Source organism: Nicotiana tabacum, chromosome 7 (assembly GCF_000715075.1).
Source record: "Nicotiana tabacum cultivar K326 chromosome 7, ASM71507v2, whole genome shotgun sequence".
NCBI lineage: Eukaryota > Viridiplantae > Streptophyta > Magnoliopsida > Solanales > Solanaceae > Nicotiana > Nicotiana tabacum.
The window spans coordinates 80,527,925-80,600,013 of record NC_134086.1 but is presented as its reverse complement, the minus strand read 5'-3'; the positions used below and the strand labels follow the sequence as shown (position 1 = coordinate 80,600,013).

The 72,089-nt window shown below is 41.5% G+C and overlaps 1 long non-coding RNA gene across 1 annotated transcript; it reads left to right on the top strand.

Moving 5' to 3' along the window:
* Positions 1 to 30,259: 30,259 nt before the first annotated feature.
* Positions 30,260 to 35,737, top strand: LOC142182718 (uncharacterized). The gene is made up of 2 exons (XR_012711706.1): positions 30,260 to 30,889; positions 35,488 to 35,737. It is a non-coding gene; the product is annotated as an uncharacterized LOC142182718 (long non-coding RNA).
* The last annotated feature ends 36,352 nt before the right edge of the window (positions 35,738 to 72,089 follow it).

The following is a 72,089-nucleotide window of genomic DNA, read 5'->3' as shown; positions in this document are numbered from 1 at the left end:
ATTGTTAAAGGATTAAAATATATGAAAAAGGTTAAGTAATTGGAACAATTGGCTTGTCTAGCTTTCCCTAGTAGCCATCACGACTCCCGAGGTGGGAAATTCGGGTCGTGACAAGTTGGTATCAGAGCTCTAAGTTGCTTAGGTCTCATAATTCACAGACAAGCTTAGTAGAGTCTGAGGGATCGGTACAGAGACGTCTGTATTTATCTCCCAGAGGCTACTGAGTTAGAAAAAACTTCTCATCTATTCTTTCCTGTCGTGCGACTTGATTTATCAATGCTATTTGAACTTCCACTCTGTTCTTTCGCAAATGGTGAGAACACGTACCGCTTCATCAGCTGACCAACAGCTCGAGCCCCCAGTCGCAACTCCTGCGAGAGGCAGAGGTTGAGGCCATGCTATGGCCCGAGGCAGAGGCAGGGCTCAGCCTAGAGCTCGAGCAGTAGCACTAGCGACAGAGCCTCAGGTTGAGTTTAATGATGAGGTTCCAGCCCAGGAAGTTCCAGTAGGACCAGCTCAGGTCCTAGGGGGTTCATCGCCACCCCGGTACTTTAGGATGCTCTGGTCCGTCTAGTGGGCCTTATGGAGAGTGTTTCCCAGGCAGGCTTGCTTCTTGTAGCACCAGCCGTCTCTCAGGCTGGGGGAGGAGCCCAGACTCCTACTACTTGCACTCCGGAGCAGATGGCTCCCCAGTTTCAGACTCCAGCAGCTCAGCCGGTTGGGGTAGTTCAGCCTGGTGTTGTGGCACAGACCGGAGAGGGGCCAACTATGTCTGCTGATTCCTTATGGAGATTGGACAGGTTTACCAAGCTCTTCACTACTACTTTTGGTGGTACATCTTCTGAGTATCCCCAGGATTATTTGGACAGCTGTCATAAGGTTCTTCGGAACATGGGAATAGCGGACACCAATGGGGTCGACTTTGCTGCTTTTCATTTGTCTGGATCCGCCAAGACTTGGTGGAGAGATTATTGTTTGGCTAGACCAGCTGGGTCATCAGCTTTGACTTAGCATCAGTTCTCTCAGCTATTTCTGGAGAAGTTTCTTCTTATCACTCAGAGGGAGAACTATCGAAGGCAGTTTGAGCATCTCCAGCAGGGTTCTATGACTGTCACTTAGTACGAGACCAGATTCCTTGACTTGGCCCGTCATGATCTTCTTATACTTCCCACTGAGAGAGAGAGAGAGAGAGAGAGAGAGAGAGAGAGAGAGAGAGAGAGAGAGTGATGGCCTCATTCAGCCGATTCGATTGCAGATGGCTAAGGAGACGGGCAACGAGATTTCTTTTCAAGAGGTGGCCAATGTGGCTAGGGGAGTTGAGATGGTTCTATCGTAGGGGAGTGGGCAGGGGTCTCACAAGAGGCCTCGTCATTCGGGCAGGTTCAGTGGTGCCTCATCTGGAGGCAAAGATTCTTTTGGTAGGGGCCATCCTCCCAGGCCATTTCATTCAACACTTCAAGCCTCGACGAACAGTGGGTGCAATGGAAAGAGGAGAGTGAGGGGGATCTGTGGTGTTAACCTCGGAGTGAACGGCGTAGTTTGTGTTCACCGCCGGCGAGGGGTTTGATGGCGGCGCGGGCTAGGGTTTGTTAAGGGGAAGGGTGGGGTAAGGAAGACGATGCAAATGGGGGTAAGGGTGAAGGTTCGGACCCTTTTATATTAAGAACCTCGTTAGTTCCGGACCGTTGGATTGATGAGATCCAAAGGTCCTGATCCAGGGACCCCGAAACGACGCCGTTTCGTCTGAAAGGGGGGGGCAGACCGGGTAGGGACTTGGGCTGGACTGAATTGAAATGTTTTTGAGGCGTTTGGGCCTGAGATGTTTCAATGCATTTGGCCCAAATTTTGGGTCTTAAATAAGACCACTTTGTATACTCTTATTCTCTTTTTATTTTCTTTTCTTACTTTTACAATTTTTATAATAATTTTTTATAATTTTTATAAAGATGTAAAACTAACATGAAATCCCGATTGTTTTAAAACAAAGACTAATTAATTCCTAAAATTGTTCAAAAACTATTTCGTGACAAATTCACAATAAAAATTATTAAAAACGCAAATGTGAACTATTTTTTGTGATTTTCATGCTTTGTTCTAAACAAATTATCCCTTAATTGATACTAAATATAAAAATTAAGACCTAAATGCAAATGCATACTCTTTGTGTTTTATATGAATTAACATGCACAAATAAGATGCCAATAATTAACACAAAACGCCACCAAAATTCACAAGAATTGTAAAAATAAAGAAAAAATTATTTTATTGGAATTTTGGGAATTATTCATATATAGGGCAAAAATCACGTGCTCACAGCTGCCCCTCTTTGCTCGGAAACGCGAAAGGTTTTCGGGCAAAGACAAGTGAGCAAATACGAGCGATTTTTGCCCGTTTGAAAATTCCGTGCGAAGCATTTTTTTGAAAAATTTGACCGCATCCTGCTTCGGAGGTTGCCTACATATCCTGGGCTAAACAGGAATCAGGTCAGTGTAGTTCGGGAGTGTCTGGTAGCTGGGACTACCAGGAACTGTGATTACACTACGCTTGCTGCTGTTACTGCTTGCTGACCTCCCTTATTACATCATGTCAAAGATAAAAGAAGCTAAACTAACTATGCTCTATGAATTATAAAAAATCCTATCTAAATTCTTCAAACTTGCTCTTGTACTTCCTTGTTGCCTTGTTGTCTTGTGTTTTCTCGATAAAAATCCATATTGCCATTCCCTTAGGCGGACTCCCAACTTCCGAAACTTGAACTGTATGCATTCCTCTGTTATAAAGGCAGGCTTCTGACTTCTGAAACTTGAACTGTTTTTATTCCTCTGTTATACAGGCGGGCTTCTAACTTCCGAAACTTGAACTATATGTATTCCTCCGTTATACAGGCGGGATCCTGACTTCTGAAACTTGAATCGCATGCCTCTATTCTTCAGGCGGGCTCCTGTCTTCAAAATAAATAAAGAGATTGATTGAAAACTAAAATTGAATTATATCACCTCTGTTCTCCAGGCGGGCTCCTGACTTTTGAACCTAAAATTAAAACTACTCCTCCATTATCCAGGCGGGCTCCTGATTGTTAAACTTAATTTGTATGTCTCTATTCTTCAGGCGGACTCCTGATTACTAAAATTAAATTGTATGTCTCTATTCTCCAGGCGGACTCCTGATTGCTAAAATTAAATTGTATGTCTCTATTCTCCAGGCGGACTCCTGATTTTCGGGTATATGAACTACATCCTATTATCCAGGAAGGTCCTGACAACTTACACTTATTCTAATCATGCCAACTTTGCAATCGAATTCGATTCCCCTTATGCATTTCAAGATTATCTTGTATTTAATCAAACCGCACTTTGCAATTAAACCTGGTTACTGCTTATTTTCCTTCTTAGAGAATTCCTTTTCAACGACTAACTTTCTGCCCCTGTTACAATCAAAGAAAACTTCGTCAGTTTAAAATGGTGGTTAGTTGATGGCATTCTTGCTAAAAAATCCTTCCCCTGCATTGCTTTGTGTTGACTGATTTCCACATACTGACCCTGAACCGCTTGACTTCCTGACCAACTTTTAAATTTCCCAACATCTGGCGACCTAAATGTTTTACACCCCTGCTGTTATTTTACTTTTCTGACCTTTTTGTTTGAGCTTTTGCCTTTCCCACGACATTCCCCAATCATTTCCCCGATGAAACTTCCGTTAATTCCCTATATTCCACTTTACATCACGCTCTGACCACGTTGTGCTTTACAATTCCGGAAGCTGGTAGTGAGCTTTGAAGTCCCTTCTGCTTGCTTTGACCAAAACTAGCACTGGAATATCTCAGCTAGATAAAACCTTTAACAGAAAATGAAATGCGACGATTTTTGAGTTAAGTATAAGAAGAATCCAAAACCAGATGACTGTTTTAAGAAGAGAAGGAAAAGAAACTTATCTGAGCGAGACAGTTGGTACCCATGGTCATGACATGCATTTTGGATTAATCGGCCCAATCTGTCCAAATAACCAGCTTTCAATTGCCATACTTTATTGCCTAGAACTTCCGTCAATTGTTTGAATTACCCAGACCTTACCCTTGTTTTTCTGCGGTACCTCGAAACATTTTTCCACCCACAAACCTTTTGCCATTTAACCATCTTTCAACTCACTTTCGCCTCAAGGTGCCCGCGAGGGTTTTCACCAATAAGACTCTCTCATTTATTTTTCTCTCAGCTCCCGTCACCTTACGGTGCCCGTGAGGGTTTTCACCCATAAGACTCTCTCATTTTTATCTTTTGTTCTTCTTGCTTGAACCAAAGTGTTGCTACTGCCACGAATTACCGTCACCTGATCGACTTGGCGTTTCCTAAAAATTGATCAGAAGGTCTTTCTTTGGACCATAATGTGGGCTTTTAAATTGGGTTAGAAAGAAAGGTATAAAAAGACTCAAAACAATTCAAATGGGTTCAAATTACAACTTTCGGAATCCAACTTTCATAATAATCACAACTTCTGCCCCAGTTTCTTGCTTGGGAATTTTTGGATTTCTATTTTGGTATGACTGAACCTCAGAGTAAGGTTGCCTACGTACCCTTTCAGGATCAAGTCAAACGTAGTTCACTCTATTTAACTTTTGTTGTTGTGTTTTTCTTTCTTTCCTTTTCTTTCTCTTTCTTTTTTCTTTTCCTTTTCTTTTCTTTCTTTTCCCTTTCCTTTGTTTCTCTTTCCCTCCCTTTTTTTGTTTTTGTTTTTGTTTTTTTTTCTTCTTTCTTTTCCTTTTTGTTTTTCTCTTCTTTCTTTTATGTTCGGCACCTGTGTTCCCTGATAGTGTTGTTGATTCCGAAAGAGGGGTATGAAAAATAAGTAAAGCTCAAAGGGGATAACAAGGGATAATAGTGTTTGGATAGCAGGACAAAATGCCTTCATCATTTCAATCTTTAAGATATGCCAAATACAAATAGATACATTAAGAAAATAAAGAAATCATACATAATATCTCTTGACCGCATCGGAATTAATGGCCATTTCTATACATTTTCCTTCCACATCTATCAAATACAATGCTCCGTTAGACAACACTCTGGTTATTACGAATGGTCCCTGCCAGTTTGGGGCAAACTTTCCTTTTGCTTCCGCCCAATGAGGCAAAATCCGCCTCAGTACTAATTGCCCGACTTCGAACTTCCTTGGGCGTACTTTCTTGTTGTACACTCTTGCCATTCTTCGTTGGTACAGTTGTCCATGACACACTGATGACAATCTCTTCTCGTCAATCAAACTCAACTGCTTAAGACGGCTTTTCACCCATTCATCATCATCGACCTCAGCCTCTGCAATGATTCGCAGGGATGGGATTTCCACTTCTGCAGGTATTACTGCCTCGGTACCATATACCAGTGAGTAAGGAGTCGCCCCCACCGAGGTACGAACAGTGGTGCGATATCCTAACAATGCAAAAGACAATTTCTCGTGCCACTGTCTAAAGCCCTCAACCATCTTTCGGAGTATTTTCTTTATATTCTTATTGGCTGCTTCAACCGCACCATTTGCCTTGGGACGGTACGGAGTAGAATGCCTATGAGTAATCTTAAACTGCTCGCATGTCTCCTTCATCAAATGACTATTAAGATTAGCCCCATTATCTGTGATGATTACCTTTGGAATCCCAAACCGACAGATGATATTTGAATGCACGAAGTCGACTACAGCTTTCTTAGTCACAGACTTGAACGTCTTAGCTTCCACCCACTTGGTAAAATAATCTATAGCTACCAAAATAAACCTGTGCCCATTTGATGTTGCTGGATCAATTGGCCCAATAACATCCATGCCCCATGCAACAAAAGGCCATGGTGCGGACATCGTATGTAATTCTGATGGTGGAGAATGAATCAAATCTCCATGTACTTGGCATTGATGACACTTACGCACAAAACTGATACAATCCCGCTCCATCGTGAGCCAATAATAACCCGCTCGGAGAATCTTTTTTGCTAGAACATACCCACTCATATGCGGTCCACAAACTCCGGAATGTACCTCAGTCATGATAGTTGTGGCCTGCCTTGCATCTATACATCTCAACAACCCGAGATCTGGGGTTCTTTTATACAGCACTCCTCCACTAAGGAAAAACCCGCTTGCCAATCGCCGAATCGTTCTTTTCTGATCACCGGTGGACTGCGTTGGATATACTCCATCTCTAATGTACTCTTTGATATCATGGAACCACGTCTCTCCATCGATTTCCTCTTCTATCACATTATAGTAAGCATGCTGATCACGGACCTGAATCTGCAATGGATCAACATAAGCCTTATCTGGATGGTGCAACATTGACGCCAAAGTCGCCAAAGCGTCAGCAACCTCATTATGAATCCTTGGAATGTGCCTGAATCCTATGGCCTGAAAATGCTGACAAAGCTCATGCAGACACTGCCGATACGGTATAAGCTTCAAGTCCCGTGTTTCCCATTCCCCTCGAATCTGGTGTACCAGTAGGTCCGAGTCACCCATGACCAAGACTTCCCATACACCCATATCTACAGCTAATTTCAATCCCAATATACACGCCTCATATTCTGCCATGTTGTTTGTACAGTAGAAATGAAGCCGAGCTGTAACAGGGTAATGCTGACCTGTTTCCGAAATGAGTACTGCTCCTATTCCCATGCCTTTCATATTTGCATCCCCATCAAAGAAGAGTTTACATCCCGACTTCTCAATTTGTTCCAATTCATCAATGTGCATCACCTCTTCATCAGGGAAATAGGTTTTCAAAGGCTCATAATCTTCATCGACGGGGTTCTCAGCCAAATGATCGGCTAATGCCTGTGCTTTCATGGCAGTCCGTGTTACATATATAATGTCGAATTCTGTAAGCAAGATCTGCCACTTTGCAAGCCTTCCTGTGGGCATGGGTTTTTGAAAAATATACTTCAACGGGTCCAAGAGATATATAAGGTAAGTAGTGTAAGATGACAAATAATGTTTCAACTTCTGTGCCACCCAAGTTAGGGCGTAACATGTCCTTTCCAGATGAGTATACTTAACCTCGTAAGATGTGAACTTCTTGCTGAGATAGTAGATAGCCTGCTCCTTTCTGCCCGTAACATCGTGCTGCCCCAGTACACAGCCGAATGAACTATCCAAAACTGTTAGATATAAAATCAAAGGCCTCCCTGGTTCTGGCGGAACCAACACGGGTGGGTTTGACAAGTACCCCTTTATTTTATCAAAAGCCTCTTGACATTCATCACTCCAATTGACCGCAACATCTTTCTTCAACAACTTGAAAATCGGTTCACATGTCGCCGTGAGCTGAGCAATGAACCTGCTGATATAGTTCAATCTTCCCAACAAACTCATCACCTCGGTTTTGCTTCTTGGAGGTGGCAACTCCTGAATAGCTTTGATCTTTGACGGGTCTAATTCAATACCCCGCCGGCTGACTATAAACCCCAACAACTTCCCGGATGGCACCCCGAAAGGACACTTTGCAGGATTGAGCTTAAGATTGTACCTGCGAAGCCTTTGAAAGAACTTTCTCAAATCCCTGACATGGTCGGATTGCTGTCTAGACTTCACGATCACATCATCCACGTATACCTCAATTTCCTTATGTATCATATCATGGAAGATGGTTGTCATGGCCCTCATATAAGTTGCCCCAGCATTTTTCAAACCAAACGGCATGACCCGATAATAATATGTTCCCCACGGTGTGATGAATGCCGTCTTTTCCGCATCCTCCTTGTCCATTAGAATCTGATGATAACCCGCATAACAATCCACAAAAGAGCCAATATCATGTTTGGCACAATTGTCGATCAGTATATGGATGTTGGGCAACGGGAAATTATCTTTTGGACTTGCCTTGTTAAGGTCTCGATAATCGACGCACACCCTGGTCTTGCCATCTTTCTTTGGCACAAGCACGACATTAGCTAACCAAGTGGGGTACCGTGTAACCTGAATGAATTTTGCCTCAAACTGCTTGGTAATCTCTTCTTTGATCTTCACACTTATGTCCGTTTTGAACTTTCTCAACTTTTGCTTGATAGGAAGGAGTGCCGGATCAGTGGGTAATTTATGAACCACCAAATCGGTGCTTAGACCTGGAATATCATCATATGACCATGCGAAAACATCTTTGTACTCATGCAATACTTTAATTATCTCCTCCTTGAGTTGTGGCTCCAGATGAACACTTACTTTAGTTTCCCGCACATTGTCTTGATCCCCTAGATTAACCGTTTCTGTGTCATTTAGGTTAGGTTTGGGTTTTTCTTCAAAATGACTTAATTCTTTCCTAATTTCCTCATAAGCTTCATCATTGTCACAATCCACCCCATCATTACACTCGATCTCTTGTATTACTACTTCTGAGCTAGATTGGCTTTTAAAACTGGGCCGAAGATTCCTCATGCATGTCATATCATTGATATCAACATAAAAAGAACTGTACAAAAAAAGAAAAGAAAATGGAAAGAGAATTAGGGACGAAGAAAATTGCATTTCATTAAATGTAAAGACAAAAAGGTTTTAACTCGTCCAAACGGACGGAACATAACATCTGGATTACAAACCCTGGAATAATCCAAGTGAAAAAAAGGAAAACAAAACCCACTACCACGACTCCCTACGAACTGGAAGAGGAGTAGCTTCCCAATTGTTGATGTTAGCATGTGGTCCGATGTACTGTATGTCTGCTCCGCTTGACCCTTCCCCAGCCTCAACCATGTTTACTTCAGCAAATACTTTCCCAAACACCTTATCCAAATTCCCCTCTGCCCCAATTAATGAACCTGGCACCTTTGCCATTGACTGTTTCTTGATACCCTGCCTGACGAAGGACCTGGACAATCGAGGAATTGGTTTAGGAAGCACCCAAGCTTTCTTCTTCAATTTACAGGCTCTTCTAACATCCGCCGCTGTTGGTTTGAACCCTAACCCGAAGGTTTCCAGATTTTTAGGCAAAGACACAGGTTGAGTAATGCCCTGAAGTTCAACCCCCAAACCTTTCCCGGGCACGAACCCGTTATTCAGCATTTCCGACACTACCATGACGGTCGCAGCCGGCACCCTGGGACATGGCATGCTTTTACCCTCGGGCACCCTGCTCACCGGAACCGTGTCAAAGACCTGATAAACCCATGGTCCCCTATCATCTTCAGTCTCTATAAAGGGTACAATGGCATCATTCATGGCGCATGTGGGATCTTCCCCATGTACACAATTTCTTGTCTGTCCCACTCGAATTTGACCATTTGGTGCAGCGTGGAGGGCACGACTTTGGCCACATGAATACATGGTTGACCCAACAAAAGATTATAGGATACTGCGGCATCCAACACCTGAAATTCCATAGTGAATTCAACCGGGCCAATAGTCAATTCGAGTACAATATCCCCTACTGTGTTTGTTCCCCCTCCATCAAATCCTCGAACACAAATGCTATTCTTTCGGACTCTATCCTCATCTATCATTAACTTGTTCAATGTGGACAACGTGCAAATATTAGCGCTCGACCCGTTATCGATTAGTGCCTGAGTAACCATTGAACCTTCACATTTGACCGTCAAATAGAGAGCCTTGTTGTGTTCTGTGCCTTCCATAGGCAATTCATCATCAGAAAATGCTACCCTGTTCACTTCAAAGATCTTGTTGGCAATTGTCTCTAGATGGTTCACTGAAATTTTGTCGGGCACATGAGCCTCATTCAATATCTTCATCAAAGCTCGGCAATGCTCATCAAAGTGAATCAGTAATGACAACAACGAGATTTGAGCCGGTGTTTTTCTCAGTTGTTCAACAATGGAATAATCTTGTACTTTCATCTTTTTCAGAAACTCTTCTGCCTCTTCTTCCGTCACAGCTTTTTTGATTGGCACTGGATTGTCTTTAGCGCCCCTAGCCTTTCTCAACTCTTCGGGAGCGAAACAGCGTCCCGACCGGGTTAGTCCTTGTGCTTCACAACTCTATTCCTCAATTTACTTTCCTTTGTATGTCACCACTACCTTGTCATATCTCCACGGTACGACTTTGATGTCAACCATGGGTAACTGGACTACCGGTTTTATGACAACCGGTTCTACATAAGCTCTCTTCACAATCACCACAGGCGCAGATACTGACCCTGGTACCACTATCTTGACTGGCTCCTGTTTTTTTGCAGCCACAAACGGTCCCTTTCCCATTACCAACACTGGCTTGTCTTTTATTGCTTTTAACTGAACCACTGGCCTTGCACTCACTGTCTTTTCTTTGGCTTCCGTAGAACGAATCACCATAACCACATGCGAAGGTTTCTTAGGCTCTGTCCCCTTATGTATCAGTTCGATCATGTTGGCCTCAAAATGCGCTGGTAACGGATTTTGATTGATGTTCGGGGCCTCTGGAGCATGTACTTCAATACGGCGATTATCAATGAGTTCTTGTATCGCGTTTTTCAACTTCCAACATTTTTCAGTATCGTGCCCCGACATCCCTGAACAGTACTCATAGCTAACAGAATGGTCCAGGTTTCTGGGAAGGGGGTTTGGTGTTTTGGATTCAATTGGGGTCAACATTCCCAATTGTTTCAATCTATGGAAGAGAGCAGTGTAAGATTCTCCCAACGGAGTAAATGTTTTTCTGTTTGGGGCCTTCTCACCTCTAAAAGCTTGGTTCGGGCGGAAGCTGGTTCCTGGTCTATTTGCCCTGGGCGGTGGATAGGCGTTTTGTGAGGGTGGATGTGTGTTTTGGGGGTTCGGTGCACGCCATTGCGAGTGCATCGGGGGCTGAGTGTAGGTCTGGGTGTGGTGAATAGAAAAGTGTGGTTCTGGTGGCGGATAATAGTATTGTGGTGGGCCATATGGAGTATATTGGTAGTTTGGGTTGTGGGGTCTGGGTTGGTTGTAATAGAGTGGAAGGTTATTGGTCCTGGACCAAGCACTAGCTTCGACTGTAGCAACTTCCTCTTTCTTCTTCTTCCCAAGCACACCACCAGTACCGCTCTGGATGGCCTGGGTGGTTGCTTTCAAAGCCGAGTAGCTCAAGATCTTGTTAGACTTCAATCCTTCTTCAATTATGGCTCCCATCTTTACCACTTCATTAAATGACTTTCCGATAGATGTTACTAGATGACCAAAATAGGTAGGTTCCAATGTTTGCAAGAAGTAATCTACCATCTCACTCTCCCTCATGGGAGGATCAACCCTTGCAGCTTGTTCCCTCCATCGGAAACCAAACTCTCTAAAACTTTCCCCAGGTTTCTTTTCCAGTTTCAACAATGACAGACGATCGGGGACTATCTCGAGGTTATATTGAAAATGGCCAATGAATGCTTGTGCCAAATCATCCCATGTATACCATCGGTCGGGGTCTTGCCTCGTGTACCATTCTAGCGCTGACCCGCTCAGGCTTTGACCGAAATATGCTATCAACAATTCATCCTTTCCCCCAGCACCTCTCGTTTTGCTACAGAAACCACGCAAATGGGCCACTGGGTCACCGTGCCCCTCATATAAGTCAAACTTTGGCATTTTGGACCCCACAGGCAACTGGACATCAGGAAAAGGGCACAAATCTTTGTATGCGATGCTAACTTGGTTACCTAAACCATGCATGTTCCTGAAGGATTGCTCCAGGCTTTTGACTTTACGAATCACTTCCTCTTGTTCTGCATTCTTAATCGGTTTCTCAACTTCTCCCGGGATTTCAAAATGGGGAGAATAGGTATATGGCTTAGGCGCTTTGAAAGTGGGTTCGGGAGGGTAATATTGGGTGTTGTGAGCTTGGAATAACGGCTCACTAGATGATCTATGTAGTGTAGCTGGGGGAGGTGCCACAAAGACGGGAACCATGAGTGGTGGAGGGTTCTGTTTAGAGGGTGGAGCTGGGGGAGCATATGACGTGGTACCATAACCCTGGGCCTGATAAGGGAAAGCCGAAGACGCGTGGGGAGTGGTAGGGTCCTGAGCTTGAGCCAGGGGTGGGATGTAAGATTGGTTAGCAGGATATAGTGGTGCCGGATGTCCCTGCGACCATGCCCAATGCATTTCAGCCATTTGTGCTTTTAATTTCCTCATCTCTTCTTTCATAGCACCCACATCGGTTACCTCAACCTCATTCGAAGGGTCTACGATGCTGATTTCCGAATCCGGCCCTGTCATTTTTACTTGATCTTTCGACCGGGTATTATACGGGTGAGTTGCCAGAATTGCCAATCAAATAACCACCTGCCTGGACTCACACATTTAGACAACCACTTTGTTAGCAATTAGGTCTTATCAGATTTAATAACCGCACATTGGCATGAATGCACTTATACAGTTATTCATTTCTATTATGCGTGTGCTCGATTGCATGCGTCATCCCGACATTTCGTTCCTTGTTTCTTTTTACCATTCTTTCACCTTATCCCTCTCTTGTGCTTTTCTTTCTCTCTCTGTTTTTTCGCTCTTTTCTTTCTTTCTCTCTTTCTCGGTTTTCCTTCTATTTTCTTTTTCTTCTTTCTATTTTTCTTACAATTATGGTCGAATCCTTATGGATATTGCCTCCGTATCGTGACCCCGCACGAATCAGACCAAGCGTAGTTCGTGAAGATAAATGCAAAAATAAAGGTGGAAATAAAATGCTTAACTTTCATTAATAAAACAAACTCTTACAAACTCGACATCTTTTGTTTTGGAAAGAAACTAACAAACGCAACCTGAAAGCAATCCAAAACTTTAAGCCTGCAAACATACTCAATCCAGAAAGATAACGGACGTACAAAAGACTGACTCGAAATGGTAGAAACTCAAGACACGGACTATGCATATTCTAGTGCTTCAAACTTAGGTGTCCGCGAGGCATCGTTCGGTCTCGCCGCGGGTCTAGGATCTAAATCCCTTTCAAGCTACTCTAACTCATTCATGGTTCGCTTCACATAGATCATCACTGCTGAGATAAAAGTAGTACGGGTCATGTCTTCACAAACCCGGCATCTCCTGACAATAGCATGAGCAATGGCTCTAATCCTGTCTTTTGTTTGCTTCTTTTCTATGAGCAAACGTCTTATCTGATCGCTGCACGTCTTTAAAGCTCGGGAGTCTTGCAAGTGCTAGTCTTGCACCTGCTGTACTTCTGCCTCCATTTGGGCCAACAAGTTGTAACAATGTCCACTTTCAATTTCAAAATCTCTAGCCTGTCTAACCGCTTTACCCTCAAGGGCAACCACTTTTCTCTTTAAACTGGCAACAATTTTCTCATGGTCCCTTTTCAACTGATTCAAGTATTGGCGACGCTCTTTGGTTCTTGTCGCCCACTGTGCTTTAAGTTCTGCCATGACATTTTCAGATTTTTCTAACTCATCCCGCCATTCTCTGACTTCGCTTTCCAATCTTTTTACCAATTGTTCATCAGATCGACTCCTCGGTTGCTTATCGATGGTTATCTTCAACTATCGGATTTGGGCCCTAAGTGCTTCATTTTCTCGGGCTAGTCTATTCTTTTCTCCTTGATCCGCGACAACCTGTACACTGTTTTCAAATTTTAAACTTTCAACTTGCTGCTTTAGTTTACCAATCTCAACTCGATAGCTTTCTTCCTTTGCTAACCAGTCCCACTGCTCTTGGGATGACTTGGCGAAATCTTCGAGGTGAGGTCTTTTAGCCGGTCTCCCACATGCCACGTCGCCTTTGAACCACTCGTGATACCCTGGGGCAACTTCCCCTTTGACTATATCTGGCACGCAAGTATTTGCCATCAAATGTTGACACTCGCTCCAAATTTGGCAAACTTCTTCCTCGGGGAATCGACCGTCAGGACTGATTTCGACCACTTGGGTACTCAAATCTTCGTCTCTCGGTACTACTTGATATCTGCCTAGTTGCCTCAGAACCCGATATGGCACATAGGGCTGGATGCTTTTGAGTCCCATCAACAGAAAATGCGGGCGGGCTGCTGGCATATATACGACTTCTTCGACAAGCAACCATCCAAGCACCCACTGTATCTGGCTGGCATTGAGGTTCCGAAATAATAATGCCCAGGCCGCGACTCCTTCAGGCAGACTAACCCCTTTGATTCTTGCGTAAAATTCACCTATACAAGTCTTCTCAACCGAACCATAACTCAATAACTGAGAGCGAGGGTACAAATGCTCAGTCATCCACATTTGTAACAACAAGTTACATCCCTAAAAAAATTTGCCCCCAGCTTTGCACGCAGTGAGAGCTCTGAAGATATCAGCCACAATCATAGGTGCTAAAGTGCTTTTCCCCACGGTTTGCAAAGTACTGACGACGCACGCTACTTTCAAATCAATATTACCATCTTTCCTTGGAAATATTATGAGGCCCAAAAAAGCTATCATAAATGCCACTCGTCTGTGTTCCTCCCATTTTTGTCGGCTATTTCTACTGCAAAGCTTAAAGTCTGGACTATTGAACCCGCCCACATGGCCATATCTATCATACATGAAGCGGAAACTGCAGAAACCCTTTGCAAAATCTGGATGGTGAACTGTTCGGGGTATTTTCAAGGAATCCAAGAATCGGTGTATGGTAATGGCCCTAGGAGCAATCAAGTATTTGAATCTCAATGGAGCTTGATCACTTCCAATGTACCCCGCTATTTCTTCCAATGTTGGGGTGATTTCAAAGTCTGAAAAATGAAATACATTATGTGCCGAATCCCAATGGACGACCAATGCCCTGATAATATCCCCCCGAGGCTGAATGTTTAATAAATCCGGAAGGTCTTTCAAATATTTTCTCACTTCATCTTGCCCTTCTTTGCCTAAGTCATTCCACCATAATTGCAGCTCAAAAGAGATTTTGGTCATTATTGAAAAAGGCTCATTCACCATTGTGCTCATCCTGCACATTTATTAAAACATTTTAAGCCAAAGAAAACTTTTGTTTGACACAAAAATAAACTGTCTATATTTGCGACTCAAAATTACCTATTTATTGTCAAGCTCAAACATGGTCCTTCAGTGCTCTGGGAAAAGATTTTAAGGCTATTTATGGCAAGACGACTCTACTTAGCTTTTTCATTTCGAGATAAAATATATAAAAAAAACGAAAACACTGGACCAAAGGTGGCTATTTACGCAGAATCAACCTTCCGGCGTCCCGTTAGGGAACATTCTGCTAATTTTGATAAAAACGGCATTATATGGCTTATTCATGCCAAAAAGGAAAAGTTGGACCCGATGAGGGTTGCCTACGTATCTCACGCCCTGTGAGAATCAAACTATGCGTAGTTCGGGCAAATTAACCGAACTATTTTAAAACATGACTCTTTTTTTATTTTCATTTTTCATGGCAAGACAAAGTATTTTCTTTTTCTATTTTTGAAAACAAGACAAAATAACGATTTTTTCATTTTCAACAAACAATAAAACAATTAAAAATAACGACTCTTTTTCTTTTCTTTTTCAACAACTTTCCAAAAATAAAAGACTCCTTTCTATTTTTCCTTTGCTTTTAGTAAAACAAACTATTAAAATAAAACATTTTCCTCAAAATTTCGGCAGAGTTTCGATAGTACTTGGTTTACTGTTATTTCTCTCTTTTTCTTTTTTTTTTCAATTTCCGACGTTCCCGAAATTTAGAAACCGGTCAACATGCATTTTCGGAACAAATAAATGCACAGCACAAGAGAATGCATCAGGATGGTCTTTTCATTTCAGGTTGCTAGTCCTAGACGGACCCAACCCCTGTGTTGAGTCCCCTAAGTCAAATGCAACGTGATGCAAATAAGCGTTCCTACTAGGGATCCGGCATGAAGTCACGTTATTCTATGTTCAAAACCTGGGTCAGTGTTCTAGACTGTGTACCCGAGCGGACAACTTGAGTCGAGGAGGGGGCAACTTACCGGGAACCAAAAGGCCATCCGGCTTCGTAACTTGTCTGGCCTCTTTCTTATTTCAAGGTATGACACTAACAGAAAAGGGAGTCTCAGCCAGTAAGCACATCCCCTGAGGTGAAGAGAGAAGGGTGTCAGCACAATTTATATACAGTTCAGATAATATCAAAGCGGTAACATTCAGCACATTCAGCACAAAACATGTAGGAAAATCAGGTACAATCAAATACAACAATTTATCTAAGCTCGAATTCTGAACCCTGAACCAGAGATTCTGGGTTCGGTCCCCAGCAGAGTCGCCAGAGCTGTCACACCTCCTTCTTCACCTACACCCCCGCAAGGGCGTAAAGGAGTTTTTCCATTTAAAGGACAATCGGAACGAGATTTAATTATTAATTATTTAGAGTCGCCACTTGAGAGATTAATGGTGTCCCAAGTCACCGATTGAATCCCGAACCGAGGAAAAATATGACTCTGTTAACAGTCCGCGAACTAGAAATCCGAGTAAGGAATTCTGTTAACCCGGGAGAAGGTGTTAGGCATTCCCGGGCTCCGTGGTTCTAGCACGGTCGCTTAACTGTTGTATTTGATTTCATCTGATTTTAATATATGCTAGATTATGTGCCTTTTATTAATTTTACACCGCTTTTATTATAGTTATTTTTAAAGAATTGCGACGTCATGAAAACGCGTTTCGAACCACGTCGCAATCAATGCACCCGTAGTTATCCACACATTTAGACTTCGTCGAGATTTGGATTTGAGTCGCATCAATGCGCACCCGAATTTAAGAAGGTTATTTAATTAAATCGTGCCTAAAGATGCTAACGTAGTGTTATTTTGGGGAAAAGCCATGAAGTTCTTTAAACGGCCATCCCAAATTCTAACTATTTTGATAATTATTTACTGAGGGCCCCACATTTATTTATTTTTGCACGGTGAGGCTCGTCTCAATTTGTGAAACTCTTTTCTATCATTATTTATTTTATAAGAATTACGATGTCGTGAAAACGCGTTTCGAACCACGTCACAATCAATGCACCCGTGATTGTCAACACATTTTGACTTTGTCGAGATCTAGATTTGGGTCGCATCAATGCGCACCCGAGTTTAAGAAAGTGATTTAATTAAATCGCGTCTAAAGATTCTAACGTAATATTATTTTGGGGAAGGCCGTGAAATTCGCTAAACAACCTTCCCAAATCTAAACAGCGAGATAATTATGCTATTAATTACTTAAGGATCCTAATTGGTTAAGGCCAATATTTGTTAAATTTTAATTTGAACATCCGGGTGGAAATGCCGAGCAAATGGGCTATGAACCCATAAGGCCCAGCTCCTGCCATTGCACATGCTGCATGCACAGGTCCTTAGAGCGCTAGGCATTAGGTATAGAGCAGGCCCAAAATTTGGCTTGCAGTTGTACAGCCCAGGGATCGAATCCTTGGGCACCTTTTGATTTAACTAATTTCTCAGGCCTTAATGCACCTAGGCCCTAATTCGATTTATCATCTGACCAAAATTCTGGGCTACCTGCTAGTATGCTAGGCCCAAAACTGGCCCAATATGAAGCTGTTAAATATGCAATTAATACTAGACCAATCTTAAAAGCAGCCATGCGTATGGAACTCCAAATCAACTACAACTCTGCAGATTTAACTTCAGCATACTATGGAACTTAAACAAATTGAGAATGACAATTTCCTAAACATGAAATGCACAATTTAAACAGTCCACAACCTAGATTACATACATGAATCTAAATACCCAAATATCCACTTACTCATCGAAATGAACTAACTCATACTCGACAGTTTATCAGTCCAATTCATACAAACCAAGATTAGTACAGTACCTAAATGACATGGGTAAGCTAATTGTTTCATACATTAATTTAGACAAAAAACATCATAAAAATTTCAGAGATCAACTTCAGACAGCATGTTTACTTCAATTCCATAAACTTGAGAGTTACAGAACAAGTACCTGGAAATTGAAAGGAAAATAGAGAAAAGGAGAGGAATCAGCTATTTTCAATAACAACAGCAGTAAACCTAGCAATATATACCACAAGACAGGCCAGAAAACACTTTTGAAACTCAGAAATACATGCAGCCCCACAGATCAATTCAACACATACTCCAAATATACTCCTGACCCTCACAGCTGAAACCAAACACACATGCGATACTGCTAAACCCCTAAACCCAGTTGAAGTCCAAAAACTAGTAATGAAACTGTGAAGCTGTTTCGAATTTCTCCATTTTTTGATGTTTTTGTTTTCTGAATAGTTTTGGAATTATTATGCTGACTGAAATCAAAAGCAATAATGAAAGCTCAAATTGAAACTTAGGGCTGAAGGTAGAAGAAGAGAGAGGAACCCCCTTTCCCAAGGCATTTCATGCCCTTTTATAGGCAACCCCAAAGAGAATATATCAGGTTCTGATTTTCCAATCAGTCCTTCCCTATTTTCAGTTTGGTCCCTCTTATTTTTATCTTGCTAAACAAGTAACTGCATTACAATTATCAAAATCTACACTTGCACCCCATTCTAGAAGGACCTAAGGTATTCCTCTACCCATACAATACCTATACTGCCCTTCCATATACCTTGATATTACTATTCCTATCAGAACTATCCTTTTCCATACCCAGATTACCCCTGAAAGCCTTTCAAAATTACTGAACCTACCCTCATCCTTAACAGCTATACCCAATACCCTAACCCAATCTAAAACTAACTGAAATTAATTAACTAACATTCAGAAACTAACTAATCAGACTGACCAAAACCAATTCTGTTCAATTATACCAACTCAAACAAGCTAAACGAAATTAAACTGAGCTTAAGCTACCATGATTAATATTAAGTGAACTTTAAACTAATTCTTAAACCATGAACTTACAATCATTCAACCAAATATCAAACTTAGAATCAACAGTAATTAACAGAACTTAAACTAATGCAATTAAACCATAAAATTAACAGAACAATTAACGAAACAACACTGTAAATAATACTTCAAACATGCGAGTAAAAGGAAGCAAATAAAACTCACAAAGGCATGAGGGACTCCGGCCAGTCAGAAACATCTGAATCCTTTCAGATTTTTGATGCGTAACATTCCTAACCATGTGTTCTTACAAGAGAACACATGGTTAAGGATACTACGGTTCGAAATCAAAAGGATTTGGTTTTAGGGTTTGGCCAGAAATTCTTAGATCTAAGATTCGGGCTGTTTCACGGTGATTTGAAAGAAAATAGCCGTGGATTAGTGTTGAGGAAGGGCCGGGGGTTGTGGGGTGTGATTTTGGACTGATTTGGATGAACTTGTCACTTGGCCGGAGAACTTCAAACCAAGATTCGATGAGTTCCGGCCTTATTCGAGGTATACCAGTGGGTGCAATGGAAAGAGGAGAGTGAGGGGGATCTGTGGTGTTAACCTCGGAGTGAACGGCGTAGTTTGTGTTCACCGCCGGCGAGGGGTTTGATGGCGGCGCGGGCTAGGGTTTGTTGAGGGGAAGGGTGGGGTAAGGAAGACGATGCAAATGGGGGTAGGGGGAAGGTTCAGACCCTTTTATATTAAGAACCTCGTTAGTTCCGGACCGTTGGATTGATGAGATCCAAAGGTCCTGATCCAGGGACCCCGAAACGAAGCCGTTTCGTCAAGGGGGGGGGGGCAGACCGGGTAGGGACTTGGGCTGGACTGAATTGAAATGTTTTTGAGGTGTTTGAGCCTGATATGTTTCAATGCATTTGGCCCAAATTTTGGGTCTTAAATAAGACCACTTTTTATACTCTTATTCTCTTTTTATTTTCTTTTCTTGCTTTTACAATTTTTATAATAATTTTTTATAATTTTTATAAAGATGTAAAACTAACATGAAATCCCGATTGTTTTAAAACAAAGACTAATTAATTCCTAAAATTGTTCAAAAACTATTTCGTGACAAATTCACAATAAAAATTATTAAAAACGCAAAAGTGAACTATTTTTTGTGATTTTCATGCTTTGTTCTAAACAAATTATCCCTTAATTGATACTAAATATAAAAATTAAGACCTAAATGCAAATGCATACTCTTTGTGTTTTATATGAATTAACATGCACAAATAAGATGCCAATAATTAACACAAAACGCCACCAAAATTCACAAGAATTGTAAAAATAAAGAAAAAATTATTTTATTGGAATTTTGGCAATTATTCATATATAGGGCAAAATTCACGTGCTCACAGCAGTAGAGCTCCGTGGCCGCGGTCCTTTTTATGCAATCCACGGTGAGGGTCTTAGAGGAGTATATAAATGGGACTTTTCAGCTATTTTTCAATTTTCAAAACCTTGAAACAAAAGAGGGGATTTTTCAAACACTCTTTCTTCCCCAAAACACTAGTAAGTGATTTTTAACTTTTTTCTTTCACTCCTTAACTTCTTTTTACAAGATTTCATCCTAGAATCTAGGGTTTTCATGGTTGAATTGAGAATTTTGGGTAAAACCTAAGAATATTGAAATTTGGGAATTTAGACCTCAAATTAGAATCGGATTCCACAACCAATTATATATTCGGGCTCAGGAGTGAATGGGTAATCGGGTTTTGGTCCGATTTCGGGTTTGGGCCAAGCGGGTCCGGGGTCGAATTTTGACTTTTTGGGGAAATCATTGAAAAACCTATTTTCATGCATTAGAATTGACTTATTTAGCATGTACTAATATTATTAAGTAAATTGTGACTAGATATAAGCGAATTGGAAGTGGAACCAAGAGGTGAAGCAGTAGTCGAGGCTTGATTGTATTCGTGACTTTAAGGTAAGTGTTTGGTCTAACCTTAGCTTGAGGGATTAGGAGTCGTGTCTTATTGCTATGTGTTAATTGTTGAGTACGACATATAGGAATGGTGACGAGTATCTATACGTTGGTATTAAGCATTCCCTTGAGTCTTATACTATGACTAATGTGACTCCGTTTCGTATTGTTCATGCTTTATATGATGATTTCTATTGTTGAACAAGTCTTGTGGAAGTATTATTGGTAATTCATCATTGTAGAGCGTTGGCTCAAGTTGAGAAATGAGTTGTGAAGAAATTGTGGAAAAGAGAAGAGGTTTATAATATTGTCTCCCTTCCCGGGATGTTATTGCTTTTGATATTATCTCCCTTGCCGGGACGTTATTGTTCATGATATTGTTTCCCTTGTCGGGATATTGTTGCTATGCTATTGTTCCCTTGCCGGGATTTTATTGACCTATTATTGATTCCTTTGCCCAAATTGCTTTGTGATTGTTGCTTGGGTGATGAATAGTATAAAGCACGAAGGGTGATGCCGTGTATGATTTTTGAGAGTGTTGATGCACAAAGGGTGATGCCGTGCCGATATTGTGAGGTAAAAGCACGAAGGGTGATGCCCTGCCATATGATGTACAATTCCGTACCATGATATGAGTGATAATGCACAAAGGATAATTCCGTGCCATGATTATGTGAGGTAAAAGCACGAAGAGTGATGCCGTGCCGATCTTATTGATTCTTATGGTGAGGACGAGAGCAAAAGCACGAAGGGTGCTACCGTTCACCTGCCTTTGATTTCTGATTCTTGTTGATAATTGGATTATGGTGTCTTTTACATTTACCTAATGTTTTTCTGTTGATACTTGTTGTTCCTCGCAACATGTTTCCCCCTTCCCATCTTTAACTGCTAGTTTCTGCTTTTATTTTTCCGCTGTATATGATTTAACTGCACATGTTTATTTGGTAGTCTGGTCCTAGCCTCGTCACTACTTCGCCGAGGTTAGGCTAGGCACTTACCAGCACATGGGGTCAGTTGTGCTGATACTACACTCTGCACTGTGTGCAGATTCCAGTACTGCAGACCGTAGTGAGATTGCTGCCTTCAGTCCATTCAGGCGACCCGAGGTAGTCCTGCAGGCGTTCGCAGGCCTTGGCGTCCCCTTCCATCTTTGCCTTCTATTTCTTTTATGTATTTCAGAGACAACGTTGTATTTATCTTTCGGACCCTTATTTGTAGTATTCCTAGACAGTCTGTGATATTGTGACACTAGTTCTGGGTAGTCTATGTTTAAGGATTTGTATCGATAATATTTAAATTGTTACATTTCGTTCTTCCGCTTTATATTTCCGCTGTTTATATGATGTTTGTTCACCATTGTTAAAAGATTAAAATATATGAAAAAGGTTAAGTAATTGGAACAATTGACTTGCCTAACTTTCACTAGTAGGTGCCATCACGACTCCCGAGGGTGAAAAATCCGGATCGTGATAGTTAGCTGGCTATGTTTCTGTGTTTTTAAAATGAACTTAAGAATATATGCATTTGAAACAAACCTCTGAAATATGCAGGGGTTATGTGCTCTTATTGTAACTAAAAAGTAACCGTAACTGTAAATTTGAATTAGTAAAATTAAAAAACCCGAATATATTTTAAGGTTAATGATGGTTTAGGACCTATATAGGAGAAAGTTTCTTCTTTTATTAAGTTAGTTAAATAGGATAAATAATTATCATTTCATAAATTTACAAAAAAAATTCACTTTTATTTTATAATTCAAACACAATTTTAATATGATGTTTCGTGTCATTTTTTTAAAAAAATTATTCATTAAGATAGGGTATACGCACAAAGTGCGTACGCTAAGACTAGTACTATATTAAATAAGGCCGTAACAAAATGTTGTTCATTTTATTTTACCCCTTTTAAATAGCTTTTATACTGGACAAAACAATCATTAATTATCTTTCTAAGAATTAGGATTTTAAAATTATTTAAAGTTTGCCTTTTTAATCTAAATAAATACATGATTAGGTTAGAAAAATACATTTATAAAAACCTAATAATTAACGTAACATGAGTTAGTGGCTAAAGTTTACCCACAATTCTACAATGTATCAAATTATCAATTGTCTTGCTTTTTCGACTTTGATTCTGGAAGGTTTGATTCTCATATCTAGCTAGATCGTCATATTTGACGCTTATATCATTCTGAAATTTTGCTTTGTATGTCTATTTTCTTGACTGTATTTTTCTTAATAATTTGATGGTGCTTTATATGAAGTTTTTGTTTCAATATTTTGGGGAATTAACTATGAACTATGTGGGGTATTAAGAGAAAGAAAGTGTTCTTCAAGGAAATACATATATTTATCCGGCAAACTCTAATTAACGATATTGTTAATGATTATCTCAAATGGGCATTGAATAAAAAGAATCCCCTTTGAGAGAAGGTGAAGGATAAAACTAGAGAGTTTTATGCCCCTAGAACAATATTACGTTATTCTTGATACTTGTGAATTCACATAAGTTGTTAAGCAGATCTGTGATTTAAATTTTATGGGTTCAATTTTTAAGGTTATTAACATTGAGTCCATTCTATTTTCCAATTTATGGGTTTATATTAAAAATACTAATTTGTTTTTTCAAGATATATCTCCATGTTGTCATATTTGTGGTATTCTTCGTATTAAAGATATTGATCTTTTAGAATTGTGCAGGCTTATGACATTCAAATTTGACTTTTCAAGTCAGAGTTCTAACAAAAATGTAAAGGTCATAAAAGAAAATTACTCTCGTAACTAATGTGAGTCTCTTAACTTCCAAAGCAAATAAACTCATATATCAAAACTATAATAAGACATTGACGGACTTAATGTTGGTAGAATATTGTTGGTGTTGGTGTGCTTCTCGATAGCAAATGAGGTCCTGCGGTCGGGAAGAAGGAATTTAGAGGGGCACCTGTTGCTCCTCGCGAACGCGAAGTAGACCTTGCGAACACGATGGAAGACCTGGATCCTCTTTGCAAACGCGAAAGAGCCTACACAAACGCAAAGAAGAAAAGGAATGAGGGGGCTGGCAGAACTTGGTCTTCGCAAACGCTGCTGGGGACTCTGCGAACGTGAAGGGCTAGCTGCAGTGGCCTTTGTGGGCACGGTTGGGGGCCCGCGAATGCGAAGAGGCAGCACTGGGTAGGGGACAATGTGGTCTTTGCAATCGCGAGGGTGCTTCTGCAATTGCAATGATGAGGACCTAGGCTAATTATAAGTTTCATTTCGTTACTTATGCTCACTTTATCTCATTCTCTCTTGGCTTGAGCGATTTGGGGGTTTCTTGAAGAGCCATTTTTATCAAGCATCACTAGTAAGTGACTCCTACGTATAATGAGCTAAATATATGAATTATATGTGGATTTTAACATGGAAGTTAGTATAAATTGTAGGATTTTGGTTAGAAAACCTAGAATATGTTAAAATGGGATTTGACCATGAATATGTGCATGAAATTGAGAATAAATTATATATTTGAGTTCGTGATACTATGGGTAATGTTTATCTTCGAAAATTTCCGGAATCCGGGCGCGCGGGCTACAGGTTGATTTTTGTTGACTTTCGGAATGGGGTTGAGAATATATTCTAATAGTTAAATTATGAGTTCTTGAGTCTATTTTGATTTGTTTGCACGTTCCTTTGGCTATTTTGGAGTTGCTTGGCATCGATTTGAGGTGTAAGTAAAGTGTTGGAGCCAAGTATTAATTTGGAAGTAATGTAAGTCTCTTGTCTAGTCTTGTAAGAGGAAAATTATCCCCGTAGGCATTCTATTTGCTATTTGCTATGTGCTATGGAAGCTACACAGGTACGAGGTGACAAGCATCCGTTCGTATGCTAGATTCTTGATCATGTCCGGGTAGATTTAGACTCACAAAATTCTTTAACTATACTACTTGAATTATTCTTATCTGTTTAAATGCTTCAATTTATGACCTAGCTAGAGACTAGGATTTGTGTAGTTGATCGGGCCTTGTCACATTAAGTTTTGGTGGGATACCTGATTATCGATAAAGTTATGATTTCCTTGTGTTCATATCCTTATGTATGCTTATTCGGTCTGTAGTTTCGTGATTTCTTAACGTCACACGTATCTTTGTGAGTGGGGCTGGTGACCTGATGAAATTTTCTCTAATCTTATAAGATCGGCCTATCTCGGCAGTATTATGAAATGTTCTTGTGGGAGCGGCCGTTCACCATGGACGTATTTGTGATGCACTTATGGATCAGGTCGTACAACCTCGACAATATCATGTAACACAATTCTTATGGGATTGGGTTGTTCACCTCGACAGAATCATGCATAATATTTGATAGTGAGTCAGAGCATATATTATTTTTCTTGACCTGAGATTTGACATTGCACCTGATATTGGTTATCTTTGTTTCGTTCAAGGCAGTATTTGGTATTTCACGATTTCGTATTTATTCTTCTATTGAGAATCATGTTATTCATATTTTTGTTTTTTTGCTACTTGTTATGCTTCATACCTATCTACTTTTCTGTACATTTTTTATTGAACCACTAGTAAGTGTCAACGTCAATTCCTCGCCACTACTTTTTCGAGGTTAGCCAAGATACTTACTAGGTACATGTTGATTTACGTACTCATACTACACTTCTATATTAATTGTGTAGGTACTGAGATAGGTACATCGGGTGGTCACTCAGGAGCGTAGGCATAACAACTGGGAGACTTAGTGTGCAAGGAAAAGGAATTGCTTGGTTGCTTCTTTTAGATATTCATGTGCTGGTGAAGCATAGGTTGTTCTGTGCGTACTAGCTGCGCATTGGGGACTAGAGCAAGGTGAATGAATTTTGAGTAGGTTCCAATAGGTTCAGGACTCATATGTGGTATTTATGGATTTTTAGATTTGTGTATCGATAAGACTTGGGGATTGCATTGGATGGTGCCAAGACTTGAGGTATATCTATATAATTATTGATTCTACACTACGGTATAAGAAAGCTGAAAGAGACAAAGGCATTTTTTATGATGAGGTACTCTTGGTTTTACCAGTCTACATGACTTGGGTTGATTTAGAGAGATTTAGTTATAATAGGCTTGGTTATGTGCAAATGGGTTCTGAATATTTTGTGATGGTTTGGCCACGACTTGCGACTGATGTGCTCCATAGGAATTGGGAGTCCGTTAAGTGTTGTGATTTTGTTCTACGGGATTGAGTTAGTGGAAGGTTTTCGATGGATGTGATGTCTATCCCACTTGAGATTCAGAGTTGAGAATGAGATCTTCGTGTTTTTCGTATGATAGCATGATAGAGGTGGTGCACGTGTGGGATTGAGATTTCATGGGCAAGGTTGTCGTTTGATTTTTGAAAGGAATATCATGAGTTCTAGACAACATGAGAGATTCCAGATGTTTAGAGGAAGTTAGTACTACCTTGTATCTCCTGAAGGGCGTGTATGTTAGGAGACGTAGTGTGTTTTGACTTGCGGATGTTTGACTAGTATTACGATAATCGTCTTGTTTTTGGTTGCTGAGGTTCAGGTTTTGCTACGTGGCACCGAAGATTTATGTGAGTAAGATAATTGTGTATGAGAGATGTATCAGTTATTTAGGTGGTGGAGTTAGGATCGGTTATAAAGATTTATATATTCTCGAGGTTTAGGGGTTGGATGTTCTTAGAGGCAGACTATTCCTTGGTTACGCACTCTGAAGATGTGTTAAGAGCTAGTTATCTAACGGTATGTGCTATGGATAGGTTACTGCGGACTTTTGGAAGATTATTTACCTATTTTTGGATGATTGGAATTGATTTGGGGGTCCATTGGTAGGCCAAATGAGGATGTGTATTCTATATCGGATCGCATTTTGTTTACTCAGCACAACTATAGCTTGGGGTGTGTTAGTGACTCGAGTTAAGCTTATTCATGTTCTGGTATGCTTCATGTGTTGCCTCTTATGCTACGATGGGTTGTGAGACTGCTTAGCTATTCACATGTGTGATGTGGTTCTATTCAGTCCTAGTGTCGAGATGGCTCTTGGGATGTTGAGTTGCTTATTGCACCTTAGTCATGTTTTTCCTATCGGTGGTATATGGTTCTATCAGTTTCTCTATGGTTGTGGTCATGCATTTTGCGTGTTTGCTATTTATACACATGTGGTTATTGATCGTGTACATTATGGCCTGATGGGTATTTTGTGTAGATCGATATATTTGGACCGGGCTACACACTGCAAAGGAGTTATGTTGGGATACGATCTTTGTGCTTGATTAGGGTTCTTTGCTTCTCCCTTGTGAGATGGGTTCATAGCATTTTGCTTTGTAGTGGTATTTGTTGAACTTGTTGGGTAGTTCTATTATTTGGCTCTCCTTCTATCTCTAGTTATATTCGAGTGGTTACATGTTGAGTGCACAGATTGTGTCATATGTGACTAAGTGGCTTTGGGTGTGGCTTGTCGATCGAATATCTTGTACTAGGTGATATGAGATCATTGGACCTGGAATTAGTGCAATCATACTTGGATAAGGCATATTTGGATAAGTATGCCGTTAATCAGATTATAGTTTGGCAATGGTTCTTGTCGGGCGAGAGAGCTCACGACTTGTCGATCTGATGAGTGGTTATGATTTTCTACATGTCTCTTTCATCCTTGGCAATGTATGGAGGTTCAGAACAAGGTTTTATTTGATATGAGGTATGTCACCGGTACCAGGTTTGTTAATGATCAACTATTATGGTTAGAAGTAATTGGTATGAGTATCTGAGTTATGTGGCATATCATGTGATTATATCTTGGGATATGGTTATGTCTTGATACATCTTGTTTAGACTTATAAAATGTATAGATGCGAGAATCGGGTCTTATAATGTACTTCGAATGATGGAGATTGGGTCCCAAGGTTTGTGGACTAAGGTTGAAGAAAGAACCTTCAGTTAGGTTGTGTTGACGGGTTTATATGGATTGAGGTGATGTAGGGTCACCCATGGCTATATGTATGGTGAGTTTATACAATGGTTTGATGGCTTTGGAATGACTCTTGGCACGTTCGAGGACAAACGCATGTTTAAGTAGGGGAGAATGTAACGACCGAGCTGGTTGTTTTGAGTGTTGGACTTCTGTTCAGTGGTTTGAGGTCTTGAGTTGCTTCATATGATGTATTACGACTTGCGTGCATGGTTGGTTTTGATGTTCGAGAGGTTTGAAATTGATTTGGAAGAGAAATTTCATTTTTGGAGGCTTAAAGTTGAAGAGTTAACCAAAATTTGATTTTTGTGCAAACGGTCTTAGATTCACGTTTTGATGGTCCCGATAGGTTCTTATGGTGATATTAGACTTAGGAGTATGCCTGAATTCGTATTTGGATGTTTCTACAAAGTATTGGCTCTATTTGAAGAAAGTTGGCATTGTTTGGAATGTTCATAGATTTAACCGAGAGTTGACTTCGATGTTATTATTTTGAGTTGTTGTTTAGGGATTTAGAATAGGTTTGTTATGTCATGTGGAACTTGTGTACACAATTTGGGTCATTTCGAGTAGTTTAGACGTGTTCGGCGTAAGTTTGGAATTTGAAAATTTGAAATAGTTCATTAGACTTGAATTCATAGTTTTGATGTCATATTGTGTGTTTGAGGCCTCGAGTAGGTCACATTATGTTTGTGATTGTTGTTGTGATTGGACAGGGTCTCGGGAGCCTCGGGTGTGATTTGGGGTAGTCTTGGACTATGTTAGTAATATTTGGAGCTACTAGTTTCTAATGCCTTAGATGTTCTTCGCAATCGTGAAGGTGTTGTCGCGATCATGTAGTGTACGTTTGAGCTGGGTGTTTTACCTCTCCGCGTTCGCGATTAGGCAGTCGCGTTCAGAGAGGTTTGGTGGTTTGCGAATCGCGTTCGTGAAGCTTGGCCGCATTCGCATTTGAGAGTGGGAGCTGGTGGTTTTTCCTTCGCGGTCGCAATTTTAGGGACGAGTTCGCGAAGTGGTTGGCAGTTGGGTTCATTGCGTTCGCGAGGTTGGTGATGCAAACACGTAGGGTATTTTTACCAATGTTCCTCCTTATGATTCGCGATAGCAAAGCTGGTCTCGCGATCGCGAAGGGTACTCCTGAAGCAGCTGTACAAGATTCTATTTTCGGACTTCAAACTCATTTCATCATATTTTGAGATTGGGAGCTCAGATTGAGGCGATGTTTTAGGCAATTTTCACCACATGGATTGGGATAAGTATTCGTGACTCGGATTTGATTATTATTCATCATTCCATCCTTGATTTTAGCATTTGATTAAAGAATCTAAGTGAGGAAAATTGAGGTTTTTAGCAAAACTTTTCTAAAGTAAAAATTTGAGATTTAAATATCAATTCGGAGTCGGATTTGGATGAAACTTGTATGGTTGGACTCGTATTCGAATGAGTTGTCAGAATTTTTGAGTTTTGTTGGGTTCCAAGGTGCAAGATCAGATTGACATTTTGGTTGACTTTGAGTATTTGATTAAAGATTCGGCCTTTATCATTTCGGTTTGATTCATATGGCACTATTTGAAATTATTGAGATGTTTTGGCTAGATTCGAGCTATTCAGAGGTCGATTCATGCAAGAAGGCATTTTTAGAGTATTATTTTAGCTTGTTTAAGGTAAGTGTCTTGCCTAACTTTGGTTGAGGAAATTTTTGCTACTAAATTATATTGTTTGCTACATGCGGGGGTGATGTATATATAAGGTGACAAGTTTATATACATGTGCCATGGGTATACGTGCTAGGGGTAGATTCTAGCTCACTCTATGCTTTTCTTGGTTGAGTATCGTACTTGATTCTATATATTATTCCATTAGTTGTCTACGAGATCATAATAAACCATGCTAAAGATATGTTGTGGCTATACGTACCGTATTTTAAATATGTTGAGCAAATCTTGAGACTTATGCTATACTTGCCTTAGAGGCATACACACGTATGTTATGAACACACAACCCTACTTGTTTTTGTGTTGTGCTTTAGTTGGGACGTGTACATTCTGTGATATATATGTGATCTTTTGTATGACTACTTGAACTTAGTTTCTATAACTAAATTAGCCATAGTCACGATTTACCCGCATTTTTATTGTCATTATGTCCTGGTGCACTTTATTGATGAGTTATGAGGATATGCCTGTAGACATGTGATTTTTGACCCTCCCCAAGATTTTTTATATATTAGCGTAAAATATTCAATTTAGGCATAATATAAATATATTAAGTAATTTTGACTCTTTTATTTTATGTTATTACAAGAAAACAAAAAAATCACAAAAATAGGTTCATTAATGTTTTGTAGTCATTTTTAATCTAAAAATATATATATACAAAAAAATTATCGTATTTTTATAGATAATATGACATTTGAAAATACCAAAAATTAGATTTGTTTTAATGGTTAGTTTTATTTTAACAATTATTTGAATAGTAGGATTAATTAATAAATGAGCCCGTATTTTTAATCAGGAAAAAAATAGAACTTGAGGTCGAGCAACCCATTTTAGGCCTAATTTTGGACCTAGCCCATAATTGCCAAGCCCATAATTCCTAGGCTCATACCCCTTAACCTAAAAAACCCTACAATCTACAATATAAAAAGGGGAACCTAAAAATCTCGGGGGGGGGGGGGGGGAACAAAAAAAGAGGCAGAAGAAACAAAAAAACAGTGACAAAAAAAGAGGCAGAAGAAACAAAAGAGGAATGAACGAAAGGAACGAAGAAGTTGAAAAAAGATGCGCATGAAAAAATGAAAAAAAGCTGAAAACAAACAGAAAATGGCTGCGCAGCCTTGACACCCACGAGACCCCCCCTGCCTGCATCGTCTTCTTCTTCATTCAAACCCCTCCCCCTCGTTGAAAAACGTTTTCAAGCGGAAAAAACGACCCCGCCCCCGACCGTCATCTTCTCCAAACGACCACCCCTGTAGCCTACGCCACTGCTCGCGCCCAAAAACGACCTCATCTCCGCTAGCTATTCAACAAAAAAACCGCCGGAACACCAACCAAACAAACCCGTCTCTAGCCACCATCACCAAGGCTCGCCGGAAATGGCGACCAAAAGTGACGAAGAGCCATGGACGTGACTGAAACCTGCAAATCCGACATCCCTTTTGAAACCTTTAGATCTGTCCAAGATAACACTTGAACACAAAAAAAATTCCGGTCGGGTTCGAGCTCGTTGATAGATTTTTCGGTCGAGCTTCGGTGGTGGTTTGGTCTTGGTTCTGGTTTACTTCTTCTTCGATTTTTATTCGCGTTTCAGGTATGTACTTTCGATTCGACATGCTGTAACTGTCGCTGGATGCTCCCTTATACTGAAATATGTAATAATCTTTTCTTCATCACTCTGAAAATTTCATTACTCGTATTCCTTTCCTCTGTTTCATTTCGTCACGTACGTGACGATCCGATGCTTTAGTTTCGGCTGCTGTCAATGTTTCTTAGATTACTCATAGGTGTAATACCGGTTTCTCGGTCGAAATTGCTTCATAGTTAATCTCGTCGATCGAAAATAGTTTGCTGAAATTAGTGTCAGATCTCCTCTTTTCCATATGTTGTTTCAATTGAATTTTATTTAGTGAAAGTGGTGTTGTATCTAATTATAATGGCTGAACACTACTGTTCCCATTTTCGAATCCTTAATTCTAGCTTCGCGATAATTGCAGAATCAATTTACGAAATCAAGAATATCCGTGATTGCTCCGTTTGAGTACAAGTTCTTTAGAAACTGAGATGTGCCATTAGCGAATTTTCCGTGGCCTTCGCAAATTCGAAAACGCGTAGTTATTTTAGGCGCGTATTTTAAAATTTACCTTTCTAAATTCGGGTGTGCATTTCATGTGACCCAAATCCAAATCCTAAAACGTTAAATAAAATATGTTTAGGATTGCGAGTGCATTTCATGTGACGCGATCCAAAGACATGTTTTAAACGACGTTCAATCTTTCCTTAAAAATTGAATAAAAGTGGTTGAAAGTTAAAATTTGCACATAGGTTCATAATTGTTTAAAATCAGATAATTTAGCTAAATATAACAGTTAATAGAATTCCTTACTCGAATTTCTGGTTCGCGGACTGTTAAACAGAGTCATATTTTCCTCGATTCGGGATTCAACCGGTGACTTGGGACACCATAAATCTCCTAAGTGGCGACTCTGAATTTCTTAAAATAAATCCCGTTTCGATTGTCCTTTAATTGGAAAAACTCCCTTTACCTATACCCTTTTCCGGGGTGTAGGTGAAAAAGGAGGTGTGACAGCTCTGACGACTCTGCTGGGGATCGAACCCAGAATCTCTGGTTCAGGGTTCAAGAATTCGAGCTTAGAATAATTGTTATAGTTGACTTTATCCATTATTTGATTTTGTTACATGATTTGGGCCTAATGTGCTAATTGATTGCTTTTACCGCTTTGATATTCCGTGAACTGTATATAAACTGTTGTGAAATCCCTCTTCTCCCTGAGTCTTCTAAATCATGAAGAAGTGTGCACTTCGTGTGACTTCTTTTCTGTTAGAGTCATATCCCAAATTTAGAACGAGGTTCGGACAAGTTGCAAAGCCGGCGAAACTTCTGTATTCCCGGTACGCTGCCCCCCCTCGGCTCGAGCTGTCCGCTCGGGTAAGCCAGGTCTAGAACAATAAACCCAGGTTTTGAACCTAGAATAACTCAGCCTCATGCCGAATCCCTAGTAGCACGTTTGTTTGCATCATGTGCATTTGACATTGGGGACTTAACACAGGGATTGGGTCCGTCTAGGACAGGTGTACCCAAAATAACAAACCATCTTGATGCATCCTATGTGCTACATGTTGCATTTCTTCAAGGGTAAAAGGGTCATTTGGCGGACCAATGATAATTGAGAGCAAATGAAAAAAAAGAAGAAAAAAAGAGAGGCTGAAGTGTGAAGATAAAGCGAGCTTGAAAATTCAAATTTTTTTTTGCACTTTTTCATCATTTGTCGAAAATCAGAAAATCAAAAAAAAAAAAGAAAAAGAAAAAAAAAAGATTTTGCATGTTTCATCATTTTTCGAAAAAAAAAGAAAAAAAATCTTATTCTCACCTGTATCCAATCTGCCCGAACTACGCAAACCTTATTCTCGTCTTTCCGGGCGTGATACGTAGGCAACCCACATAGGGTCCGGTCTTCCTAGTAATTCTTAGGTTCTTGGCTTCGCGGGGTCATAGCCAAATTTTGCACTTCTAGCCACCTTTTGGCCAAATAAGTCATTTTGCAAAAGTAGCCTCAATCATGTCAACCATGTGTCTAGTAAGGAATATTTTTATCTCACATTGTGTTGGTTTAAGTTTTCTTATACAGGTGTGGATTTATTTACCGGAGTTTAAGCATGACAGACACCCCGTGACCATCTGTAAGCACGTGATTTTTGCTTTACGAGCAATCGCTCCAAAAGAAAATAAAAATAGTAACAAATGGTTTCGCTGTACAAATGTTTGAGTTTTCGTGACATGTGTTGTTAGTCATTTGTGGGTCTGTCCATTTTTGCATTTAATCATTAACAAACAAAATATGTATGTAAGGATGATTAAACCATAATTCGGTCAGTAAAAGAAAATCCAAAAATAGATATATATATGTGTGCATCGTTTGTTCTAGATTTTTAACTTACTTAAATAATTTTTGTGGTAATTGTGTTAAAATGTTGCATTGTTGTTTAGTTTTAATTTCGTTATTTATTCTTTTTATTTTTATTTTTATTTTTTGTTTTAAAAGAAAAAATGAAATTAGAAAACAAAAGTGAAGGAAATCGGTTTGGGCCAGAAATTAAACAAAATAACTGGCCCAACCAGCACTCAGGCCCAGTCCAAATCCGGTTGCCCAGATACCTCCTGAAACGACACCGTTTCAGGCCAATCCATCTCAGCCGTTCCAATCAATCCAATCCAACGGTCCAGGATCACTTTCAATAACCCAGGTTCAAACCCGACCCAAATCTGACCCAACCCCTCACTTAAACCAAACGACCCCGTTTAACTACCAAACGACCCCGTCTCAGTTCTCACCCTCAGATCCAAGCCGTTGAGATCATCTGATCTAACGGCTCAGATCCAATCCCATAGACCATATATAAACCTTCCCTTATACCCACGCCCCCTATACCAACACCCCACCCCTTCGTCCCCAAGTCGAACCCGGACCTCCCATTAGAAACCCTAGCCGCCCTCGTCTCCCTCGCCATTAAAGCCGGCGGCATGGACGCCGGTGGCCACCTCCTGAACACCCTAAGCCCCCCTCACTCTCCTGAACATGGATCTGTTACTCCCTAGACTCGAATCACTTTCCTTCGACTCGAATCTTCATTTGAAGATTTGAGTCGAACCTGGACCTATGCCAAACCACCCCAGCTTCATACCAGACACTCCCCTGACCTTCCTCGTGACCAAACCAAGCTTGGTTTGGTCCGAATCTACCCACAACTCCCTAAAAATCCGATCTGGAAATCCAGACTTTAGAACACATGCACCTGGGGAATCCGGCCGGTTTGGACATGGGTTTGAGGTCTAATAGACCTTAATCAAGGTGTTCTCATGTGAGAACACCCTGATTAAAGTTTGTTCGGCCTCAAAAGTTCGAAGTTGAATCAGATTTGGGTCTGTTTGATTTAAACATTTTCGGTAAGTTTTCCTTTCTTTTGTTTTATTTCTAAATAAGTTGTCAACATATTTCTTTGTGTTTGTTTGTTATTTTGTTATTTTTCATTCGAACTTCTTTCATCTCTGTAAAGACCTTTTATTTGGTCAATTGGTTTCTGTGTATGATTTGAATGTATTCTGTGATGTACATGTTCGATTAGAGTAGTCGTCAAGCGAATTAATTCATATAGCCCTAGTAATTGAACAAAAACTGTCTGATGCCCTTTAGGTCCCTGTATGTGTTGTTTATTTGAACGACTGATTATTACCTGTTATAATTAGTATAGTCGACTCGATAAATGTCGTCGATTAGTTTTCTATAACTAATGAATCGAATGAGCTAATAATGTCGCATGACTAGTGAGCCTGTATTGTGATTTGAATGTTGGGCATTACCCATGAATGGTAGTCTGTAACTACATTGTAAACAATTAAAGGCCGGGTTGGGGCAGTTCTGAAATCGAACGTTCAAAGCCCAAAGTGCCCTGATGCTGCAATAGGCAGGGCAGTAATAATCCAGGGTTAACAAGGGCATTCTGGGGTGTCGAAAAAGACAGAAAAGATTAGATAAATGGGCTGACAAGTAGGGTACTAATTTAGGATTAAACTAATACCAATGGGGAACAAGACACAAGGGTATGGGGCTTAAATTGAATAATAAAATGATGCCCATAACTCCTGATTTAAACAAAACCAGGCGTGGGGAATAAAGGGGGCTGACACCAAAAGATGCTTAGGCATGGGCCTTGAAGGGTATGGGCATTCTGCCAATTGGCAGGGCAGGCAGCTCAGCTGTACTGGTTCATTTGGCCTATAAATAGGCCATTTGATAACTTAAACGGGGATTTTTTGGAGTCTTCAGAAAAGAAAAACAAGAAACATAAAGTCTCAGAATATTGTAACCAAACACTGTCTGAAAATTACATAAGAGTTTATGTTGGTTTAGCTGTCTTGGCCAATTACTGTTGGTTGCCTGTTTGAGCTGTTTGTGGTTGTTGAATTGCTGGGGTGTTTACATTGAATACTCTGCTGTCTCTGCTGGTTCCTACTTTGTTTCTGGGATTTGTTGTTTGTTGCTCGACTACTCGGGAGCTTCATCTTTGTTGGTTAATTTTGCTGCTGTGTTGTTGCTGTGTGTCTGCTGCTGCTGTATTCGTTGCATACTACTCAACTGATCACTCTCTTTCTTCCTTTCCTTCCTATACCAGGTACACACCCAATACACTGTCAGATGTAGCTGGAAATTTGAGCATGAATGTAAATGAAAGACCTGAAGAATTTTGTTTATATACATAGTTTGCCCTTTTAAATATCATGTGATGTAGGAAATTTTATGCCTGTTTTGGATGCTGGAGATAGCCTTCAGGCCTGATAACTATCAACGAATGTTAGTTGAATGTTAGATTGTGTATATAGGATGGTGATAAGAGTATGCCTAAGGCAACAAGTTGTATCTCAGATTTAGTGCAATAGTGTAGTATAAGCATGTAATGTAGGCCAAGCATAAAATTCGTACACTAAATAAGTTCTTTCCTTTCCAATAAATTGCTATATATAACTCTTAAAACCATGTCTTAAGATCAGGAACACAAATTCAGGGCCTCAACCTCACAAGGGTCGAGTTCAGGCCAAAACAGGCCAAGTCGGCCTGCTTCGAACAAGCAGTGGCCCAGGTCTGGCCAATCACGCTGGGCTGGATTTGGGCCCGTCATTACTTGTTCGGATAGCTTCGTTTCTGATTGTAGGCATTTCTGAATGTCGTTACCAAACAACTTGCAAGCATGTAATTAATTAGGACTATCTACTGTTTTCAATTGATAAGGACAAACGCGATAAGAAACGTAGTTGCTATAGGATATCCTTTTAAAATAAGAACGAGATGAGCCTCGATGAAAATAAACAAAACGCGCAAATGCGGGGCCCTTGTTTAAATGTATATTATCAAAGCATTTAGGTTCCAGGACGGGTTGTTTAGCAAATCTCACAACCCTCCTAAAATAACAATACGATAGACTCTTTAGGACGCGCCTTAATAAATCTTACCTTCTTAAACTAGGGTGCGCATTTATGCGACCCAAATCCAATTCTCAACGGAGTCGAAATGTGTTTCTAATCGCGGGTACATTGACTGTGACGTGGTTCGAGATGCATGTCCATGACGTTGCAAATTCATAAAAAATAAAGAACGAGATGAGCCTCGCCAAATAAAACATACAAATCGAGGGGCCCTCAGTCAATATTTGCTTTTAAAAATTATTTGGACTTCGGGATGGACCGTTTAGTAAAATTCCACGGTCTTACCCAAAATAAATACGCTAGTCGCTTTAGGCGCGTCTTTAATAATTTAATTTTCTTAAACTCGGGTGCGCATTGATGTGACCCAGATCCAAATCTCAACGGAGTCAAAGTGTGTCGACGACCACGGGTACATTGATTGTAACGCGGTTCGAGATACATTTTCACAACGTTGCAATTCTTGATAAAAACAATAAAATGATAAAAGCGGTTAAAAGTTAAATTTTGCACATAAGTTCACACTTGTATAAAATCAGATAATCAAGCCGAATATGACAGTTGAGCGACCGTGCTAGAACCACGGAATTCGGGAATGCCTAACACCTTCTCCCGGGTTAACAGAATTCCTTATCCGGATTTCTGGTACGCAGACTGTAATATAGAGTCATTATTTTCCTCGATTCGGGATTAAAATTGGTGACTTGAGACACCCTAAATCTCCCAAGTGGCGACTCTGAAATAAATAAACCAATCTCGTTTCGATTGTCCTTTAATTGGAAAAAACTCCCCTGCGCCCTCGCGGGTGCAGAAAAACGAGGTGTGACAGCTCTGGCGACTCTGCTGGGGATCATGACCCAGAACCAATGGTTCAGGGTTAAGAATTCGAGCTTAAAATAATTGTTATTATTTGGCTTTATTTATTATCTGATTTTTACATGTTTGAGCCTAATGTGCTAAATGCTGCTGTTACCGCTTTGATATTATTTGGACTGTATATAAACTGTGCCGAAACCCTTCTCTTCTTACCTACGGGGAGAAGCTCGCTGGTCGAGACTCCCTATTCTGTTAGTGTCAATACCCGAAATAAGAAAGAGGACGGATAAGTTACGAAGCCGGACGGCCTTTTGGTTCCCGGTAAGTTGCCCCTCCTCGGCTCGAGTTGTCCGCTCGGGTACACTGTCTAGAACACTGACCCAGGTTTTGAACATAGAATAACGTGACTTCATGCCGGATCCCTAGTAGGAACGCTTATTTGCATCATGTTGCATATGACTTAGGGGACTCAACACAGGGGTTGGGTCCGTCTAGGACTAGCGACCTGATATGAAAAGACCATTCTGATGCATCCTATTGTTTTTCGTGCATTTATTTGTCTCATGCCCGCATGCTGACCGGTGTTTGAATATTTGGAAAATTATGAAAAAAAAGGGGGAAGGAATAGCGGTTAAGGAGTTAATTGTTTATTTTTGAAAAAAAAAAAGGCCAATGCCAAAATACCGTCAAAACTCTGCCGAAATTTTGAAAAAATGAAAAGAAAATGTCTTATTAGTTTTGTTTTATTGAATGCAAAGGGAAAATAGAAAAAGAAGAGAAAAAAAGGGGTCGTCGTTCTGCTTTTATATACTTTTTATATATATATATATATAAAAAAAAGGGGTTTTCATAAAGTTTTATAAAAAGTATACGTCTAAATAAAGTTTTATTTTTTTTCACTTGGCATAATCACCCTAATAAATGTGCAGGATGAGCACGGTACAAAACGAACCTTTTTCAGTAATGACCAAGATCCCGTTTGAGTTGCGGTTATGGTGGAACGACTTAGGCAAAGAAGGGCAAGACAAAGTAAGGAAATATTTGAAAGGTCTCCCGGACCTACTAAACGTTCAGCCTCGGGGTGATATCATCAGATCATTGGTCACTTGTTGGGATTCCGCACACAACGTGTTCCATTTTTCGGACTTCGAGCTCACCCCGACGTTGGAAGAAATAGCAGGGTACATCGGGATTGATGAAGCCCCTTTTAGGTTCAAATACTTGATTGCACCTAGAGCTATCACGGTACACAGGTTTCTGGATTTCCTAAAAATACCTCGGACGTTCCACCATCCAGATCTTGCCAAAGGATTCTGCAGTCTCCACCTCATATATGCTAGATACGGCCACGTGGGCGGGTTCAATAAGCCAGATTTCAAACTATGCAGTAGAGGCAACCGACAAAAGTGGGACGAACACAGGCTAGTGGCTTTTATGACAGCCTTTCTGGGTCTTATAGTGTTCCCTAGGAAAGATGGAAACATTGATCTAAGGATAACCGGGGTCGTCAATACTTTGCTTACCCAAGATAAAAGTACTCTGGCGCCTATGATTATGGCTGACATTTTCCGGGCTCTCACCGCTTGTCGAGCCAGGGGCGACTTTTTCGAAGGATGTAACCTACTGTTGCAAATGTGGATGACCGATCATCTATGCCATCGCTCCTCACTTTTGGGTTATGGTTCGCCAGAGAAAACTTGTATTGGAGAATTCTACACGAGAATCAAAGGGCTCAATTTACCTGAGGGAGTCACATCATGGACCTCATTTCTCCGAACTCTCACTGACAGCCAAATCCAATGGACACTCGGATGGTCACCTATCGAGGAAATCATATACATGCCGGCAACCCGGCCTCACTTTCTGTTGATGGGACTGAAAAGTATCCAACCCTATGCACCGTATCGGGTTTTGAGGCAACTTGGGAGGTACCAAGTGGTACCGAAAGATGAAGATTTGAGTACCCAAGTGATTGAAATCAGTCCGAACGGTCGTTTCCCTGAAGAAGAAGTTCGCCAAATTTGGAGTGAATGCCAACATCTGACAGCAGACACTTGTGTGATTGATACGGCAAAAGGGGAAGTCGCCCCGGGATATCACGCTTGGTTTAGAGGTAGCCTGTCCTACGAAAGACCGGCTAAGAGGCCGCATCTCAAAGATTTCGTAGAATCATCCCAAGGACAATGGAACTGGTTAGCAAAAGAGAAGGGTTATCAGGCAGAGATTGGCGATTTGAAGCTACAAATGGACAGTCTGAAATTCGATAACAGCGTACAAATCGCGGCGGATCGAAGCGAAAAGAATAGATTGATCCAAGAGAATGAAGAGCTAAAGGCCTAAGTCCAAAAATTGAGATTGTTTCTTGATGAGCATCCCAGAAGTCGATCAGACCAGCGGTTGATAAAGGGTTTGAAAAGAGAGATCACGAAATGGCGAGACAGGTTAGAAGAATCCGAAAAGTTCATGACAGAGTTCAAGGCACGGTGGGGAACAAGAGTAGATAAGCATCGCCGATGTTTGAACCAATTGAAACATGACCACGAGAAGACTGTGGCCAAAATAAAGAGGGAGATGGCTACACTTGAGTTTAAAGCAGTTAAGCAGGCCGGGGATTTCCAATCGGAGAGTAGATACTGTTACGACTTGTTGGCCCAAATGAAGGAAGAAGTGCGGCAGCTAAGGGATCAGCATATACAGGACTCACAGGTATTCAAGACGTGCAGTGATCAGATAAGACACCTACTCATAGAGAGGAAACAAACTAGAGACAAGATCAGGGCCATTGCCCATGCCATCATCAGAAGGTGTCGGCGGTGTGAAAACATGACCTGCGTTACCGTTCTCCCAGCAGTGATGGGTTATGTCAAACAGACCATGCACGAGTTGGAGCAGCTCGAAAGGGATCTCGCACCTAGAACCGCGAAAAGGCCGAACGACGCCTCGCGGGTCCCTAAGTTGGAAAATTAACCTCTGGTCGAGTCTTGTTTTAGTTGAGCTTTGATGTTTTCCCATATGTTGTTTTCCACTTTTCCTTCAATCAAATAGGGTCAAAGAACCGTGGAGTCTGTACTGTTGCTATTTTGTTTGAAGCAATGTGTAATAGCAAATTTTGATAATGAAATTAAGTGACTCCGGAAGAATTTCTATGTGTCTTTACTTTGAGGCAGAACTACGCCTGGTCTGATTCACGCGGGGACGTGATACGTAGGCAATCCCCATAAGATTCGACCGCTTTTAATAAATAAAGAAAAGAAAATGTAAATAAAATAAAATGCGGGGTTTCGCAAAATACTTTAAGAGACGAATGAACAAACCGGGATGACACATGTGGTTTGAAGCAAAGCATGTAGAAACGGTTAACTGCCTAGGTGCATTGCATCCTCTATGTGTTATGATCAAATCTGTTAAGCTCTAACACTAACAAAGTTTGTTGTTGTCTGATACCAGACAGTTAGTTGTTAAAGAATTCTGGCAACACATTCATACCAAACCAGATCCAAAGGACCGGTAGCAACAAGCATGACTACTTCAGAGAATAGTAATGAGGAAGAAAGGCCGATGAGCCAGTTGCTAAAAGAGGCAATGGAAAAGATTGAAAGGATGGGACTAGAGATGCATGCAATGCAGCTAGCCCTGGCCAAAACACAAAAGAGCCCTGAGACACTGAGACACATGCTGGAGTACCCTCACTCTGGCCCTTCCACAAGCCGCCCAAACCCCCTCTATCATCAAGAAAGAAGCCCTCATGATTCCCAAGCTCCACCACCCCATCAACCTCTCCCAACACCCAACATTCCCATTTTTGTGGGACCTACATCAGCCCCTTTGCAGCGAACGACTAGTGAGCCATTGTTTCAGGCTCACGACACCCAATACTATCCCCCGAGCCTACATTCCACGCACCGGAACCACAGGCTTACAATCCCCATTTGGAAGTACCGGCAGAGGTTGAGAAGCCGGTTAAGGCCCCTGAACAGGATGAAGTGTTGAGAAAGTTCAAAAGCCTGGAGCAATCCTTCAGGAACTTGCACGGGCTGGGCAATCAAGTCAGCGTGGCATACAAAGATCTGTGCCCTTTCCCAGATGTCCAACTCCCGGCTGGGTTCAAGATGCCCAAGTTTGATTTATATGAAGGGCACGGTGATCCCATGGCACATTTGCGGGGATTCTGTAGCAAAATGAGAGGGGTAGGAGGCAAGGATGAGCTTTTGATAGCTTATTTCGGCCAAAGTCTGAGCGGATCTGCACTGGAATGGTATACCAGGCAGGATTTCAGCAGGTGGTACACGTGGGATGACCTGGCGCAGGCTTTTGCAGGTCATTTCCAGTACAATCTAGAGATAGTCCCTGACCGTCTCACGTTATTGAGAACTGGGAAAAAACCCGGGGAAAGTTTTCGCGAGTTCGGGTTCCGCTGGAGAGAACAAGCAGCTAGGGTCGATCCTCCCATGAGAGAGGGAGAGATGGTAGACTATTTTTGCAGACATTGGATCCAACCTACTTTGGTCACTTGGTGACAACGGTTGGAAAATCTTTCAACGAGGTGGTCAAAATAGGGGTCATGATAGAAGAAGGTTTGAGGTCGGACAAGATCTTAAACTATTCGGCACTTAAGGCCACAACCCAGGCTATTCAAAGCGGCACGGGAGGTGCGCTAAGAAGAAAGAAAGAAGAGGTTGCCACGATCGAGGCAGGCAGTTGGTCCAGGGCTGGCAGGCCGCACTACAACCAACCCAGGCCTCACAGGTCAAACTACCCATACAACCCACCACAAAATTTCTATCCACCTCGAGCACCACATTGTTCCGTACACCAAGCCCAGGTATACACTCAGCCTCCGGTTCGCCCACAATGGCGCGCACCGGCTCCCCAGAACATATATGCACCACCACAAAACACCTACCCTCCACCAAGGGCATATAGAAATCCTTCAGGGGCAGGTTTCCGGGGAAATCCAGATGCCAGGAATGACAGGTTGCGGAAGCAAAGAACCTTCACCGAACTGGGAGAAACCTACACCGCTGTGTTCCACAAGCTGCGGCAATTGGGTTTGGTTAGTCCTGTCCATACTCGGGAACCAAATCCCCCGCCTCAGAATTTGGATCGTTCAATCAGTTGTGAATACTGTTCAGGGATGCTCGGGCACGATACCGAGAAGTGCTGGAAGTTAAGGCATGCCATACAGGATCTTATTGACACCAATAAGATCGAGGTCCAGACACCCGAGGCTCCTAACATCAACCAAAACCCACTGCCAGCGCACCACGAAACTCACATGATTGAGTTGGTGTGTGAGGGAGGAGAATTAAGAAAACCCTCACAAACAGTGATGATGATCCAAGCCGCCCCGAAAGAAGTCTTAACCAGTGGAGGAATGAGTGTACAGTCGCAGGGAGAAGGCGTCAAGCCGGTAGTGATATTGGGGAAGAGCCCGTCCGTCATAGCAAGCAAACCCGAGCCAAGCAAGTTGGTAATACCAGGGATCCTGCCCACACCGGCAGTCGTGTTGAAAGGGGTATGTAGAGAACGGGTGACCATAAAGCCTGTGGTCCAACTGCCGATGATTGACAGCAGGGCTGTGCCTTGGAAATATGAAAAGGCAGTGGTGACGTACCAAGGAAAACAGGTGGAAGAAGTCAGTTGTGAAGCGCAAGGGTTGACTCGATCAGGTCGATGTTTTGCTCCAGTGGAGTTAAGAAAAACCAACCCAGTGGCAACCAAGAAGCCAGTGTCAGAAGAAGAGGCTGAAGAATTCCTGAGGAAGATGAAAGTACAAGACTATTCTGTGGTTGAGCAGCTGAGGAAAACACCTGCCCAGATCTCACTATTGTCATTACTCCTCCATTCTGAGGAACATCGTCGGGCCCTGTTAAAGATATTGAACGAGGCCCATGTACCCAGTGAGATTTCTGTAAACCACCTGGAAACCATTGCCAGCAAGATTTTCGAGTTGAACAGAGTGACATTCTCAGATGATGACCCGCCGGTGGAAGGTACGGAGCATAACAAAGCTCTATACCTAGCTGTCAAATGTGAAGACTCGGTGGTAACTCGAGTATTGGTGGATAACGGCTCAAGTGCCAATATTTGTCCATTATCCACCCTGGACCAGTTAAAGATTGACCGTGGGAGAATCCGGGAGAATAGCATCTGTGTCCGGGGGTTTGACGGAAACGGAACCGCCACTGTGGGGGATGTTGTACTTGAATTAACCATTGGTCCGGTCCTATTTACCATGGAATTCCAGGTATTGGACGCCACGGTATCTTACAACTTGCTGTTAGGACGACCCTGGATTTATGCAGCTAAAGCGGTGCCTTCCACCCTACATCAGACAGTGAAGTTCGAGTGGGAAAGACAAGAGGTCGTGTTGCACGGCGAGGATACAACATGCACCATGAGCGGAACCATTGTGCCTTTCATAGAGACCACTGATGACAAGGGTCCCGGGGTCTACCAGATTCTCGATACAGGGTCGGCCAACAAAATTTCTGAAGGAGAAATCATCCCGCACCCTAGGGTGACTGCCGCAACAGTCATGATGGTATCAGAAATGCTGGGTAATGGGTTTGTGCCGGGAAAAGGCCTGGGAGTTGAACTTCAAGGGATAGTCCAACCTGTCTCCCTTCCTAAGAATCTGGAAACTTTCGGGTTGGGGTTCAAACCAACCGCAGCAGACAGGAAGCAAGCGCGAAAAATGAAGAAGAGAGTCTGGTCTCTGCCTAAACCAGTGCCACGCCTCTCAAGGTCTTTTGTTAAAGCTAGTGCCAAGGGGTCAGCGATCCCAAAGATTCGAGGACCTTTGATCGGCATAAGTGAAGACCTGGATCAGAGTTTTGAGAGACTATTCGCGGATGTCAGTATGGTGGAAGCTGGAGAGGGTTCCAGCAGAGCAGAGATACAATTCGTGGGGCCTGAGGCCAAGACCAACAATTGGACGGTTACTCCTCTTCCTGTCCGAGGGGAGTCTTGGTAGTAGGCTTTGATTAATGTTTTGTTTGTTTGTTTGTTTGATCGGATTATTCAAGGGTGTAATCCCAATTTTACTTTCGTTTTGTAAAAGTGTGAACCCTTTTTATCCTGCAAATTTAATAAAGTTCTTTTCTTTTGTCCCATTTTAATTTCTTGTTTTGTTCTTTTTCCTTCTGAACAGTTCTCTTTTTACTGGTCCTAATGACATGGCATACACAGCGGAGTTTCGACCTAGTCTAATAAATCAATCTAAATCTGACTCAATGATGCAAGAGGTCGTTTGTGATAATGAATCCGAATGTGACGAAGGGGAGGCCTTCGAAGAAATAAACCGAGAACTGTGCCAATTTGAAGAGAAACCCAAGCCTAACCTAAATGACACTGAGGCTGTGAACCTAGGAGACGCTGATAACATCCAAGAGACCAAAATTAGCATCCACATTGAGCCGAATGTCAAAGCAGAATTGATCGAAACTCTCAGGGAATTCAAAGATGTTTTTGCATGGTCATATGATGATATGCCTGGATTGAGCACCAATTTAGTGGTTCACAAACTACCCACTGACCCAGCATACCCTCCGGTCAAGCAAAAACTAAGGAAATTTAAAACAGAAATGGGTGTGAAAATCAAAGAAGAAGTAATCAAGCAGTTGCAATCGAAGGTCATTCGGGTCACTCGATATCCCGAGTGGCTGGCCAATGTGGTACCAGTCCCAAAGAAGGATGGAAAAATCAGGGTGTGCGTCGACTACCGCAACCTCAACAAAGCAAGTCCCAAGGACAATTTCCCGTTACCCAACATTCATATCCTGATCGATAATTGCGCTGGGCGCGAGATCGGATCCTTTGTGGATTGCTATGCGGGTTATCATCAGATCCTAATGGACGAAGAGGATGCTGAGAAGACAGCGTTTATTACGCCATGGGGAACCTACTGCTATCGGGTAATGCCGTTCGGGTTAAAGAATGCTGGGGCAACGTACATGCGAGCAATGACTGCTGTGTTTCATGACATGATACACAAGGAAATCGAGGTGTACGTCGATGATGTGATCATCAAATCTTGGCGTCAGGAGGACCATGTAGCAGACCTAAGGAGATTTTTCCAAAGACTCCGGAGGTATGATATCAAGCTTAACTCGGCCAAATGCGCATTCGGGGTTCCATCAAGAAAGTTGCTAGGGTTCATCGTCAGTCGACGGGGGATTGAGTTAGACCCATCCAAAATTGAGTCCATCCGAGATTTGCCACCGCCAAGGAACAAAATGGAGGTAATGAGTTTGCTGGGTAGACTCAATTATATCAGCAGGTTCATCGCTCAACTCACAACAACTTGTGAGCCCATATTTCGGCTGCTGAGAAAGGATGCTGCAGTAGGTTGGACAGCAGAGTGTCAGGAGGCCTTCGACCAAATCAAAGGTATCTGTCTAATCCACCCGTATTGGTCCCACCTAAGCCCGGGAAACCCCTAATCCTTTACCTGACGGTCTTGGAAAATTCATTTGGTTGTGTACTGGGGCAACATGATGACACAGGAAGGAAGGAGCAGGCCATCTACTATCTTAGCAAGAAATTCACAGTGCATGAGGTCAAGTACACTCAACTCGAGAAAACGTGCTGCGCCCTAACTTGGGTAGCTCAGAAGTTGAAGCACTACCTGTCTTCATATACTACTTATCTCATATCCCGCTTGGACCCATTGAAGTATATCTTTCAGAAACCTATGCCCACGGGAAGGTTGGCAAAATGGCAAATTCTGCTCACAGAGTTTGATATCATCTATGTGACGAGGACGGCCATGAAAGCCCAGGCACTGGCAGACCATTTGGCAGAGAATCCCGTTGATAAAAAATACGAGCCCTTAAGAACGTATTTTCCTGACGAAGAGGTGATGCATACGAATGAGTTGGAATTACCTGAGGAACCGGGTTGGAAGCTTTTCTTCGATGGAGCTGCAAACACAAAAGGGGTTGGAATAGGAGCAGTACTCATTTCTGAAACAGGACGACATTATCCTGTTACGGCTCAACTGCGCTTCTATTGCACCAACAATATGGCCGAATATGAGGCTTGCATTCTGGGTCTGCGCCTGGCTGCCGACATGGATGTCCAAGACGTCTTGGTCTTGGGAGACTCGGACCTCTTGATACATCAAATTCAGGGAGAATGGGAAACACGAGATCTAAAACTCATACCATACCGACAATGCTTGCATGATCTGAGCAAGCAATTTCGATCGGTAAAGTTCAAACACATCCCGAGAGTTCACAATGAGGTTGCGGATGCCTTAGCCACCTTAGCATCAATGCTGCACCACCCTGACAAAATGTATGTTGATCCTCTGCACATCCAAGTCCGTGATCAGCACGCCTACTGCAATGCCATAGAAGAAGAAGCGGATGGCGAACCCTGGTTTCATGATATCAAAGAATACCTCAGGATGGGGATATATCCAGAACATGCCTCTGGAGACCAAAAAAGAGCCCTTCGGCGTTTGTCGAATGGTTTCTTCCTCAGTGGGGGAATATTGTACAAAAGAACCCCGGATCTGGGATTGTTGAGATGCATAGATGCCCGGCCAGGCAACAACGGTTATGGCAGAAGTACACGCTGGAGTTTGTGGGCCACACATGAGTGGATATGTATTGGCAAGAAAAATCCTTCGAACAGGGTGTTATTGGCTCACCATGGAACACGACTGTATCACTTTCGTGAGGAAATGCCATCAGTGCCAGATGCATGGAGACTTGATTCACTCTCCGCCAACAGAGTTACATACGATGTCAGCACCCTGGCCGTTTGTAGCATGGGGGATGGATGTCATTGGGCCCATCGAGCCAGCAGCGTCCAACGGTCATAGGTTCATTCTAGTGACCATTGATTACTTCACCAAATGGGTTGAGGCTAAAACCTTCAAATCAGTAACCAAGAAGGCAGTGGTGGACTTTGTTCACTCCCATATCATCTGCAGATTTGGGATCCCAAAAGTGATCATCACGGATAACGGTGCGAATCTTAATAGCAGCCTGATGAGAGAGGTATGCCAACAATTCAAGATTGTACACCGCAATTCCACCCCATATCGTCCCAAGGCGAATGGAGCAGTCGAAGCAGCCAATAAGAATATCAAGAAGATACTGCGAAAAATGGTGGAAGGGTCCAGACAGTGGCACGAGAAATTACCCTTTGCCTTGTTGGGTTACCGCACTACCGTCCGGACTTCCATAGGCACAACTCCTTATTTGTTGGTGTACGGAAATGAGGCCGTGATACCAGCGGAGGTCGAAATTCCGTCTCTCCGAATTGTCGCTGAAGCCGAGATTGATGACGATGAATGGGTCAAAGCTCGATTGGAACAGTTGAGCCTGATAGATGAGAAAAGATTGGCAGCAGTGTGCCATGGTCAGCTGTACCAAAAGAGAATGGCAAGAGCGTATAATAAGAAGGTGCGCCCCAGGAAGTTTGAAGTAGGGCAGCAAGTATTGAAGAAGATCCTCCCACATCAGGTCGAGGCAAAAGGCAAATTCGCCCCAAATTGGCAAGGGCCTTATATCGTGACCAGAGTATTGTCCAACGGTGCTTTGTGTTTGACAGATGTCGAAGGTAGATGTGTCGACATGGCTGTCAATGCAGATGCAGTCAAGAGATATTATGCGTAATTTCTTTAATTATGGCAATTATTCGGTTTGTTTGTTTGTATTTGGCATTTATTGGATAATGAGATGACGGAGGCAATTCTTTCTTCTACCCAAACACTGTTTAACCCTTGCTTCCCCCTTTGAGCCTTAAGCAATTCTTTCAATACCCCTCTTTTGGAATCACTAATGGGAAAGATAGAAAAAAAAAAAGAGAAAAGAAAAGAAAAAGAAAAGAAAAGAAAAAGACATGAAAAAAATGAAAAGAAGGAAAAGCAAAAGGAAGAAGATAAAATCACAAATACAAAACCGTGGGAACTACGTTTGACCTGATTCCTCAAAGAGGATACGTAGGCGCCTCACGGCTCGGTCATAGTATGCATCATAGCAAATATAGGATGCATAATGTACATAGTGTGCATAATAGGCACAATGTGCGCAACGCACATAGCTCAACATAAGCATAAAAGATAAATTCCCCAAGCAAGAAAACTGGGGCAGAGGTTATGTTTTAAGTTCCAACAAAGGTTTGATTCCAAAAGTTGTAGCACATCACCCTTCAAATTTGTTTTCATTTTTATAGCCTTTCTCCAAACCCACACCAAAACCAACATCAACATCCAAAAGACCTCCCGATCAATGTTCGAGAGATGCCAAGTCCGGCGAATAAGACCGAGAATAATGCACTGATCCCCAGCAAAGAAGAGGATCGCGAGACTGAGAATGAATTGATAGTCAAAAGAATCTCCAGAAGAGAGGGTCGTATCTACAACGCCCCGATTCCTCGAAAGAAATAAAATGAGAGAGTCTTATCGGTGAAAACCTTCACAGGCACCGAGAGGCGATGTAAGATGAGGGATATGAAATGAGAGAGTCTTATTGGTGAAAACCTTCACAGGCACCATAAGGCGCCGGGAGATGAGAGAAAAGAGAGAGTCTCATTAGTGAAAACCCCTCGAAGGGCACTATGAGGCGACAAGATAGAGCAGCAAAAGCTACCACATTCGCAAAAGATGAACATCCATTTATCATCCCCAGCAAGTCAGACCGTCGGACAAATCGATTGATACAAATAGACTGGGTCGGGAATCTATGGTGCACGTCATGATCACGGGGACCAGTTGTGTCCTCCAGATAAGTTCTTTGGATTGTCTCCTCCCACAAAATATTGGTTCAGAAAGTTTTTCTCTTTTCCATATCTTTATTTCTTTTCCTAAAATGTGTCTTGAAAGGATTTTTCAAAGCTTACTACCAGAAACCGAAGGGGAATTCATCCCAATGCAGGATAATACAAACAGTCTTAAGGGCCGGTCCCAGGCAATGCAGTGATTGTGCCCGGAAATTTTTGGAAGAAGTAAGCTCCAAAAGGGAGTGGTTTCGGGAGTTAGAAGCAGACTCCCACATCATGTGTTTTAAAAGAAAGCAGAAAAGGGGATAAATTGAAAACCGATCCCCAGCAGGCTAGAGACCCCCAACAGGCAACTTTGCCCGCCAACCAATTATGGGGACAAAGAGCAAGAAAAGAGGAAGAGAGAAAAATTGCTCGCCAGAAAGTCACCCTCTACCACCACGATTAAAACTGACCAAATCCTTTTGTCTGTTGCAGGGGAACAGAGGATTGATGAGGGCAGCAAGATGCAACGCCATGGAAGTCACCAAAAACCGGGGCAGAAAATTTTCTGCCGATTGTCGAAAATTTTCTCGGAAGAACGGGGAAACAATTTCAATACATTTAAGTTCTAGGTCGCCCACCAGTATAATGCGGGAATACATTTAAGTTCTAGGTCGCCCACCAGTATAATGCGGGAATACATTTAAGTTCTAGGTCGCCCACCAGTATAATGCGGGAATACATTTAAGTTCTAGGTCGCCCACCAGTATAATGCGGGAATACATTTTAAGTTCTAGGTCGCCCACCAGTATAATGCGGGAATACATTTTAAGTTCTAGGTCGCCCACCAGTATAATGCGGGAATACATTTTAAGTTCTAGGTCGCCCACCAGTATAATGCGGGAATACATTTTAAGTTCTAGGTCGCCCACCAGTATAATGCGGGAATACATTTTAAGTTCTAGGTCGCCCACCAGTATAATGCGGGAATACATTTTAAGTTCTAGGTCGCCCACCAGTATAATGCGGGAATACATTTTAAGTTCTAGGTCGCCCACCAGTATAATGCGGGAATACATTTAAGTTTCTAGGTCGCCCACCAGTATAATGCGGGAATACATTTTAAGTTCTAGGTCGCCCACCAGTATAATGCGGGAATACATTTTAAGTTCTAGGTCGCCCACCAGTATAATGCGGGAATACATTTTAAGTTCTAGGTCGCCCACCAGTATAATGCGGGAATACATTTTAAGTTCTAGGTCGCCCACCAGTATAATGCGGGAATACATTTTAAGTTCTAGGTCGCCCACCAGTATAATGCGGGAATACATTTTAAGTTCTAGGTCGCCCACCAGTATAATGCGGGAATACATTTTAAGTTCTAGGTCGCCCACCAGTATAATGCGGGAATACATTTTAAGTTCTAGGTCGCCCACCAGTATAATGCGGGAATACATTTTAAGTTCTAGGTCGCCCACCAGTATAATGCGGGAATACATTTTAAGTTCTAGGTCGCCCACCAGTATAATGCGGGAATACATTTTAAGTTCTAGGTCGCCCACCAGTATAATGCGGGAATACATTTTAAGTTCTAGGTCGCCCACCAGTATAATGCGGGAATACATTTTAAGTTCTAGGTCGCCCACCAGTATAACGCGGGAATACATTTTAAGTTCTAGGTTGCCCACCAGTATAACGCAAGAATACATTTTAAGTTCTAGGTCGCTCATCAGTATAATGCAGGAATACATTTTAAGTTCTAGGTCGCCCACCAGTATAATGCGGGAATACTTTTAAGTTCTAGGTCGCCCACCAGTATAGTGCGAGAACACTTTTAGCTCTAGAGTTTGGAGTCAGTAGCCCCACCTGAAGACGGAAGATTACAACAGAGAGCCCCAAGCAGGAAAAACAATAAAATCCCCAGCGCCAAGAAGCAGAAGTCTGCCAAAGCAAGCGCGCGATTCAAAAGGAAAAGGGAATGCGTCTCAAAAGAAGCAGTTTGGGAGCGCTGTAGCATGCCCAGTATAACAATTCTGATGAAAAGCCATACCACTGAAGAAACCATTGGAAGATCTAAAGAAGAAAGCCGTGTCCCCAGCAAATCAAGCAAAGTGATGAGAACTGGCATTCAGAAAAGGTGAAGGACCAGCATCATCTCCAAGTTCACAAAATAAAGGCGTCAGAGGAAAGCGTTAGCCAACAAGAAAGCAAGGCAACAAGAACAAGTTGAAGATGGATGAAATTTCAGGATCCTCAGTTTAACTTAGCTTCTTGTTTTCCTTTTAGAGCAATGTAATAGGGAGATCGGTTGAGCAGTAACATCCTACAACAGCATACAACAGCGCACAACAGCAGCAAGCAATACAATCACACGATAGTCCCAGCTACCAAAATTTCCCGAACTACATTGACCTGATTCCTGTTTCAGCCCAGGATATGTAGGAAACCTCTGAAGCAAAGGTTCGGTCAAATCTTTTTCAAAAAATGCTTCACACGGAGTATTCGGACGGGCAAAAATCGCTCGCTTATCTTTGCGCGAAAACCCTTCGTGTCTTCGTGCAAAGAGGGGCAGCTGTAAGCACGTGATTTTTGCTTTACGAGCAATCGCTCCAAAAGAAAATAAAAATAGTAACAAATGGTTTCGCTGTACAAATGTTTGAGTTTTCGTGACATGTGTTGTTAGTCATTTGTGGGTCTGTCCATTTTTGCATTTAATCATTAACAAACAAAATATGTATGTCAGGATGATTAAACCATAATTCGGTCAGTAAAAGAAAATCCAAAAATAGATATATATATGTGTGCATCGTTTGTTCTAGATTTTTAACTTACTTAAATAATTTTTGTGGTAATTGTGTTAAAATGTTGCATTGTTGTTTAGTTTTAATTTCGTTATTTATTCTTTTTATTTTTATTTTTATTTTTTGTTTTAAAAGAAAAAATGAAATTAGAAAACAAAAGTGAAGGAAATCGGTTTGGGCCAGAAATTAAACAAAATAACTGGCCCAACCAGCACTCAGGCCCAGTCCAAATCCGGTTGCCCAGATACCTCCTGAAACGACACCGTTTCAGGCCAATCCATCTCAGCCGTTCCAATCAATCCAATCCAACGGTCCAGGATCACTTTCAATAACCCAGGTTCAAACCCGACCCAAATCTGACCCAACCCCTCACTTAAACCAAACGACCCCGTTTAACTACCAAACGACCCCGTCTCAGTTCTCACCCTCAGATCCAAGCCGTTGAGATCATCTGATCTAACGGCTCAGATCCAATCCCATAGACCATATATAAACCTTCCCTTATACCCACGCCCCCTATACCAACACCCCACCCCTTCGTCCCCAAGTCGAACCCGGACCTCCCATTAGAAACCCTAGCCGCCCTCGTCTCCCTCGCCATTAAAGCCGGCGGCATGGACGCCGGTGGCCACCTCCTGAACACCCTAAGCCCCCCTCACTCTCCTGAACATGGATCTGTTACTCCCTAGACTCGAATCACTTTCCTTCGACTCGAATCTTCATTTGAAGATTTGAGTCGAACCTGGACCTATGCCAAACCACCCCAGCTTCATACCAGACACTCCCCTGACCTTCCTCGTGACCAAACCAAGCTTGGTTTGGTCCGAATCTACCCACAACTCCCTAAAAATCCGATCTGGAAATCCAGACTTTAGAACACATGCACCTGGGGAATCCGGCCGGTTTGGACATGGGTTTGAGGTCTAATAGACCTTAATCAAGGTGTTCTCATGTGAGAACACCCTGATTAAAGTTTGTTCGGCCTCAAAAGTTCGAAGTTGAATCAGATTTGGGTCTGTTTGATTTAAACATTTTCGGTAAGTTTTCCTTTCTTTTGTTTTATTTCTAAATAAGTTGTCAACATATTTCTTTGTGTTTGTTTGTTATTTTGTTATTTTTCATTCGGACTTCTTTCATCTCTGTAAAGACCTTTTATTTGGTCAATTGTTTTCTGTGTATGATTTGAATGTATTCTGTGATGTACATGTTCGATTAGAGTAGTCGTCAAGCGAATTAATTCATATAGCCCTAGTAATTGAACAAAAACTGTCTGATGCCCTTTAGGTCCCTGTATGTGTTGTTTATTTGAACGACTGATTATTACCTGTTATAATTAGTATAGTCGACTCGATAAATGTCGTCGATTAGTTTTCTATAACTAATGAATCGAATGAGCTAATAATGTCGCATGACTAATGAGCCTGTATTGTGATTTGAATGTTGGGCATTACCCATGAATGGTAGTCTGTAACTACATTGTAAACAATTAAAGGCCAGGTTGGGGCAGTTCTGAAATCGAACGTTCAAAGCCCAAAGTGCCCTGATGCTGCAATAGGCAGGGCAGTAATAATCCAGGGTTAACAAGGGCATTCTGGGGTGTCGAAAAAGACAGAAAAGATTAGTATAAATGGGCTGACAAGTAGGGTACTAATTTAGGATTAAACTAATACCAATGGGGAACAAGACACAAGGGTATGGGGCTTAAATTGAATAATAAAATGATGCCCATAACTCCTGATTTAAACAAAACCAGGCGTGGGGAATAAAGGGGGCTGACACCAAAAGATGCTTAGGCATGGGCCTTGAAGGGTATGGGCATTCTGCCAATTGGCAGGGCAGGCAGCTCAGCTGTACTGGTTCATTTGGCCTATAAATAGGCCATTTGATAACTTAAACGGGGATTTTTTGGAGTCTTCAGAAAAGAAAAACAAGAAACATAAAGTCTCAGAATATTGTAACCAAACACTGTCTGAAAATTACATAAGAGTTTATGTTGGTTTAGCTGTCTTGGCCAATTACTGTTGGTTGCCTGTTTGAGCTGTTTGTGGTTGTTGAATTGCTGGGGTGTTTACATTGAATACTCTGCTGTCTCTACTGGTTCCTACTCTGTTTCTGGGATTTGTTGTTTGTTGCTCGACTACTCGGGAGCTTCATCTTTGTTGGTTAATTTTGTTGCTGTGTTGTTGCTGTGTGTCTGCTGCTGCTGTATTCGTTGCATACTACTCAACTGATCACTCTCTTTCTTCCTTTCCTTCCTATACCAGGTACACACCCAATACACTGTCAGATGTAGCTGGAAATTTGAGCATGAATGTAAATGAAAGACCTGAAGAATTTTGTTTATATACATAGTTTGCCCTTTTAAATATCATGTGATGTAGGAAATTTTATGCCTGTTTTGGATGCTGGAGATAGCCTTCAGGCCTGATAACTATCAACGAATGTTAGTTGAATGTTAGATTGTGTATATAGGATGGTGATAAGAGTATGCCTAAGGCAACAAGTTGTATCTCAGATTTAGTGCAATAGTGTAGTATAAGCATGTAATGTAGGCCAAGCATAAAATTCGTACACTAAATAAGTTCTTTCCTTTCCAATAAATTGCTATATATAACTCTTAAAACCATGTCTTAAGATCAGGAACACAAATTCAGGGCCTCAACCTCACAAGGGTCGAGTTCAGGCCAAAACAGGCCAAGTCGGCCTGCTTCGAACAAGTAGTGGCCCAGGTCTGGCCAATCACGCTGGGCTGGATTTGGGCCCGTGATTACTTGTTCGGATAGCTTCGTTTCTGATTGTAGGCATTTCTGAATGTCGTTACCAAACAACTTGCAAGCATGTAATTAATTAGGACTATCTACTGTTTTCAATTGATAAGGACAAACGCGATAAGAAACGTAGTTGCTATAGGATATCCTTTTAAAATAAGAACGAGATGAGCCTCGATGAAAATAAACAAAACGCGCAAATGCGGGGCCCTTGTTTAAATGTATATTATCAAAGCATTTAGGTTCCAGGACGGGTTGTTTAGCAAATCTCACAACCCTCCTAAAATAACAATACGATAGACTCTTTAGGACGCGCCTTAATAAATCTTACCTTCTTAAACTAGGGTGCGCATTTATGCGACCCAAATCCAATTCTCAACGGAGTCGAAATGTGTTTCTAATCGCGGGTACATTGACTGTGACGTGGTTCGAGATGCATGTCCATTACGTTGCAAATTCATAAAAAATAAAGAACGAGATGAGCCTCGCCAAATAAAACATACAAATCGCGGGGCCCTCAGTCAATATTTGCTTTTAAAAATTATTTGGACTTTGGGATGGACCGTTTAGTAAAATTCCACGGTCTTACCCAAAATAAATACGCTAGTCGCTTTAGGCGCGTCTTTAATAATTTAATTTCCTTAAACTCGGGTGCGCATTGATGTGACCCAGATCCAAATCTCAACGGAGTCAAAGTGTGTCGACGACCACGGGTACATTGATTGTAACGCGGTTCGAGATACATTTTCACAACGTTGCAATTCTTGATAAAAACAGTAAAATGATAAAAGCGGTTAAAAGTTAAATTTTGCACATAAGTTCACACTTGTATAAAATCAGATAATCAAGCCGAATATGACAGTTGAGCGACCGTGCTAGAACCACGGAATTCGGGAATGCCTAACACCTTCTCCCGGGTTAACAGAATTCCTTATCCGGATTTCTGGTACGCAGACTGTAATATAGAGTCATTATTTTCCTCGATTCGGGATTAAAATTGGTGACTTGAGACACCCTAAATCTCCCAAGTGGCGACTCTGAAATAAATAAACCAATCTCGTTTCGATTGTCCTTTAATTGGAAAAAACTCCCCTGCGCCCTCGCGGGTGCAGAAAAACGAGGTGTGACACCATCCAGTCAGGATCGCTCAGTCGGGAGTTGCTTAAGGAGATTTGTTTTATTTTTATGTCCTGAGGCTGTTCTTCATTTTATGTCGTATTTTACTTTCTACTTTTGTACAGTAATGTCAAGTCCTTTGTTATTGTTATTTTCTGCTTTATATTTTCCTTTATTTAGAATACTAATTCTAGAAATGAAAAAAAAAATTCGAGGTTGTTTTTCCTTTAGGCAATTAATATCTAGGACTTAAAGTGGATATTTTTTATGTTCCCTTTAGTATATTAAGACCAAAAATTCAAAAAAAAAGAGAATTTTCTTTAGTACCCCTTTAAAAGTTTTTTTAAAGATATTAAATCCAAAAATCCAAAAAGATTTTCTGTTGAGGTTTTTCTTTGGAAAATTGATGAAAAATGACTTGAAAAAAAATTCTTTTATTTTAGGACATTGTACATATAAGAAAAAGAAAACAACAATACTTTTTCTTTAGTTTATTTTCAGAGTTTCTTCCTTAGGTAATCAAAAATTCAAATTCAAAAACAGTTTTTTTATCTTTTTCATTTCTTGTTTCGAAGTCTTTTCTTCAAGATATCAAGTGAAAATTCAAAATATTTTTCTTTGGTCTAGCCTTTAGATTTCCTTCTTAAAAAATCAAAACAAATCAAAAAAATATTTTTTCTCTTGTAGGGATTTTCCTTAATAATTTCTCATAGAGTATTTGTTTCAAAACAAAAGGGGAAAAAATATGTGCTCATTAAGCTTGAGTTTAGAATAGGTTATAGAGCATTCAGTCTAGAAAATTAAAAAAAAAAGATTTGCTTCTTTTATTTCTCTTTTCTCATCGGATTAGTCACTAAGTTAAAAAGGGAAAAAAGAAGAAGAGAATGAAAAATGAAATGTTGGTTTGTTTACTTCGTTCCCGATCTTCTAGAACTACGCAAAGATCTGATTCATCAGCGTCATGATACGTAGGCAACCTACATAGGGTTCGATCGACTCATTCTTTTATTATTATTATTAAGAAATGAAATAAAAAGAAAAAAAACAAACAAAAGAGAAGAAAAAAAATGAAATCATGGGATGAGAGGGAGGAAAAAAGCGATAATCAGAAAGAGAAAAAGAGGAAAATGAGCGAGCTAAGAAGTGCGAGAAAAGAAAAGAAAAGAGAAGGTTCAAATGGACAAATTGGGATGATGCCAAGTGACTTTATGACCCTCGAAGTCATTCTAGAATCATTAATTGTTGCTAGGTGCATTGCACACAATTTGATATTTTTGTTGTTAAATGCCCTAACGCTAACGTGATAGCTTCATTTTGTTATATTCATAGCAGAAGGGTGGTTGGTTTGTGGTTCTTAAGGTAACTCATCCATTCAACACAAGGCCAAAGGGCAAGGTAGCCATGACTAGCAAAAACTTGGGCACAAGAGTTGTTGACCCATCAAGGGAGTTTGTGGAGTCGGAGTCTGAATTGAAAGAGGAGTTCCAAAGGGTGAAACAGCATATGGCAGAAATGTATCAGTCTTGGATCAGGGGGCATCCTCCACCTTCATTCCCCACTAACTACACTGAAAATCCTGCAACTATCCCATCACTATCACAAGTCCAGGTTCCCACTGCTGTTGATATCCCCCCACAACCTTTTCACACCCCACCCCTCAAAAACACATCATATCCCGCCCCTTTGACCACTCATGCTCTTGTAGTTCCTCCCCCAGCTACTTTTCCTCGATCCTCTAACGAGGTTGTGTTCAAAGTCCTTGATGCCCAACACTATGCACCAGAACCAACTTTCAAAGTCTCAGATTCAAACTCTCTCGCTCCTAATTTTGAGCCTCCCGGTGAAACTGAAAAGCTTTCTAAGACAGTGGAGCAAGATGAGATATCCAGGAAGGTGAAAATCTTAGAGCAGTCTTTAAGAAACATGGAAGGGATAGGGAGCCAGATGAGCGTGGTTTACAATGACTTGTGCTTGTTTCCTGACGTCCAACTGCCTGATGGGTTTAAGATGCCAAAGTTCAATTTATATGACGGGTATGGAGATCCCATGACCCATTTGAGAGGCTACTGCAGTAAGATGAGAGGCGTCGGTGGGAAAGACAAATTATTAATGGCGTACTTCAGTCAAAGTCTGGGTGGGGCAGCTCTGGAGTGGTACACCCGCCAAGATGCTGGCAGGTGGTACACGTGGGATGATATGGCTCAGGCCTTTGCCAGGCACTTTCAATACAATATAGAAATTGTCCCAGATCGCATGTCCCTCACCAAGATACAAAAGAAGCCTAATGAAAGCTTTAGAGAATACGGACTCAAATGGAGAGAGCAAGCTGCTAGAGTCCATCCTCCCATGGAAGAAAAAGAGATGGTCGAGTACTTTCTTCAAGCTCAAGAACCAACTTACTTTGGGCATTTGATCACGGCTGTGGGTAGGTCTTTTAATGATGTGGTAAAAATGGGAGAAATGGTAGAAGATGAGTTGAAGTCTAGCAAGATCATGAGTTATTCTGCTTTAAAATCCACAACACAAGTAATTCAGAATGACACAGGAAGCTTGCTGGGTCAGAAGGAACATGATGATTTTTCCATGGTTGTTTCAGAGTCACGACATGGACCAAAGGGTCGCCTCACCAATATACCCAGCCTCAACTCCAACCCCAAACCTGTCCCCGAGCTCCACATAATCCACCTCAGTATTATCCTCCGAACAATGTGCGGTCATATGTCCAACCACCAGGTCACTCCCTATGGCTAGCGCCAATACCACATAATGCATTCTTGTCTTCACAACGTTTTCGAGCACCCAACAACCCTAGAAAACAGGGACAGGGAAGGGAACAAAGACAAAGAAATAGTTTCATGCCAATTGGGGAGTTCTACACAAGCTTGTTTGAAAAGTTAAAGCATTCTGGACTGATTGAGCCGCTCCTCGGCTATACTCCAGACCCATATGCAAAAGGCTTTGATACTACTGTACGATGCATGTACCACTCTAATGTCCAAGGGCATAGCATTGAAGATTGTCGTTCTTTGAAAAGGGAAATAGAAAGAATGATTCAAGAAGGGGTAATTGTGATCAATGACAGTGACAGGGAGCATGCGAATCCTCTTGGGAACTTGCGGACAGAAGTTAATGATATTGAAGTTGTTAATGGTTTTGGCAATATTGATGGGGAACCCAGTGGCTAAGATGTCGTGCTTGGTAATTGGAAAGACGCTTCATCTCTTGGCTAACTGGAGAGGAGTCTTGGTGGTTTATTTTGTTGTCATTTCTGTTGTCCGGGTTATTTTCAGGGTTGTAATCCGGATATTGTCTTGTGATTCAAACCCTTCTATCCTTTTATTTTGCCTAGTTTATTTTTCATAGTAACTCGTTTAGTGTTGTTTTGGTTTGTTCCAGGGTTGTAACTCAGTTTAGTTTGTTTGTTTTGTTGTTCAAACTCTTTCACCATCTGTCTAATGCAATTTTCTATTATTTTTAGTCATTTCTGTTTAGTTCTCTTTTCCTTTTATAGTCTTTTTCCTGTTGACTCTAGTGACATGACATGCACTCGTAATTCTCAGCTTGGTTTTAAAAGTCAGTTTAGTCACGACGCAATGAAACAACGTTGAAGATGTTGGGACATTGGAGGGAAATAAGTGAAGGCATTTTGAGATCACTTCAAGCCCGAATTGTGTGAAACTGGGGCAGGTGGAACATAAAAATACACTATTGAAATGCATCATGCTGCATCGGGTGAAGATAATGGCAAGTTTGCCCCAAATTTGTAGGGGGCCGTTCGTGGTAATGAGAGTGAAGGTGTTGTCCAATGGGGCTTGGTAATTAACAGATGTAAAAAGCGAATGTGTGGATATGGTTATCAAGTCTAGTACAATCAAAGGATGTTACAAATGTTTTCCTTGGTCTATTTAATTGTGTAGTTTGCACTTGGCATGTTTTGGAGATTGGAATGACGAAGGCATTTTGTTCTGCTATCTAAATACTTTATCCTTCGTTACCCCTTTTGAGCCTTATTTATTTTCTTTCATACCCTTTTTTCGGAATCAGTAGCAAAGATCAGAAACGCAAGCGCGAAAGATGAGTAAAGGAAAAAGAGAAAAGAAAAAGAATGAAAAGAGAGAGAAGAAAAAAAAGAAGAAAGAGAAAAGAAAAAAAAGAAAAAAAACAACAAGAAAAAAAAGAAAAAAAAAGAGAAAAAAAAGAAAAGAGAAGAAAAACAACAACAAAAAGAAAAAAAAGGAAAGAAGAGAAAAGAAAAAGAAAAGAAAAATCACAACAAACAAGGTAATTCCTATCACATGAACTATGTTCGACCTGATTCCTTTTAAGGATACGTAGGCAGCCTCACGGTTCGGTCCCATCAAAACAAACATCCAAAAGTCCCCAAGCAAGAAACTGGGGCAGAAGTTGTGTTTGTTGCAAGAAATCTGATTCCGAAAGTTGTAATTTTGAACCCATGAGAATTGGTTTGAGCCTTTGATACCCTTTCTTTCTAACCCTATCCAAAAAGCCCACATTACGGTCCAAAGAAAGATCTTCCGATCAGTCTTCGAGAGATGCCAAGTCAAGCAAGGAGAGGTAATTCATATCAGGGGCAACACTCTGGTCCAAGTAGAAAAATAATAAAAATAAGGGAGTCTTATTGGTGAAAACTCTCACGGGCACCGTAAGGCGACGAGAGCTGAGAGAAGTCAAAAATGAGAGAGTATTATTGGTGAAAACCCTCGCGGGCACCGTAAGGCGACGATAAGTTGAGAGAAAAAACAAATGAGAGAGGCTTGATGGTAAAAACTCTCTGGGCACTACAAGTCGAATAAGGATTGTGAGTCAGATTGGATAATTGGAGCATTGAAGCCCAGTTTCACGGTTTAGGGGGTATAACAGGAGTTGGACATCAGACTTGCTCAACAGAATAGGCCACAGGTGTATGTCATGGTCATTATAGTTGGTATCCACATCTGATAGGTTTCTACTTTGTAGTTTTCTTGTTAGGAATCACTTCTTTCCTTTGTCCTTTACTCTGTTCCTTTTGTCTTGTTTATTTCCTCTTCCTGAGTCTGTTTGGCCAAAATAAGTGAGAAATGACTTCAAAATTTGCCACCAGCTTTCCAATTGCACAAAACGAGATTTGGCTAGCACGTCACAGTGTCATAAGTCAGGAAAGAACAACAAACGCACTGAGTTGGTAACGATCAACATGCTTTGGGGTCCATGGGAAATACAAAGGTTTGGTATATTTCAATTCATGAACAATGCAACATATAGAGGATGTTGTGTGAACGGGTCAAAGGTATTCTCTGTGATGAGATCAACAAAGAAAGTGGTTAACCAGTGACAAGCGAGGTCTTCCAAGCAGAAATCAAAGTTATCGTGACAAGTGAGGGAACAATAGACTTCAAGGCCAAGTCCAGTGATTTAAGTAAGGAAAAAAACAGCATGTGCACTAAGTGGATGGCAATTAACGTGGTTGGGGATTCATGTGAAACACAAAGGTTTGGTAGATGTCAGTTCATGAGCAATGCAATAGATAGAGGGTATTGGGTCTGAACGGAGAAGAAGTATTTTCTGTGATAAGGGTGACAGAGAAATTGGTTAGTCAATAAGCAAGCAACGTCTTTCAAGGTGAAATCAAAGTTATCATGGCAAGTGAAGGAGCAGCCGCCGCAAAGTCAAGGCCACAAACCAACCACCATGTTTAAACTCATAAGTTTTCTTTGTCTGAAACGGGACGGAAGCTATGTTCATATCAAAGCTTGGAAGGTTGAAATTTTTAGGTGTAATGCCCCAATTCTGCTTACGCAAAGGCTATTGAGAAGATCGCATATCACCCCTAGGAGACGCACTTCCTAGTCTGGGTCTTTCGGGTTATAGTTTTGCTTTAGGATACGCACTTCCTAAATTGAGATTTTACCACTAGGAGACTCACTTCCTATTTGGTTCATTTAAGTTCATTCCTAGGAGATGCACTTCCTAGTTTGAGTAATTGAGATTTCACCCCTAGGAGACGCACTTCCTAGTCTGGGTAGTTCAGGTTATATTTTTGTTTTAGGAGATACACTTCTTAAATTGAGATTTCACCCCTAAGAGACGCACTTCCTATCTGGGTAGTTCAGGTTATATTTTTGTTTTAGGAGACATACTTCCAAAATTAAGATTTCACCCTTAGGAGACGCATTTCCTAGTCTGGGTAGTTCAAGTTATATTTTTGTTTTAGGAGACGCACTTCCTAAATTGAGATTTCACCCCCTAGGAGACGCACTTCCTAGTCTGGGTAGTTCAGGTTGTATTGTTGTTTTAGGAGACACACTTCCTAAATTGAGATTTTCTCCTAGGAGACGCACTTCCTAGTCTGGTTCATTTAAGTTCATTCGTGGGAGACACACTTCCTAGTTTGAGTCATTGAAGTTTCACCCCTAGGAGACGCACTTCCTAGTCTGGGTTTTTCAGGTTATATTTTTGTTTTAGGAGACGCACTTCCTACATTGAGCTTTCCCCTAGGAGACGCAATTCCTGGTTCCACGCACTAAAGTTATACCCTTAGGAGACGCACTTCCTAGTCTGGGTTTTTTAGGATACACTTTCAGGAGACGCACTTCCTAGTTTGGATCGTATGAGTTTTAGTCACTGAAGTTCTCACCCCTAGGAGACGCACTTCCTAGTCTCGGTCACTTCCTAGTTAATCTCGTCGATCGAAAATAGTTTGCTAAAATTAGTGTCAGATCTCCTCTTTTCCATATGTTGTTTCAATTGAATTTTATTTAGTGAAAGTGGTGTTGTATCTAATTATAATGGCTGAACACTACTGTTCCCATTATCGAATCCTTAATTCTAGCTTCACGATAATTGCAGAATCGATTTACGAAATCAAGAATATCCGTGATTGCTCCATTTGAGTACAAGTTCTTTAGAAACTAAGATGTGCCATTAGCGAATTTTCCGTGGCCTTCGCAAACTCGAAAACGCGTAGTTAGGCGCGTATTTTAAAATTTACCTTTCTAAATTCGGGTGTGCATTTCATGTGACCCAAATCCAAATCCTAAAACGTTAAATAAAATATGTTTCGTATTGCGAGTGCATTTCATGTGACGTGATGCAAAGACATGTTTTAAACGACGTTCAATCTTTCCTTAAAAATTGAATAAAAGCGGTTGAAAGTTAAAATTTGCACATAGGTTCATAATTGTTTAAAATCAGATAATTTAGCTAAATATAACAGTTGAGCGACCGTGCTAGAACCACGGAATCCGGGAATGCCTAACACCTTCTCCCGGGTTAACAGAATTCCTTACTCGGATTTCTGGTTCGCGGACTGTTAAACAAAGTAATATTTTCCTCGATTCGGGATTCAACCGGTGACTTGGAAAACCATAAATCTCCTAAGTGGCGACTCTGAATTTCTTAAAATAAATCCCGTTTCGATTGTCCTTTAATTGGAAAAACTCCCTTTACCTATACCCTTTTCCGGGGTGTAGGTGAAAAAGGAGGTGTGACAATGCCTCTTAATGTTAAATTGTTATCTTGCATTGTTGTGATAATTATTGCACATGTGAACATTAGCTGTGGGTTGATTATTGTTGTGTGGAAATAAGGGTGCCATTTCACTTGGAGTATAAGGGTGGCAAGTTGCACATGTCGCGACATAAGTGTGGCATTTCATTGGTATGTGCATGCGGTGAGATAAATGATGGGTTATGCGCATGTCCCAATCCATGAATCTAGCCGATTCTTTTCCCCTTCCACTCATTCCTTCTCACCCCTGCCACCATCAAAGAGCTAGCACCACTAGGTGCTACCTCGACTGCCATCACTCCACCCTTCATTTCCATAACCATATCCCCATCAAAGAATCTTTGCTAGCTCACATGCAGTCCTAGATTGAGTCAAAACTCAAAGAACCGCCTTCAATGCTGAAGATTTCAAGAACCTATGACCTTAGCAAAACCCAACTGTCATAGCTTCAAACTAGTGGTTCGTCCTTCAAATCCATGGGCAAAATCGGCCGGTTTTTCCCTAATGATTCTCTTCTTCGTCAGCAATCATCGAACATAAATCTTTCCCCCTCTTTTACCTTCTGTCTTCATGAGATTCGTTGATTCTTCATTCAAGCTCAAAAACTCTAAGTTTCAAATTGCAAAAGACCCTAAATCTTCGGCTATTAATAGCCGGAGGTATTGCTCTACCAACCACAAATTGAGACCAACTGAATACCCATCAATTTAGTACACAAAAGTTAGGTTTTTTTATTTAACTTCTCGCTGACTCCTACTTCCCCTATTTTCTTTCTGATTCCAATTGAGTTCGAGGAAGAGGACCCTTAATAATCAGATTCTTCGCCCCAGTTTGTTGCTCAAAACAAGGTAAACTTCTTTCAGTTTTATTTTAAGGTACAATTTAAGTTTAAATGTATGTCATCTTTTGTAAGTCTAGTATACAGACAGTTACTGATTCTTGGTCAATTTGATCTTCTTTCCTTTTGGACTTGACCAATATATCGTCTATATAGACTTCCATGGTCTTGCTGAGTTGATCTTTGAACATTTTGGTCACCAACCTTTGGTATGTTGCCCCCGCATTTTTCAGTACGAAAGGCATAACTCTGTAGCAGAATGTTCCTTGGTGAGTGATGAAGGTAGTCTTCTCCTGGTCCTCCTTTTCCATGAGGATCTGATTGTAACCCGAGTAGGCATCTAAGAATCTCAGCAGTTCATGCCCGACCATTGCATCAATGAGTTTGTCAATATGAGGTAGCGGGAATGAATCTTTGGGGCATGCTTTATTTAAATCTATAAAGTCCATGCACATCCGCCACTTTCCGTTCTTCTTTTTCACCATGACCATATTGGCGACCCATTGGGGGTATTTTGATTCCCTGATGAAACCATTTTCTAGTAATTTTTTGACCTCCTCGTGGACTGCATCGTTTATTACGGAATTTAACTTCCGCCTAACCTACCTTATCAGGGGGTGGAACGGGTCGACGTTCAACTTGTGTGTGACGATCTCCTTTGGGACACCTGGCATGTATGCATGGGAAAAAGCAAACAAGTCTACGTTAGCGGTTAATAATTGACAGAATTTACCTAGTTCTTAAAGCTTGCAGCCAATGTAGGATTTCTTATTGTGTTCGTTATCATCAAGTTGGATAGGGTCGAGGTCTTCTATGGTTGATACCGTGGCCTCCACTTTTTTGGGATCTCTAATGATGTCATCTCTTTCATCACAGCTCAACCTCGACCCTGTTAATTGCTATGCCTCTTTTGCTTTGCACTTCATTTGTTGGGTAGTCGTACAATCTAGGGCGATGTGGTAGCATTCTTGACATGTGCATTGTTCTCCTCGTATGCTGAATATTCCCCACAGGGTTGGAAATTTGATAACTTGGTATAAACTGGAGGGGATGGCTCTCATGGCGTGTATCCAGGATTGTCCTATTATGGCATTATATGCCATATCCTGATCCATGATGTGGAATATGGTTTCTAGAGTGACTCCACTGGCCAGGACGGGGAGTGTGATTTCTCCAGACGTTCGTTCAACTACATTGTCAAAACCTATTAATGTGATGCAGAGTGGTACTATCTTATCCTCGAGTTTCATTTATGCAAGTACTCGAGGGTGGATAATGCACACGCCACTCCCATCTTCCACCATAATGCATCTTACATCTGTATCTAATATTTGTAAAGTTATAACAAGGGCATAATAGTGAGGGATAACCAAACCATGGGTATCCGACTTATCGAAGATGATACTTTCTTCGAGTTCGTCATACCGTTCATGAGTGATTGACTGTTTGAGTTTGTGGATTGTGGTGAATTTTATGTTGTTGATTGATGCGTTGTTGCTGTCCCCGATGATCATTTGAATGGTGCGAGTCGGTGAGGGTGGTTTCGGCGATCCTTGGTGTTTTTCACGTCCTCAAGCGAAGTTGGTCCTTCCTCAGTCACTCAGCAACTCTTTGAGGTGTCCTTGGTGAAGCATATTTACGACCTCTTGCCTTAGGGTGATGCAATCCTCAGTTTTGTGACCTTGCTTTTGGTGGAACTCGCAGAGGACGTTTAACTTTCTGGTGCTTGGGTCTGACCTCATCCTTTGCGTCCACTTCACTTTTGGTTCGAACTTCTCCAATGCATAGACTATTTCTGAAGGAGACACACAAAAATTATGAGCAGATAATAAAGGGGGCATGCCTCTCTCATTCCAGTGAGTCCCTCCTTGGCCTAGATGGGCCCTCTTCGTGGCGAGAGGGGGGCACGATGGCATTTCTGATATGCGGCTGGTGCCTTTCTCTGTTGGGTCGTGGAGTTGCAAGATCCCTCCTAGCATCATTTGTTCGATCCTTCCTGGATTTGGCCTGTCCGAGGTCAACCGATGGGTAGGCCCATTCAGGCCGTCTTCGACAGCATGACCTCAGCACAGTAGGCGTTGTGTATTCCATCCCAAGTAGTTGGAGGATATTTCATAAGCTGACTTAATAATTTTCTGGTCGCCCCGAGCCATTCCTTTTCAGCCAATTTGAAAAGCTGCTACAACCATGCCTTCTGATATATTTGGTAAGGTCATCCTTACTCGGTTAAAATGAGCGAGGAAGTCCCTAAATTCCTCTCCAAGTGATTGTTTGATGGAAAATATATCGTTCACTCTTGCCTCCGCCTTTTTGGCCCCAGCATGGGCCGTTATAAACTTGTCGGACATCTCTTCGAATGTTTCGATGGAGCACGCGGGCAGTTGTGAATACCAAGTTAATGCTCCTCCAATGAGGATCTCGCCAAACATTTTCAACAAGATGGAGGATACTTGTTCTCTGGCGAGATCATTGCCCTTTACAGCAGTGCATAGTGCGTTACATGATCTTCGGGATAGTCAATTCCGTCGTGTATTTTCAGATAAGGCGGCATCTTGAAGGTCTTGGGTGTGGCATGCGAGGAAGCTTTATCGCTATAGGGTTGTTCAACGAACCGACTAGCATTTCTTTTCGGCAAGAGTTTTGGGGCACCTGGTATTTTGTCGACTCTTTATTGGTGATCTCTCATTTGGTCCCCAAGCATTTTGTTTTCATTTTCCATTTCTTCCATATTCCTCATAATGGTTGTGAGGGTGTCGTCACTTGCATTATTAACATTGTGAGTGATACCTGTTACTAGAGGGAGAGGGCCGTGCTGCTCGACTGTTGTTGGTGCAATGCAAGTCCTTGCGTTTTCTCTAGTTGCCTACTGGGCGGGCTTGTCGAGGATGTTGGTCAGCATATTTGTCAGCCACACCTCAAGTAGTTTTCACTCCTGGTGGCACCTCTTCCGTCATAGACGTGAAATCTTCTTTATCGTGGGAAATTGCAATACTGCCATGAGGGTGAGGCGATCGACCTCGCCAGTAAGAGGCATTAGGCGTTATGTCTTCGCCTTCTGTCTCAGAAACCTCATTGATGGTTTTAAAAGATTGGGGGTGAGGTCGACCACTACCCTCATTCTTTCTTCTCCATTACATGTCATGTTAGATCTGTGTGCACAAGGAAAAAGGGGTTATTTTCTGTGTTTTTTAGCAACCCATGATAGTTATAGATCTAGAAGAAACTAAAAATTTAACTAGGAAATCCCCACAGAAGGCGCCAAATTGTTTGACCAAAAAAGTATAAATCTTTCGTTAAACTAATTATTTTTACGTAATAAGGGGTTAAACCAAGTTAATGATAATATCTCTAGATTTTTAACTAGTTAGCACAAATATTGCAAGATAATATTGGTAGGGGATTAAATGTAGTATGCATTTATTATTCAAAAAAGTTTCAATAATTATAAGAGAATATCATTCAATAAATGACAATAAATGGCATTAACGTAAACAAGGAGAAAGATTCATCCAATATTGAATGAGGTGGATGATTGGTTTTTCTGACAATGATGAGTGACAAATAAATCCTAAAATATTAGAACTATTCTTGGATCTGATGGAAAAGTGTGGAATAATGGAATGAATAATCTTATTAGAAAGGGAATGTTTTCATCTTTTCTAGAGAGAGAGAGAGAGAGTCTTCTTCTCAAAAAGTGTTCTTACCAAATCCATATTACTTGCCTTTCCCCTTATATCGTTTTCTATTTATACGGGACATACCCCCAGTCAAACCTAATAGTACAAATGCAGAGAATATTCAATGGAATATTCTCTTTAATATCTTATTACAAAACTAGCAGTTAGTGCTTTGTCCTTGATTGTCGATCTCGACCATCGTTAAATGCCCAACTACGAGTCTTACTGTTTACTAGTCGACCTCGACCGCATCATCTTCCTTAATTTCCCATCATTCCAAATACTCTTGGGGTAGATTTTGACCCATACAATGATAAGCCATAGATTTATGCAGCATGCAATTTCATGTAATAACTGTACCTAGTTCTATATTGAGTATGATTATTTCTTCCTGTCAAAGTATGATTAGAGTAACTACAACATAATTATCCTGTATCTACCTAAATCTTCAACAGATTCATGACTCTAAGAACTGGTTGTTATGTTTGAAGAAATTGTTGGGATTTTTGTGATATAAATGATTAATCAGAGTCTATTTAGGAAGGTCCCACCCATTTCTATCCCGCCGTATCCTATGGCCCCGCCTGAGTTGAAAGAGTTGAAGGAGCAGTTGCAAGACTTGCTTGAAAAGGGTTTCATTAGACCTAGTGTTTCGCCTTGGGGTGCGCCGGTGTTGTTTGTTAAGAAGAAGGATGGATCGATGAGAATGTGTATTGATTATCGGCAGTTGAACAAGGTTACAATCAAGAATAAGTATCCATTGCCGAGGATTGATGATTTGTTTGATCAGCTTCAGGGTGCCAAGGTATTTTTGAAGATTGACTTGAGATCTGGCTACCATCAGTTGAGGATTATGGCACCGGATGTCCCTAAGACAACTTTCCGCACTTAGTACGGGTATTATGAGTTCTTGGTGTTGTTATTCGGGTTAACAAATGCCCCAGCAGCTTTTATGGATTTGATGAACAGAGTGTTCAGTTCTTACTTGGATTTGTTCGTGGTAGTCTTCATTAATGATATTTTGATCTATTCCCGCAGCCGGGAAGAGAACGAACAACATCTTAGAGTGGTTCTTCAAACTTTGAGGGATAGTCAGTTGTATGCTATGTTTTCAAAGTGTGAGTTATGGCTGAGTTCAGTTTCATTCTTGGGTCATGTTATATCAGCAGAGGGTATTCAGGTTGATCCGAAGAAGATTTAGGTAGTCAAACACTGGCCCAGAACAGCATCAGCTACAGAGATCCAGAGTTTCTTGGGATTGGCAGGCTACTATCATCGGGTTTTGGAGGGGTTTTCATCTATCGCAGCCCCGATGACCAGGTTGACCCAGAAGGGTGCTTAGTTCAGATGGTGGATGAGTGTTAGGCGAGCTTTCAGAAGCTTAAGACAGCTCTGACTATGGCACCGGTATTGGTTTTGCCCACAGGTTCAGGGCCTTATATGGTTTATTGTGATGCATCTCGTATTGGACTTGGTGCGGTGTTGATGCAGGATGGTAAGGTCATTTCCTATGCTTCACAGCAGTTGAAGATTCATGAGAACAACTGTCTGGTTCATGATTTGGAGTTAGCAGGAATCGTTCACGTGTTGAAGATTTGGAGGCATTATCTGTATGGCGTGGCATTGAAGTGTTCACGGATCATAAGAGTCTGCAGTATTTGTTCAAGCAAAAGGAGCTAAATTTGAGGTAGACAAGGTGGTTGGAGCTATTAAAGGATTATGATATCACCATCTTATATCATCCGGGAAAGGCCAATGTGGTGGCTGATGCTTTGAGTAGAAAGTCAGCCAGTATGGGCAGTCTTGCTTATATTCCGGTCAGTGAGAGACCGCTTGCCTTGGATGTTCAGTCTTTTGTCAATCAGTTCGTGAGGTTGGATGTTTCTGAGCCCAGTCGTGTGTTAGCTTGCACGGTCGCTCGTTCCTCTTTATTGGAGCATATCCGTGATCGACAGTATGATGATCCCCATTTGTGTTTTCTTAGAGACACGGTGCAACACGGAGGTGCCAACCAGGTTACTTTAAGTGATGATGGAGTTTTGAGATTGCAGGGTCAAATTTGTGTGCCTAACGTGGATGGGCTTCGAGAGTTGATTTTAGAGGAGGCCCATAGTTCCCGCTACTCTATACATCCAGGCGACGCGAAGATGTATCAGGATTTGCGGCAGCATTATTGGTGGAGAAGAATGAAGAAGGATATCATTGCATATGTGGCTCGGTGTTTGAATTGTCAGTAGGATAAGTACGAGCATTAGAGACCTAGTGGTTTGTCCCAGAAGATTGAGATTCCCGAGTGGAAGTGGGAGTGTATCACTATGGTCTTCGTTGTTGGACTCCCACGGACTCAGAGGAAGTTCGACGCAGTGTGAGTTATTGTTGATAGCTGACCAAGTCAGCACATTTCATTCCTGTGGAAGTCTCCTACTCTTCCGAGAGGTTAGCTGAGATCTATAACCGAGAGATTGTTTGTCTTCATGGTGTGCCCGAGTCTATCATTTCGAATCATGGTACGTAGTTTACCTCCCATTTCTAGAGAGCCGTTCAGCAAGAGTTGGGCATACGGGTTGAGTTGAGCATATCGTTTCATCCTTAGACGGACGGGCAGTCCGAGCAAACTATTCAAATTTTGGAGGATATGCTCTGAGCTTGTGTCATTGACTCTAGAGGCTCGTGGGATCAATTTTTACCTTTAGCAGAGTTTGCCTACAACAACAGCTACCAGTCGATTATCCAGATGGCTCCGTATGAGTCTTTGTATGGTAGGCGATGTCGGTCGCCGGTTGGATAGTTTGAGCCAGGGGAGGCTCTGTTGTTGGGTACGGATCTAGTACAGGATGCCTTGGACAAGGTCAGGATTATTCAGGATAGGCTTCGTACAGCTCAGTCCAAGCAAAAGAGTTATGCCGACCGCAAGGTTCATGATTTGACATTCATGGTCGGTGAGCGGGTATTGCTTCGAGTGTGGCCTATGAAAGGTGTGATGAGATTTGGGAAGAAGGGAAAGCTTAGCCCTAGGTTCATTGGCCCGTTTAAGATTCTTGATCGAGTGGAAGAGGTGGCTTACAGACTTGCATTGCCGCCAAGCTTATCAATCGTGTATCTAGTGTTTCATGTGTCCATGCTTCGGAAATATCATGATGATCCATCCCATGTGCTAGATTTTAGCACTGTCCAGTTGGATAAGGACTTGTCATATGAGAAGGAGCCGGTAGCTATTCTAGACCGGCAGGTTCATCAGTTGAGATCAAAGAGTTTTCCTTCTGTTCATATTCAGTGGAGAGGTCAACCCATTGAGGCATCGACCTGGGAGTCCGAGTTCGATATGCGGAGCCATTATCCTCATCTTTTCCCCGACTCAGGTACTTCCTTCTTCTGGTCGTTCGAGGACGAACGGTTATTTTAGAGGTGGAGGATGTGTTGACCCAAAAGGTCATCACTTGTTTTAAAAGTAAATTCTACGTTCCGAGGCCTTCAAAACCTCTTTCGGTATCACATCAATTTGCGTGTGCAGTCCGGGCGCATAGCCGGAAAGCCAATTTGTGAAAATCTATGAAAAATGATGAATTTTGCATTTAAAAATCAGTTTAAGTTAACTTCGGTCAATATTTTCGGTAAACAGACCCGGACCCGTGATTGGACGGTCCCGGAGGGTTCGTAAGAAAATATGGAACTGGCATATGCCCGAAATCGAATTCCGAAGTCCCAAGCCCGAGAAATGAATTTTTAAAAAAAATTATTTTCTGAAATTATTTCTAAGTTTTGGAAATGAAATCATTTTAAAACTTGATGGTATCGGGCCTGTATTTTGGTTCCGGCACCTGGTACATGTCTTATATGTGATTTAAGATAAGTCTGTAAAATTTGGTAAGAAACAGACTTGAAACGATGTGAATCGGATCGTTTTTGAGAAAATTGAAGAATTTCAAGTTCTTAAGAAATTTCATGATTTTGATGCTAAATTCATAGTTATTGATATTATTTTGGTGATTTGAATGCACGAGTAAGTCCGTAGGATGTTTTTGAGGTAGTGTACATGTTTGGTTTGGAGCCTTGAGGGCACAGGTGAGTTTCGGATAGGTCTCAGGAGGTTTTGAACTTAGGAAAAATTGCAGAATCTGTTTTCTGCTGGTGTCCGGGACTTTGTTCTATGCGATCGCATAGGAAAGTTCGCGATCGCATAGTGTAATTTCAAGGGGTCCATTTTTGTACTATGCGATTGCATAGGTCCTTCCGCGATCGCATAAAATAAGTTCTGGGAGGTCCAATTTTGTTCTATGCGATTGCATTGTTTCTTCCACTATCGTAATGGGTTAAACCAAGCCTGGGAAGGGAACCCATTTTTCTCTATGCGATCGCAATCTTTGCTCCGCGATCGCAATACCCAGTTCCCCCTTACCCTATGTGATCTCATACACTTGTTCGTGATCGCAGAGACCAATTTTGCCCAGTCATTTAAACAGTAACAGAACATACGGGATTTAACAAAAATTTCATAACTTCTTCTTCCAAACTCCAAATTGGGCAATTTTTGAAAGAGAACTTCACCACAAATCCATA